At 34.4% G+C, this 53296-nt stretch overlaps 6 protein-coding genes across 6 annotated transcripts in view; 2 read left to right on the forward strand and 4 right to left on the reverse strand.

Annotated features, from left to right (window-relative positions):
- LOC126692597 (uncharacterized) overlaps nucleotides 1-670 on the reverse strand; it is a 2662-nt gene extending 1992 nt beyond the window's left edge. Inside the window, exon 1 of the mRNA XM_050388262.1 lies at nucleotides 1-670. This exon is cut by the window's left edge and continues 25 nt beyond it. The gene's annotated coding sequence lies outside the window, so the exon portion shown is untranslated.
- A 13498-nt stretch (nucleotides 671-14168) lies between these two features.
- On the forward strand, nucleotides 14169-22101 carry LOC126692598 (uncharacterized). The gene is made up of 9 exons (XM_050388263.1): nucleotides 14169-14637; nucleotides 14898-15580; nucleotides 18472-18548; nucleotides 18656-18824; nucleotides 19493-19581; nucleotides 20045-20209; nucleotides 20367-20444; nucleotides 20760-20863; nucleotides 21683-22101. Exons 2-9 carry the CDS (start codon nucleotides 14929-14931, stop codon nucleotides 21786-21788), a joined length of 1440 nt encoding a protein of 479 aa, XP_050244220.1. The 5' UTR covers nucleotides 14169-14637; nucleotides 14898-14928; the 3' UTR covers nucleotides 21789-22101.
- Nucleotides 22102-23093: 992 nt separating this feature from the next.
- Nucleotides 23094-27604, reverse strand: LOC126692599 (uncharacterized). The gene is made up of 6 exons (XM_050388265.1): nucleotides 27099-27604; nucleotides 26252-26422; nucleotides 25902-26021; nucleotides 24873-25073; nucleotides 24212-24376; nucleotides 23094-23929 (listed from the first exon to the last, which is right to left on the reverse strand). The coding sequence occupies exons 1-6, from the start codon at nucleotides 27384-27386 to the stop codon at nucleotides 23510-23512; spliced, it is 1365 nt and encodes a 454-aa protein (XP_050244222.1). The 5' UTR covers nucleotides 27387-27604; the 3' UTR covers nucleotides 23094-23509.
- Nucleotides 27605-28300: 696 nt separating this feature from the next.
- On the reverse strand, nucleotides 28301-35450 carry LOC126692600 (uncharacterized). The gene is made up of 11 exons (XM_050388266.1): nucleotides 34993-35450; nucleotides 34593-34902; nucleotides 33719-33761; nucleotides 33553-33615; nucleotides 33367-33445; nucleotides 33137-33182; nucleotides 32940-33038; nucleotides 31958-32026; nucleotides 31531-31855; nucleotides 30530-30663; nucleotides 28301-30050 (listed from the first exon to the last, which is right to left on the reverse strand). Exons 1-11 carry the CDS (start codon nucleotides 34998-35000, stop codon nucleotides 29034-29036), a joined length of 2193 nt encoding a protein of 730 aa, XP_050244223.1. The 5' UTR covers nucleotides 35001-35450; the 3' UTR covers nucleotides 28301-29033.
- A 746-nt stretch (nucleotides 35451-36196) lies between these two features.
- On the forward strand, nucleotides 36197-39341 carry LOC126692601 (uncharacterized). Its single transcript, XM_050388267.1, has 2 exons — nucleotides 36197-36507; nucleotides 37477-39341. Exon 2 carries the CDS (start codon nucleotides 37483-37485, stop codon nucleotides 39202-39204), a length of 1722 nt encoding a protein of 573 aa, XP_050244224.1. The 5' UTR covers nucleotides 36197-36507; nucleotides 37477-37482; the 3' UTR covers nucleotides 39205-39341.
- A 1121-nt stretch (nucleotides 39342-40462) lies between these two features.
- On the reverse strand, nucleotides 40463-47039 carry LOC126692602 (protein PIN-LIKES 6). Its single transcript, XM_050388268.1, has 11 exons — nucleotides 46794-47039; nucleotides 46153-46473; nucleotides 45911-45990; nucleotides 45692-45816; nucleotides 44935-45056; nucleotides 44535-44741; nucleotides 43474-43548; nucleotides 43108-43208; nucleotides 42300-42352; nucleotides 42001-42189; nucleotides 40463-40755 (listed from the first exon to the last, which is right to left on the reverse strand). Exons 2-11 carry the CDS (start codon nucleotides 46357-46359, stop codon nucleotides 40634-40636), a joined length of 1281 nt encoding a protein of 426 aa, XP_050244225.1. The 5' UTR covers nucleotides 46360-46473; nucleotides 46794-47039; the 3' UTR covers nucleotides 40463-40633.
- Between the last annotated feature and the right edge of the window lie 6257 nt (nucleotides 47040-53296).

Raw genomic sequence — 53296 nt, forward strand, 5'->3', positions numbered from 1 at the left:
TGGGGTTTCAACGGAAAACCCTAAATCTTCGCCAAGGTGTCAGGGACCGACCCAACAACAATGTCCAAACCAAAGTACCTCTTTTTTTTTTTTCCTCTCTCACTAAGCAAAACATGCAAAACCCAAATCCTCTTTCACATAAAAACCGCCAATGGTAACAATTTCTGAAGACCCCAAAATAAATTACCCACCAGAAAACGCGTAAATCAGCAGAATCTTCATTCACTTTTTGGGGCAAAAGATCACAGAAAACTAACACCAACCCATTTCAACAGAGTTCTCAAACAGCCTGCATTTTGACAAAATCTGAAAGACAACTCAGAGACAGACGTAGTTGGTGCTGATTATCAAAGAGTGGACAAGGGATCCAAAGCTTTTCCACAAAAAACACTGTTGGTGCTTGTCTTTACCTGCTATGCCCAAAAAAAACTCGTGATGTAATGGAAATGGGTGAGAGAGAAGTGAGTCAGTCTTGAAAACAGAGTCAAATAAAAGACCAGAAGAGAAATGGGTTTCCAACTTTCAACTAAGGAAGTTAGAAAGACAGAAATTTTGGTGAGAAAATTAAGAATCTGATAGAGGAAAAAGATAAGCCTCTGGGGTATGCAGGTGGCCAGGCCAGCAGAGATGGACCGGTGTGGAAGTGAATATAAAAAAATAATGACACACTCACACATAAAGGAAAGTAAAGAAACACAGATTAGCAAATTTTCTACTAATTTATTAAATTCGCTTACAAGCTCTTTTTTTTTTTTTTTTTTTTTTTTTTTTGTTTTTTTGACATCTAGCTACCACTGTAGCACAACAAAACAATGTCTTTGGACCGTGCCAATAAACCTTTTTCGTTTACTCTTCATTCGCTCAATTATTAATTCATTCATACCTATAGAAAAAAAAAAAAAAAAAAAATTCCTATAGTGGTAATAAAACAAGTATTTTTAACAGTCTTATTAATTTGCCAAAAATTTTTTTTTTTTTTTTGGAGTATTAGATTCTTATAACTAAGTTGACAGTTAAACACCTTTTCAAAAATAAAATAAAATAAAAAGATGACAGTTTAATATCTTTTGATAATTTTAAAGGAGTCAATTAAGATTCAAATCTCTTTACTTTTATTAAAACTATCGAATAATTTAACCCAAAAAAGAAAAAAGAAAATTACTTTTGAGATTTAAGTACTCCTTTTGAAATAGATTTGCTATTTTCTTTGCTTTTCGTCAAAAGGGATAGGGTTACATGACAACTCATTTTACATTATAGGTATGTTATGTAAGCAATACTTATCTTATGCATATGTAGGGTATATGTAGATTTTATAGTTGTGTAAAATAAAAAATTACCTTCTAAGATAGTTTTATTAGATTACTTTCTATGACTCTATGTATGTGGGATCCATATATGTTGTAAGATAGCAGTATCATGGTACATTGTAATGAGATACCACATTATGTGGAACCTATATGTTGTGAAAGGTAAAATGCATATGTATGAGGTTTGAGATATATTTTTGTTATATAAGGGTATCTAAAGTTACCTAGTTTTTTTTTTTTTTTTTTTTTTAGAAATAAACACACACGCATATGGGAGAGGGAAAGAGGTTCTAATACGAAGGAAGTTACCTAGTTAAATTCAAATACATGATTGTATTAATTTATTTAGAGGATAACTAAACTATTGTTTTATTGTACTAAATTTAATTTTCCTTTTGAAAATATAACAATGTTTGTGCTATACATCAATGTGTTTTAATTTAATTGGAAAATGCAAGGCACAACATATAAGAAAGTAAGAAATTATACCTAAATTTTATTCTTTATGTAAATAAAAAATGTTAAAATTATTACTACAAAATGTTTACAAACTGATGTGGTAATAAATGAGATTGATATCACTTTAACAACATTATAAATAACGGTTGAATTACCTCTTTGTGATTAGGAATGCATAAATTTGTAACTTGTAAGGTCAATAATCCATATACAGTAACATTATAACATGATATTCATGGCGTCATCATATGGTAACATTGTAATGTGAACGTGGGTTCAAAAATCTTTGCCATGACAAAATTCAATTAATATATTTTACTTAATGGCAAAGGCAAACAATAATCAATTCAATCATCATATACATTGAAATTTGCAGCTTTTAACATTCCGTGCCTGTGTTTTTATATGCACCGACGTCTTCCACTACCGTGCGTTGAGCTAAAATAAGCAACTATTTGTGTAGTAGAGAGAAGAGTAGTCTTTGTTTTGTTTCCACTTGCCAGTATGAACTGTGAGCCAACAGTTTTATTACTCTATCCACCAACAAGATATTGTTCTGTGCAACTGGTCCACAAAATACTGCCATTTCCCATTTCCCATTTCATTTTCTCTTTCTTTTTTCTCATCTGAAACACACAACTCACAAGTCACAAGTCACAACACATGTTGCCAAGCATCAGATTTATGTACACTTATTTTCAATTATAGGAACAAACTACAAAGTCTAATATTTTCAATTTTTTATTTTATTTTTAAGAAGTATTGGATTTTTGTAGAACTTTTTGGAAAAAGAAAAAATTTTAGAAAAATTTTAGTAGAACTTTTTGGAAAAAGAAAAAGAAAAAAGAAGGTAAGAGCAACTAAATTGTACATTTTATGATTTGATAACTTGTTATAATTTTGTAAGTAATGAAAAAAGGAAAAAGAAACAATAAGAAATTCAATTTTAGGACCTGCGTGTGTAATCTATATAACATAGAAATTTATTCTCAATTGACATCTAATTAAGGAGCATCAAGGTCAGAAATAGAGGTAGAATATTATTAGGTGGTGTTACAATTTCTGTTATACTCCTTTTGTTGTTAAATAAGTTTGTTGAAAAAGAAAAAAAAATGTACAAGTCCTATTAGATATTATCCTCAGTTCACCTCAAAATGATACCAAATTTCAATATGATTGATGTCATACAAGTTTACTATATAAAACATAAAAAATTATGTGTTAAAAATTTTTAAAATATAAATAATTAATTCAACCATTTATCAACATCTGAAGCTCCATGTCCACACAATAAGAAGGATTCTCATTCTCTGGAAACTAAACCTATTTTAGAGGGAAGGAATTGTGTTTTTTATAAGAGAGTTTACAGTAATGATCCCTATAACTATTGTGAATCATTCTCAAAGATCTATTGGGCCTTACTTTTGAGACTAGCCCAAAAAGCTAAAGTCGATGACTTTTTGTAAAAATACCAAAGCCCATGAATTTGTACCAATAATAAAGGTGAGAGAGAGAGAGAGAGACAACAATGTTAAACCAATGAACCGCTAGCATTATACTTTGAGAGCAAAAGTGGCAAACACACCCAATTTTCTGACTCATTCAAGGGCTTTGGATATGAACACAAAGAATTTTTATGGTTTTGGATTTTAATAAACGATGCCAGCTCATAGGATTCTGACTCATTCATGTAATAATATGATATAGGTGATAGGTCCACAGTTGCTAAGGTACGCCGTATGCACGTGCCTGTGCATTTGTGGAGTCATTGACATTTTTTGGCCCTGCCGTCTCTGTGCCCAAACGGCTATTGTGGAAAACTTTTTCCTTGAAAAATCTCTGCCTGCACTGCCATTTCCCAAAGCAAAAGTATAGATCATACAAGGTCCCTGGCATGGTGTGAAAACTGAAAACTGAAATGTGAATGAGTGGTAATGGAATCGTGGGATGTAAAGTTGTTATGCGCCGTGATGGAATAGACAATGACGATTCGGACCCCCTTATTGTATCAAACTATCAATTTTCAATTAATTTATTTGCTAGTGTACACGGTTTTCTCTATGGACGTTCACACCTTGAGGTGACAATTGGTGAGTGATAAACATGAATCCACCATGTTTAGCCCCCAAAAAAAAAAAAACAAAAAAAACATGAATCCACCATGCTACTAAATTTGTTACATAAGCCTTTTTTAATTTGTTATTTGGCTCTACAATTTGTTTCATAAATCAATAAAAGCAGACATAGAAAATGGGTTCGGACTAATCAGGTTTGGGTTAAAAACAAATCATCTTAAATGGGTTGAGTCAATCTGTATTTTTTCACATGCAAAAAGAAACAAATAAAGAAATGAACAAAAAAAATACAATTAATCTTGGGTCATGGCCTCACGTGTCAATCCGTTTTTACTACGAATAAAAAATTTCAAATTCAAGTTGAGTATTTTCCTTTGAGTTTAGGTCACTTTATTGGATAAGGGTCCAGGTCTAATTTTGCCATGTCTAAATATAAGTGTTATTAGTAATAAAGTAAGATAACAACAATGTTGACAAGTCATATCAACAATTGTGAAAAATGTTATCTCTCTAGCACTAAAATCATTTCCTCAAGCCCACATTAAAAATGTAAAGGACCACTTGTTAATGGTTCATACTTTCTATACCAACCAGGAATTGGTAAGCTCGTAATGCCTTAGTGGCTTGCTAATTGTGTGTGTATGTTGTGAAAGGCCATTTTGTTTTTTGCTGTCTTCTTGGGCCCATGTCTCCATAGTGCAATTAGATCAGTTGCTTCCAGCTTAATTCCACAAGTACCTAATCTTTCCTCCTATCTAATTTATTTTTTCATGGTTATACACGTTCTATAAGATGCTCAATGGGTTTGTAAGGGCATTAAACTCGGTCTTATTGAATTCAAGTTGTTGACATTGATAGAAGACTAATAATGGATTATAAATAGTATGTTTAGCTGGCTAAAATCTCCATTAATCTATTATTCGTTTGCTCATATAGTCATATGGTAAAGTTTTTATCTACTCCAAAAGAGAGGAAACAATTAAAAAGGAAACAAAAAAAAGTGCAAAACAATCTGATGGGGTAGCTGTCCTTCACACGATATTTAACGGGTCTACAACTACAAAAGTGGGAAAGGCCAAACTAAAAACGAAAAACTCTAAAAGGATGCATGGTTGTCAATATCCTTTATCTATAGGGTAAATTACAATTTACACCCTTAAAGTTTGGGGTAATTAGATTTTACACCCTGAAGTTTTAGAATTTAGATTTTACCCCTTGAAGTTTGGGGTGTTTGGATTTTACACCCTAACGTTTCAAAACTTGGATTTTATTCCCTAAAATTTAAGTTGTATGGATTTTACACTTCCAAATTCTAAAATTTTAGGATGTAAAATCTAAACACCCCAAAATTAGGGAGTAAAATCCAAAAACTTTTAAAATATAGAGGGTAAAATCCAAATTCTAAAACATTAGGATGTAAAATCCAAACATCACCAAACTTCAAGGGGTAAAATCCAAATTTTGAAATTTTAGGGTGTAAAATCCACTCACCCCCAAACTTTAGGGGTGTAATTTGCAGTTTACCTTTATCTATACTACTATTTAAGAAGTTTTTCTTATTTGGACTAGACATTTTTTTGGTTCCAAAATCCCCCTATGTTCAAGTAGGAACAAAACTGAAGGATAACCTGGTAAAAATACATTTTTAACTTCCACATACAATATTGCCTACAAAATATGAACACTTTTCTGTCGGTTTTTTCAAAATTCAATCTAAACTACAAATTTATAAATTTTGTTGGTTTTTTTTTTTAAAACAAATTTTGTAGTAGAACCATAACTCCTAAATTGAAGTTGTCATTCACCGGTTTTTTAATAATATCATTTGTGGTTATTGGGTTTAACTAATTATTTTATAGGGTTTTTTTTTTTTTTTTTTAAATTTATGATTGGAAAATATAGTAATATCAAATTATAATGAATGTAATATATTAACTTTTACCTAAAAAATAGAAGAGCTTTTGACAAGCTAATGGGATTAAAATGGTGTAGTATACATGAACGTGACTCGTGTATGGTCTCATCTATAATTTTGGGTTGTCCACTAACTAATATTGGCTACATGGTAAAGTAATATATCATTTGGTTATGATATCAACCTCAGATCCATCTCTCATTATTGTAGGGAGTGAATATATATGATAAATAAGGATATTTAGACCTCTTCGAATATTTGACTAACCTCTTTAAGTATTTGACTATGATTAATAAGGATATTTAGAGACTTTTTTGATAATTGACTATTCTCTTGAGCGTGTGCAGTCCCCCCATCCCACACACACTGGGCTATTATAGGGAGGAATCCTATAAAGGTAGCTCCAAGATACTGGCAAAAGACTGAAAAATAAATTTTCTTATAATTTGATTCTTATTTTTTTTATGAAACACACACACACACAATATATATATTGTAGGGAGTAAAAGACCGGGAAGCCCATGTCAATATCTGCATTGGGCCAAAGGCCCAGTCCAAGGAAGAACCCCTCCTCGGCCATGGGAAGAATCCCTCCTCGGCCAAATATGGCCGAGGATAAAGGGAACGGCTTATCACTGAGAGAGGCACTCTAGGTCACTCCATGGAGCAGGAAAAGTACTAAAACAGAAAAAGACAACAGGGAAAATAGAAATGACTAAGGGAAAGGCTGCGATTATTGCATTCAGTACCTTGTACCTGACATAGCCATGCTTTTCTGTCTTTACAACCACTTCGCTGCCATTATTACATTCAGGGTCTTGTACTTGACATAGCCATACTTTTTTGCCTTTACAACCATTCCCAACAACTTGGGGGAAAGGCTAATGGGACAAGTATCAACACTAGGAACCCAATTCAGGAGGAAGAAAACTACTATAAAAGAGGGTGAAGGGAAGCAGAAAAGGGGGGGCTGAGACCCCTGTCACTGAAGAGGCTCCAAAAAAAGCTTCTCGGGCCGTGCTGAGGACCAACCCTCTATGATAAACCCAGTTCATCCTGGTTTCACCGTGATAAAAACCATGTTAGCCGTTGCCCATGCACTAAAGTCTAGCTTTTCGTCCTACTCTCTACAAATTTATTGTACCGAGCTCACTGGTCCAAGATCCCATACATCTTGGGCTTAAGCTGCAAAACTTGACCCTACATATATATATATATATATATGTTTTTGTAAAATATGGTTTTTGATCATGAGTGGAGAATTACGAATTACCAAGTGTAAAAATCAATGAAGAAATCAAGAACGACACATTTATATGGTGCATGTAGTGGCATTGAATGCATAATCTTGTAGTTGTTTTAGCAATTAGTCCTCTTAATTTCAATGCTAAATAATTTATGCTGTGTTTGAAAGTTTAGAGGGAGATGAGACTTGAGAGTAGAGGGGAATAAAGGGGAGGAGAGTAGAAGGGAATGGTTATCATCCACCTTGTTTGGATGTTTTTAAAAATAAGTAAGGAAGAGGGGAATAATTAGCATTTTCATAGTTTGTAATTTTGTTAATATGGTAAGCATAAATTTAGTAATTCATTTGGTTAAGTATTTCTATACTCTACTCTCCCTCCAAACCTCTCCAATTTGGAAAATTAAAAATGAGGGGTTAGAAGTAGTTAGAATCCTTCCAAATTCCTCCCCTTCCTCTCTTAAAAAACATTCAAATAAGATAATTTAACTTACTCTCCCTCCCTCTACTCTACTCCCCCTCCATCCAAACAAGATATAAGGGCCTAGTTAACTTTCTCCTCCCAATTGATTAACGTCTTTTTTTGTTGCTTGTGGTTTTTAAGATTTGAACTGTAGCTTTGGAATAATTTCATTAGTTTCTTTTATAGGTAAAAATTAGTGGTATAGGGTGAAATTGGATTTAAAACGGTCTTAAAAAGATGTACATAAATCAAATAAACTAAAATAAGTTATACCAAACAATTTCAACTTCTTTGATTATATTAAAAAATGGAACCATGAAATGTCAAGATTTGGATTATATACACAGTTTTGAGAATGAATGCTAGTTTCAATTTATTTTCTAACTTTTGAAAATATAATTTTTTAAAATATGGTACCTAACAATGTTTTTAAAAAGCTCTAATTTGAAGAAAAAAAATTTGTCGTTTTTTAAATATGGTACCTAACAACATTTAAAGAAATTTTTTTTGATAGGAACATTTAAAGAATTGTATCTACATTTTGTGAAGCAGTTTTATAAACAACTTTTATAGAATTAAATAGATTGTGGTTTAGTATCAAATTTTAATTACTTTAGTACGATATTAATGTATAGCTCATTTGGTACAATGGATTGATTGAATTGTTGTTAATGCATACGTGCTACAGTATTAAAAGAGCACCGATGAGGCGATGACATAGTATTAATTATTAAATATTGCTGGTAGACTTGTTGTATTAATATATCATGTGCCTGGTTAATAATAAATGTTTTTTTAATGAATTTTAAGAATGAAAATGTAAATTTTTGATCCTTGAGATTTCCTAATTCTTAACTTTTTTATTTTTCTTTCCTCCTTATAGGTTATAACAAGCGCAAGGAGGGAGACTTCATCCAAATTCTCCATATTGAAACAAATAGATAATATCAATAAACAATAAGATTTATTTAACTTAAAAAAAAAATTTGAGAATCAAGAGTTATTATAAGATGACACAATATATATATATATATATATATATGTAAGGATACAATTATTCAACGACCCAAGAATGACATTGAGCTCGTATGTAAAAGGCCCGAACAATACAATTCATAGAGAGTGGGCTAGAAAGGCTGGACTTTGGTCGTTGGACGGCGGTTTGGTCGTGATTTTCATGGAAGCTCATACGAAGGTAGGCTTAGCCAGAATAGCTAGGCGTCACATCGGTGTAGCTTGGAGAATCACATTCTTCCCATTCTTCTTTTTGTGGGATCCCCCCCCCCCCCTGGCTCTCTTCCCCTTTTATACCAGTGTTTTCTTCCCGTCTTTCATCTACGTGTCAGTTTTTCCTTTTTGGGGTAATGACTCGTCCTATCAATCCATACGTCAGAGTGGTTGGGGGTGATTGGGAAAAGTTAAATAGCATGGTCCGGAGTATGGGCTTATCAGGTGCAGAGCTCCACATTACGGTGTTGGCAGCTTTCTCCCTTGTATTGCTCTTGTACTGAGTTTGTCCTTTTCTTCAGGCGTTTTGTGAGGTGTTGAGCGTGAGATCGTTCTCGGCCACATCCTTGGGCCTTTAAGGGGCTTTCATCATACGTCCTCGGCAGTAGGGCTCCTCGGCCTGGGCTTTGGGCCCTGAATACAAAGTGGGCTGGGACCTCAGATTTCGGACCCCACAATATATATTAATGATAATTCAATAATTGGAGAGAGGGAGTTTGAACCTTTAAAATATTTGTTAGAAATACTAGAATATACCAATTATACTATGAGACTCTTGACTTAAGTGCCTTAACAAGTTAACATGCATGTTTTCTTTGTTCAAGTGATAAAAAGAGAATTAATTAAGAGTTTACTTGAGTTGTATTAAAAACAAATAAAGTCTGACTTTGAACTCCAATTACGCACAAATTTGCGAGCTTGATGATGCTTGAAGTTCGAAATATAGAGCTGAGTCTTGGATCAAGTGACCTATATAGTAGATAATTGTATCATGTTACAAAGTCGCACTGTTCACTCGTTGGAATTTGAGCGGTTCTTAAAAACTTAAAAAAATAAAATAAAATAAAAACGATAGTTTGTATTATTAAATCAATTCATAATAAAATAAAATAATTTCCATAAAAAAAAAAAAAAAACGATAGTTTGTATTATTAAATCAATTCATATCTTTTCTCAAAAATAAAAAAATCAATTCATATCTTTTTGTACAGAAGCCTAAAGGAATGGAGGACATTTCTCCACCCAAATTCCTACACTCTTTCAATAGGGCTGCATTAGCCAAAACATGAGATGCAAGCTTACAACCAGAATTAATAACATTGAAATTTGAAAACAACATTTCTAAATCCAGAAGCAATCCATGTCACCAACCAACAACCTGAACCTAGTTGGATAGATTAAATGAATAAATTCACCATCTTTTAATAGTTTAAGTTTTTTGAGAAATCGGTAATTTAACATAGTATTTGTGGGGCCCGGCCCGCTTGCTCATGGGGAGTCCACAGGCCCAAGCTGAAGAAGGCCATGGCCCAAGCTCAAAATAAGAAGCACAAAATGGCCCGGAGATACAGCCGAGGACAGCTTAGTCCTCGGCAGACCCAAAGTCTCATTGATGAAAGTGGTATACGAGCAAACTTTAAGGATCATAAAATATCTCAGGGAAGTTGTCCTTAATACCCTTCACTGATAAGACTCTACACCTGACAGAACCTGATTCTTAGGCTTTATTAACCATCCCCAACAATTCCGGGATTAGACTGACGGGACAAATATCAGTCCTGGAAAAGTTGACCCTACACGTGGACGAGGGACAGCAAACGTAAGCTAGTATAAAAGAGAAGATAAACTAATCAGAAAGGGATCCCCCATCTCACTTCCTGGGAAAAACTCCAGGGATGAGAATGCCCGGACAATATATGTACACCACCACGAAAAACCCACCGCCGGGTAACCGGAGAAAAACATTAGTGCTCCTCGGACATGATCCGAGGAGTCCAATCCCTCAAGTTACAAAGCTGTGGGGCTTAGATATCCAGGCTGAAGCCTTTTCTTATCTGAGTTTCCCTAAAGTCCGGTCTGGACCAACGCCCTGTGACCAAACGCTAGCCTTTTAAGCCCACTCTCTACAAATCTTATTGTGAGGGATCCTTCACGTGCGAGCCCAACGTCATTGTTGGGCCGTTTGAGAATCGTGTCCCTACAGTATCAGTATAAGAAATCTTAAATTTAATTTTTTGTCACTACCTTGTCTCCAATTTAACAAAAATTTTCATGTGTTGGACCCTACTTAATTTGTACCATTTTTGTTTTGTTTTACTTATCATCACCATTTGCCATGTTTTTATTTAACTTTCCTTATAAAATAGTCAAAGTTTAAAATGAAAAAAAAAAAAAAAAAAAAAACACATGAAAAGTTATAATTAGTGGAACATAAAGTGGTACAAAGGATTTATATACCCTAAATAAATTTACAATTTCCTACTAGTTTAAGCTTTTAAAAGAATAAATAATTTAACACTATCGAACATGCATGGCTGAGACTGATTTAAAGCCGAAAACAGTGCAACATCCACAAGAAGTTTCTGCAAACCTAGATCAATGGCAAGTTGCAAAGTAAACAACACCATCAATTGATTCACATCACCATCAATTGACTACGATGTGCATAATCTGAGTTTGTTCCAAATATCAACATAATCTGTGGTGTATACTATTGCCTAGTGATCAAATCTAGCTCTATTGGTGTGGTATTCTTTTGATCCGATACTCGTTCATTGCGTGCACTCCAAATCATCCATGTCGTCATAAATAGCTACTGAATCTTCGATTACCCCAAATTACTTAGACAAGTTTTTAATTTGAGCTATCAGAGTAAGCTGCCAAATAGAGTGAGCAACATCGCATGCATGAATACAGGACATGAATAAACGTCAGTTGAAAGGGATATTATAAAAATGGCTAACTTGATAGTTTTCCGCACATAATAACTATTTCTTACCATAAAATATAATCTATGTTTTTTCTTTTGTCTGAAAACTTAAAAGAAGTGGACTGATGGACGGAATGTATAACATTTTCAAATTTTTGAAATAAAAATTTTAAAATTTTAAAGACAAAAATAATACTTGGGTTATATTTTAAGGACAAAAATAATCTTTTAGCCATAAATTTACTATTAAAATAACGGTGAAGAGTTTACAAAATACATGAAGTGCTAGTTCTTTTGACAACAAGCTTTGTGCCAAATGGATTTTAGTTAGAGGTTCACATCGCTATAGGATAATATTCTCTCTCTCTCTCAAAAAAAAAAAAAAAAAAAAAAAATCGCTAGGACAATTCGTGATTTGACAAACTCTTGCATTATATTTCATCATATTAGTATGATCGTGTCAGAAAATAATTCAATAATTGAGTCCTCCCACCCCCCAAAAACAATCTTGGGATTATAGCGTGCATACATAATTTTTATTTTTTATTTACTTATTCCATTTAAAAAAATACTTATGTAGAAGTACATTTGCACATAAAAAAAAAAAAAAAAAAATTTAAAAAAGGTGTACATAAATTGATGATGAAAAATGAAAATACCAATAATTTAAATTAAAACAAATAGACCATTAATCGTTTATGTGATGCATTTAATGTAGGATTTATTTCAGCATATTTTTTTTTCCCAACGGAAATTGAAAATACTTTTAGGAAAAACAATTATTTATTTATTTTTAGAATTTGATTGCGTTCATAATAATATCCTAGAAAACGTTTTTGGACATTTGACTTTTTTTTTTTTTTTTTTTTGGAGAAACTTTTTGGACATTTGACTTGGATGGAAAATAAACACAAAATCCACAATACCAATATTTAATATAGTATAATCTCAGAAAATCTAAGATAATGAACACCAATTCAAAGTACCAACATCTAATATTAACACAAAAATCCAACCAACACCACATTAATATACATTATTATATCAATATTGTGTTATAATAAAAACTACTAGAGTTGCAAATCTACACATTGGGGATTAATTTGCTCGAAATTGAAAAATATAATAAACAATAAGGACCATACTTAGACGGAGGATCTTTATTTGACATATGGAGTGATCTTAGAGGGTTGTGAGTTGGTCGTTGCTCTCGATTAGACTGTGGGTTTGTCATTAAAAAATGTGTTGTCTTAGGTGGGAGGGACAATGGCTTATTGGTATTAGAGAGAGAGAAAGAGATAGAGGTGAGTAGTGGAGTTGGTTAGGTTGGATGCATTTTGAGAAATTCTTTATTATTTTTGAGAGGATTGTTGTGATGGAATTGTTATGTCCGACAATGCTTTTTGTAAGGACCCAAATTAAAGCGCAAGATGTATGAGATTTTGGTCCAATGAATCCAATATAATAAATTTGTAGAGAGTGGGTCAAAGAACTAGACCTTAATGAGTTGAACAACGACTAGTACTGAATTGAATGACAATCAAACACAAAATAAGAGGTTCTGATATCAATGAACTTTCAATCTGAGGAGGTCACACTTGTATAAATTGATCACAATTGGATACAAAGACAATTTAGATTGCTACAGTGTTCTCTCTCTATTCTTCCGATCCTATTCTCAAGGAGGGTCTCTCATATTATATAGATCCTTTTGGATCATCTTGATCCTATACTTGTTGATCGTTTGAGCCCTTACTTGAGTATCAGTCCCATTAGACACTCTCTTTGGCTTTCTATGAGTTGTGATAGCCAAGACAGCACTGTTCTGAGGTCTTCTCCACATAAATGCGGTCAGAAAAGTAACTGTAGTGCATTTAATGCAGTGGTAACAGCTTTTCCCTAGATATTTTTGGGTTTCCTTTTTTTCCGTATGTTCATGAAGCACGTCCCTATCATTAGAGTTTTTTGGAAGGTTATTCTAATTGCTGGAATAGATATTTGAGTTATATTCATCATATCCGAGGATTAGTTCATTTTTGGACCACATTCCATTCGTTTCTTATTTATGAGACTTTAAATTGGAATCTCTAATGACTATTTGTTCATTCTCGGATCATTAAACGTTCTTGGGCTAAGCTCAAGGCTCAATATATGATCCTAGGCCCTTATCTCTACACTTATTATGCTGGTCAAATTGAAAGCAATTTTCTCTTTGATACTAATATTTTTAGCCAAACCAAACACCAAAAAAAGAAAAAAGAAAAAAGAAGCAAGAAAAAAGAAGGTTTTATATTGAATCAAACTTAGCCTGAAACCTTTTATTTTGGAGTTGGGATGGGTCATGGGCCCAGTTCAAACAAGTCTGAGTGGGCTTATGTGTGTGGAAAATTACATATTAGCCCATGAACACTACTTTGTAGTTGTGGAAAAAAAAAATTTTGGGGGACAATTATGGTAAAATTGCAAATTTTTTTTTTTTGGAAAATAAATAAAGAAAAGAGAGTGAGAGTTTGAATATTAATGGTTGATTGGTTCCGGATTTTATGTAATATTTGGTCTTATTATTTATTTATTTATTTATATATTTCCCAATTTATATACATTTTTTTCTCATCTCATGTGAGAGAAACCGTTTCCCTGATTAATGGCTTTATAGGAAAAAAACGCGGTGCAAATGTAAAAAATCTACGAATAGAATAAGAATACCATAATATACAAATAATACAATACAAAGAAGAGTCGTTCGGAAAGAGAGCTCCTTTCTTGTCCTTTAGCTCTCTTTCTCTTCTCGCGCTCTAAACCTTCTTATTGAGAGCGAGAGAAAAGAAAGAGAAAAAAAAAACAACATTTAATCATTTATTACATTTTTTCAACAATACACACTCTTATTACAAACACTATAGAGGAAAGTAAAGAAACAGAAGAAAAGGAAAAAGAAACCCCCAAAACCAAAACCAAAACCAAAACCAAAACCCAATACTCTCCATCCGTCAAACTCTCGAATCCACATTTCTTCGATCGACCAAAACCCTAATTCCATGCGGCCATCGGAGCCACCACTAATCTTCTGATCGATTGGATTTCACGGACTCTGTAATATAAAAGAGAATCGTTGTTTTTTGTGCTTAGTCAAAGCTCGAAGTCTTCTTTATTCGATGGTTTTATTGCAGTCAGGCTTGGCGTTCTCACAATGATTTGAAATTTCAAGGTCCTCAACGGAGTTTCGCTTTCCAAGGTATTGAAAAGAAAAAACCTTGACTTTTTCTTTTTTTTCAATCGGCTTTTATTTCAGCCATTTCTTGCTTTACACGGTTATGTTTTTATTGACTATAGGCTATTATAGCTAGCTCTATTGTACATATATAAATATTTGAATTACGATATATATAGATTATTGGATTGATTTTTGATAATTATAGGTTTGGTGTATGATAATTTTTATTTGTTATACATATATAAAAAAAAAAAGATTGTGATTTTGTGATGGATGATTAGGGTTAGGTTTAGGGCTAGGGGATTGACGCGAATGGAAGCGTCTGGAAGCAGTCCTGAGGGGTTTCGGACTAATTCTTCGGGTTCGGGGAGTGGTGGGATTGGGAATTCGAGAAGATACGGATTGTTCTCGGCTTCAAATATCATTCAGGCGCCACTCTCTGCGTTGTTGGAGTATTCGGGGATTCTTCGTACCAATGCTAGTAGGTCTAATCATCAGGAGACTGATTCTTTGATTCACGGAGGACGGCTATCTTCTTCGGGCTCTGGGTTTCACCTTGCTCAGCTCGATCAACCTGCCGCTGCTGCTACTGCCAATGACGGCGAGGTTTCTATTAGGATAATTGGTGCGGCGGAACAAGAACAGGATAGGGAACCTGCTGCTGGATTGGTAGTTGGGCACCAGCTTGGGAGTGAGGTAGCTGCTGCCGCTCGTACTGATGTTTCTCCACGAGCGACTGAGGCTCAGGGAGGGGATTCAAGGATTGAGCGTGGTGGTGTAGCGGAGGGAATTTCGCAATCTGCAAATGGGAATTCGGAGGGAGAAGCTGTGGATGGAGGTGGGGCAAATGGGAGGGATTCTTCTTACCAGAGATATGATATTCAGCAGGCTGCTAGGTGGATTGAGCAGGTCCTGCCCTTCTCTTTGCTCCTCTTGGTGGTATTCATTCGCCAGCATTTACAAGGTATTGTTTTTCTATATATGGTTTATGGTTTATGCTTTTAGTTCTTGTTCACTATTAAAAATCATTAGCTTGATCCTATGGGAATTTGTTATGAAATTTTACTGTTTCTTTATTCTACATGCCTGTGTTGGGAGAGTTATCAAACCCTTGTATGAACGGTATTTACACATTTGGAGCATTTCTTGCAACTCTGTTTTGGTGATGTTTGTGGTGGGGAACACACCTTCTTTAGTGGAGAGGGGTAGGTGATAGTGAATTTTTGTGGCAAGTTTTGTTGGATGATACATTCATCTGATTTCTTTAAGTAGTTGTTGATGATAATTAGTTGGCTTGAAGGAAGTTCCTGTAGGGTTAATGCTGATTATTCCAGGAATAGTGCTTAGGAGGCTGTTGCTGTTGCTGTTGCTTATTACCTAGTGACTCTTTCTGCCTCATCGATAAATTTTCTTGATGCATTTTAAAAGCCTTGTATTGATATTCTATTTTCCCCCTTTTCTAGGAGTCGAAAGACTATATTATCTTGTGGACATTTTCTATAATTTGATAACTGGTTTTATATAGAGTTCTGAGTCTTTCTTTTTTGTTGGTGCTATCTTTTGGTATTTCAATTTTCAAACTTCAGAGTAGTTAATTGGATTGATAAGAGAATTTGTTTTACCTGGTTCTTTCTTTTCCCTTACACCTTTCTCTCTCTCTCTCTCTCTCCCCCTTCTCCCCCCCCCCCCCCCCCCCCCAACACACACAAACATTCATATTACATATGGCTCAAGTGTTACTGCTTCCAATCAACTTCTCTAAGCATATGATTCCTCTAGTTTTTCCCCCCTTGTCTTCAACTAATGGGGATGGGGCAGGGCCGGCCCAACAAAATTTGGGGCCTAAGGCAAAAATTTTATATGGGGCCTTTTTATATGTAAACATTAATTAAATAAAATTATATAATACTAATTAAATTAAGACTAATTTGATGTAAATACAGAAATTGATGAACAATACTAGCTAAACTAAGGTTAATTTCATATAGAAGATTGAATATTGTAGTTGAATCAAAAGGAACTTACTTTAACTTGGATATATGACTATGCATAGTTAAGTACAGTTGTAATCTAAATTTTAATTTTATATATTCTTTTTAAGAGAAAGAGATAGATAGATATTATTTGGTGTGTGGCTTAATAGGAGATTAGTCATCATTGATGATTTATCACATTTGCATCTTTTTATTTGAAACATCTTAGGGTTTCAATTGGGTTAAATTTTTATTGGTCTCCTATTTTAAAAGCCTTGTTAGAAATGAAAAAGAAAAATACTAAAAATACTACAAAATATTCACAATAAATGTGATTATGAGTGTAATTGATGAATTTCAACAACTTAATTTATTTGTGTTTGAATTACTTTTTTTTGTGATTGGTGATATGTCAGTTAAATCTATAGTAAAATTTGTGGTATCCTTAGCATCACTCTTAAAAAAAATACCAATTATTTAAAAAATGTTATATTTTTATAAAATTTTGGGCCTTTTACTAAGGGGAATGGGGCTTTTTTTAGTAGGGAAATTTTTTATTTGTTGTGGGGCCTTAGGCCTAGGCCTAAGTTGCCTAGGCCTTGAGTCGGCACTGGGGTGGGGGGATTTGATCCCAGTTCCTTCCCATAGAGAGAACCAGACAAGGCCATTGAGACACTAGCTCTAGGCATATGATTCCCTTAGGGCTCATTTGATACAGTGTAATGATGATTACTTGGAAATTTACGAGAGTACAAGAAGCTATAATGGAATAACTATTCCTATGCAGTTGTTTGGTGCTGACAGAGGAATAGAGCCCATAATTTGTATTTCACAGTCGGATATAGCATGATTTGATGATATAATCGTCATATTCCAATCCAATGTCCTAAAATACCCATATATATATATATTTCATTTTTATGCTCTCCATGGGTCTCGCTTAATATATTATGTATAAATTAAAAACTTATAAAAAACCCATAACTGTATAATTAATATCATTGTCCTCATTTCAGAATTTTTTATCTCCATAAATGTTTTAAGAAAAAAGAAGAAAAAATTGATCACATCTCCCATAAGTGTTAAATTCTAATAAATGACACATTCACCTGCTAGATCATGAATAAAATAGTGATATATAAAACTATATATTTTTTTTTAAATAAAAAAAAATGCATGTTTTATAAAAAGGTTAATACATATTTGAAATTTAAATTTATACGTCAGAAAAAAGAAGAGTTTGTAATTTCATAATTTGTTTGTTTTTCTGTTGAGTTTCATACCATAATATAAATTGTTTAGGCTTATACTTTTCAATGAATAAAAAATAAATAATTACAATCATAATTATAGATTTTACATTTTATTAAAAAAAGGCTAGTACGAACTTAAGGAATAGCTATTCCTCATTTCAAAGAATAGCTGTTCTTTATTTATTCCTTGTAATGAAAATACAACTAAACAATTGAATGATGATTATAAAGGAATAGCTATTCCATTCCTAGATCTATTCCTACGTACCAAACGTGCCCTTAGTTTTCTTGTTGATTGATTCCTATCCCTTTTTAGCCAGTTGGCTTTGGTCCTCTATATGCTAAGTAGATGGTTTCCCTTTTTACCTTGTTCGTTACTTGTAGGCGCTCCTCTTCTGCACATTGCTTTTCCTGACCTTTCAGGCTGTTATATGTCTAATAATCATAGAAGAATTGAGGAATCATTAGCCTTTGTTTCTTTACGCATCAAATATTTTCCCCTGGACTTAAATTTTCTTTATTGAATATATACACCTTAGGTTTTCTGATTATGGTTATTTCCCCACTACATTTTTGTGGCCACTTTTCCTTCACGTTAGTGACATTGGCCTTTCTGCTACTACGTACAGGTTTCTTTGTTACTATTTGGATTGCTGCTGTCATGTTCAAGTCAAATGATATTCTGCGGAAACAGACAGCTCTTAAGGTGCAGCAATTTGTAGATCTGTATTTTTAATTTTTTTTGGCAGGATTTTCTTTTTTGGGATGAAAAAGTTCCCTTTATTAAGCATGGTAAATTGCTGGTGGCTGCAGGGAGAGAGGAAAATGTCCATTCTGATTGGCATTACTCTTGCATTCACAATTCATGTGGTTGGCGTATACTGGTGGTATCAGAATGATGATCTTTTGTATCCGTTGGTGATGCTTCCTCCAAAAGCTATACCACCTTTCTGGCATGCTATTTTCATTATTATGGTGAATGGTATGTTTTTCTTTGGCTATTTGTTTATGAATTAATGAAATTAATATTGTAGCTGGGAAATAAGTTGTAGTGAAACTAGTGCTACTGTCTATGTCATCTCATCCAACATGTTTTTTGTGGATCCTTCATTGGATATTAGTCAGAAATTGCTAAGAACATGGCAGTAGTATAAAAGTTGTTAAATTTCTTCTTATTTTTACAATTATTTAAGCATGTCAAATTACCACTATTGAGTTATTTTCTGAACTCACCAAATTCTTTGTGATGCCACATATCTCAGGAAGTGCATGTTTGTATATATAGGCAGAACTCTCTCTCTCTCTAAAGTAGGGTACCATTCTATAGAAGAGTCCTTTGGACTTGCCTCTAGCCAATAAAACCTATGGGCAACTGACCTATCCTCTCTTTCTCTTTTAAATCTTTATAGTTAATATTTTGCAGTTATGGCAAGGAGCCATTTTGTTATAAGCACCGGTTTAGATCTCAGTCTCTTCCTCATGGGACAGATATACTACTTAAGCACTTAATATTATTGTGCACAAATGCTCGTTATGAATTCTCATTTTACGAAAATTTTGTGTGGTTATTTATTTATTTTTTGAAATGTAATATGTATGCTAGTTTGTTCTGGGGCATTGCAATAGTTTCTTAGTTTGCTTTCCTTTCAGATACATTGGTTCGGCAGGCAGCAATGATATGCAAGTGTTTTCTGTTGATGTATTACAAGAACAGCAGAGGCCGAAATTATCGTAGGCAGGTGAGTTGATATAAATTTTAGCATTTAGAATATTAATTGTTTTTCCTAGTTATAAAAATAAAAATAAAAAAGGTAAAAAAATTGCTGTGTAGTCCTTGAAAAGAATGATAGAAACAAGAGGAGACTGCCGAAATTGTGGGTTCTAGTATGCTCAATCGGTAGAGTCTCACATTGTCAAAGAAGGGACCTTGGCTTGGATACTGGCTACTTCAAAAAGAAGCCAATTGGCGTTTTTGCAAGTGTTAGGTTCAAGATCCACTGAGTGCGTGTGTAACATTACCCCATCAAAAAAACAAAAAGAGGACACTGCTGAAAGTGTCTTTTTTTTCCCCTTGTCCCCTTTTATATTTTTTCTGTCCTCATTCTTTTCATGGACTAAACGGTGCATTAGATTAAGATGATTCACATATGTATGCCTTTTATTTACCATTAATTTCTGATTATGAAAGTTCAAATTTTCCAGGGTCAAATGCTTACTTTGGTTGAGTATTTGCTGCTGCTGTACCGTGCCTTACTGCCAACCCCAGTTTGGTATCGTTTCTTCTTGAACAAAGAATATGGAAGCCTCTTTTCATCCTTAATGACAGGGTTGTATCTAACTTTCAAGCTCACATCCGTTGTTGAGAAGGTATTATAATTTTCAATATACATTTTGTATATTCCTTGTCTGTTCCAATGTTTCTCTCGGCAGAAAGGATTGACTTTCTGGCAAGAGTTCTAATTTCCACATGGCTGTTATCTTCTACTCCAACCCTTTTCTTCACCTTCTTTGTAATCATGGTCAGGTGCAATCCTTCTTTTCGGCATTGAAGGCGTTATCACGTAAAGAGGTGCATTATGGGGCTTATGCAACATCAGAACAGGTAATGTGGACTTTCTTTGTCCAACACACAAACCCACAGACACATGCCTTGGTTTGGCATGGGGTCCTTGCACATTTGTGCCACCACTTGAGCACTCATTTTTTTCTTAAGTTAATTTTCTTGTCTTAAAGATAATTAGAGAATTATATGCCTTAGAAAAGGCTTAGTTATGCTACCACGCTTTAATTTCAATACACTTCCATGGTGAGTGCCCTGTTTAATCTATAAGATTTTGAAGTTTTTATAGAGTTGCAGTTTGTGGTTGTGAAACTTTACTGCTCATCTGGGATTTTAAGTTGTAGGCATCTGATGCAGGTTAGCGCAGCAGGCGACATGTGTGCTATTTGCCAGGAGAAAATGCATGCCCCTATCCTACTTCGTTGTAAACACATATTTTGTGAAGACTGTGTATCAGAGTGGTTAGTTTGTTTCTGCCATTTATGTTCTCTACACTGTTAATCTGTTTTTGCCAATTAATTTTTCAATACCCTTGTGGCCTAGCATTCATCATTCTTTTGTCACATCTCAATAAGATTTTACGCTAGGTTGCCAATTGTAATCCTGACTTTAGTGTTACACGACTTGAAATGTATTGGTCTCAAGTTTAGAGCTGGTGTGTCTTAGCACATTCAATTTTCTGTGTTGTGCACGTTAGAGATTTAGAGTTAATAGTTTGTTTCTGCCATTTAGGTACTTTGCACTATCTGGGAATAGTGAAAGCTACGTTGTGTAGTGGAATCTTAACTTTGGTGTTACACAACTTGAAATGTTTGTGGGAGCCAGATGTACGGTCTAAACTTGTCTCAAATTTAGATTTGGTGTGCCTTAGCACTTTCAATTTGCCTGTGTTGTTCACGTTATGGTTAATAGTTGGCCAAACACCCATATGTATAGGGTCTTGCAAGCTATTTGTATTATTGTATACTTGTCTTTTCTGCTTGTAAGTTGAATGTGTTAACTGAAAGTTGAGGGGATTCGACCCTGAAACTAAAGCCCATAGAAGATAACCATTGGCATTTTTTCTTCTGAATTTGGGTTAACATTTATCATCCTCCCCCCCTCTCAAAAATAAAACTTGAGTCTGTTAGACTTAATTGTTAGAAGGTTTATGCTTGTGTCATAAAGTTCTTTTGTGGCTGTAAATGTTCTGTACTCTACCCTGGGGGGGTGCTCTGGTGATTTTTGTTTTGGTCCTTTGGAGTGCTGATGGTCCTTATTATTTATTTATTTTTTTCCAGGTTTGAGAGGGAGCGAACGTGCCCATTATGCAGGGCTTTGGTCAAACCTGCGGATCTTAGATCATTTGGCGATGGATCAACTAGTTTGTTTTTCCAGTTGTTCTAAAATCTTTTGCTGTAAAAGGGAGTTTTTCTGCTTTGAAGCCCTCAATCCTTATTCAAAGCAGCCTTCTCCTGATATTTTTATCTACACAGGAAATTTAACCATAATTTGCTTTGCCTTGTTCACGGGTAGCACTGGAAAGTTACTTGAAGTGCCTAGAATTGAATTGAATTGGCAATATGTTCATATTTGTATTGAGAAAGGTTAAAATGTATGTAATGGGCCCAAAGCTACAGAGGAATTCCTGTAAGGAGTAAGGACTTACCATACTGTTCATTTTCCGTAAATGGAAGTTCTTCAACCCCTCTTCCACTCTCGCTTTTCTCTGTAATTTCTCTCATTATATTATTAGTCTCCTCAAGGCATATAATGATATAATGTATTGTTTCCCACAATTGCACGATTTTTCAGTCGAAGCAGAAACTTTTTGAAGAGGAATTTTTAAAGCATTACTCACTCACTCAAACTCATGCTTGTGAATTGGTTAGATATGTGTGGAACGCAAACCACGGTTTTTTTTTGGTTGGTTAAAAAGCAAGTACAGTATATTAGTATAATGCTAGCAAAAGCCGTACTAGGCACAAATGGTTCCAAGTATACATCATCAATAAGATCAACATTAAGTGTGTGTGAGCTTGGTGAGAGAGTGTAATTAAAGTGTTTGTGTGTTTAGCAATTAGTTTATTTCTAAAAAAAAAAAGATCAGCATTATAAAACGGTTCAATAAAGCTACTGAGAGTACCACCTTAGATAACAAAATCTTGAATTGGCATCAGCACAACGGTTAAGGAAATGTCAACCACACTTTGCTTGGTATATAAGAGTGATTTGTTTTGTCTGTTATGGCTTTAATCACCATATATTTCGGATTTTAGGGTACGCAATCCCTCTGTGTCCCATACGGGCAAAGCAATAATCAGGTATAAAAGATTGTACTTTCAATTGTATTTTTTTTTTTAAACTACCGCACACCCTTGATATGATGGTCACTCCACAAGTATAAGTGCTTGCGGGGTGTGGGGGGCAAGGGTCAGGGTTTAAGTCTTCAGGAGGAAGTTTCATACACATATACACATAGATTAGGCTAAAGTAAAATTTCTATCTTGTATAAAAAAAAAATTGTATTTTTTTAAGATTTCTTCACTTTAAGTGTCCAATAAATCCATAGTTTTTTTCAAGAAAAGAAAGAAAAAAAATCCAGTGCTTTGTCGAAAATGCTTAAGCACCACATAACCAGTACAATTATATCTGTATAGACTCGTCACTTCTTGCAGTTCACAAGAAATGAAGCAAATATAGCTTATACAGTTTTGCAACAAAAAACATCCATCACACTTTGCAATAGCTCCAAAAAGCTGACAAACCTCAGAGCTACTATCCAATTCCTTCAGTAATTTGACAAAAGAAAGCAAGCGCTACAGATCATCCATGATTAATTCTGCTGCGCTTACTCTGAAAATGCTACCACACACACTATGTGCAATGGCAATCGTTGGCTTGGAGTACAAGAATCACATGGAAAATATTTGAACCTGTACTAAGTTACAGAAGACGAATTACAACAACTCACTCTTGATGAGAAAACTGCATACACCAATTAATCGGTGGAAAAATAACACAACCCACTTGCCCCTCTTCCTCCCACAGAAGAAAAAAAAAAAAGGAAGAAAAGTAATAAAAAATGAATGAATACTAAATCTTTGATGAAGAACAGGAAACTCTATTTAGGAAGAAGCTATAGAGGGTCTTTGTGTATCTTCTTTCTCATCAACTGAGGTACTCAAACTCTGCAGGACCTCACTTTCTAGAACATCCTTATTTTCTTGTGATGGCGCCATGGGCACAGGAAAGATTTCCTTTGTCACGGTAGGGCTTTCAGATGGGAGAATCTCAATCTCAGAAGGTGAGGGTGGGGATGTAGGAGAGGGTGGAGAAACAGAGAGCATTTTTGAGACTCCTGGGGTGGATATGGGGTAAACTTCTGTAACTTCTTCAATCCCTTCATCTAAATAAACAACATCCTGCATGGTGAGTTGGTGATATTCAACAACTTCCCTTAGGAAGCGGTTCTCACGTGCATATATTGTGTTCTCATTGGCCAAACGTGCCTTCTCAGCCAAAAGTGTCTCCAGTTGAAGGCGGATCTGAGATCATATGCACATAACAGACATTAATCCCAGCAAAAATAAGAAAAGAAAAGGGGTTAATCTTGAATAACATAATTCCCTCCAATCTCCAATAAACAGACAACATATGTGTATGTACAAGTACCCCACAGACTAAATGTATAAATAATGTAATAGCTTAAGGATATACAAGCATAGCTATGATCAACTTGAATTATAAACATCAGAGTAACAGATAAAGTCAATGCAGAAGTATTACATAGAGATTTGGCCAAATAATAAAAAAGAGAGTAAAAATACCAAGTCATCGTCTGCACGGTGGTCTCCCTTCTCACGATTCTCTCGAAGAAGTTTATTTTCATCTTCTAGTTGAGCACATCGTTCTTTTGCAAAAGCTAAATCTGCTTTAACTGTTTTCAGCTCCCGAAGAAGTAGTTTTGCTTTGGCAGCTGTTGCCATTGCAACCTGTGACACAAACGAAGGCCAATTATTCATTTCAATGCTACAAGTAGGTTCATAAAACTGAAAACTGCAAATACCTTAAACATGAAAAATTCAAAATGAATACTCAAAATGAGCTGCATGCCCCAAAATCTGCTTTTTGATGTTCTAATCCCGCATGCTAGTTTATAAAGCAAACGATAGTTTCAAAAACTGAAAGCTTACACTTAAATCAGTGAAGGTTATCTAATGTCAAGTAAATCACACAAGGATTTTACAAAAAACATCCGTGTTTCTTTCTTGGTGTTGGTTTTATCAGTGAAGGTTATCTAATGCCAGCATTGAGGACTTGGTACTGTTTGGATCACTGAATGATGCATATACCAAGGTATTCCTCCCCTGCTGAGTAACTTGACATGAATTTTTCACTTAGATAAGATAACTTGAATCTAATAATTAAAACATTCTCTACATTCACAACAAGAATCAGTCATGCAAAATTACAAGGTTGGCACCTTACGTCGCGAGATGCCTTGAGTTGAGTTTCATGGTTGGTTTGAAGCTGCTGTTGTGTTGGTTGAACTGGTGATTGCTGCCACGAATTATTTACATTAGAATCCTGATTTGGTGACTCATAATTGTTTCCTCTACGCTTATTTTGCAGTTTGCGAGTTTCTTGGATAATGTCTGCTGTCTTATTTTCCACGATTGTGCGACCTTCCTGGAAAAAAGAAAGGAAATTTTTAAGCAAGGTGATTCCATTCTATACTTGAAAGAAAGAATAAACAATGCAAGAAAAATATCTGAGGTTCCTTTTCACATTATAAGGTCAGTGCCTCTCTCTATCTCTCTCATTGTGTTTTTGCTTTCTTAATTTGGTATGGCAATTTTGTTAACCAAACAAAGAAGTACTAATAATAGCTGTCCATAGGAAAAAAATAATATATTTTTGTATCACAGCCTCACAGAGTCACATGTCATAAGGAAGAAACTAAAAGGGTGAACTGGGAATATATTTGATTCTATAAACTATTGGACAGCTTTTCGGAACTAAAATAAATAGGTGGTCATCAATCTCATGGGAGAAAAAGATAATCAAGCACAAGGATAAAATTCAATGGATTCACAACCAAGGATAATAATTTATTGAAAATAACTAATTCTTTTCCTTCAAATACAAAATAGACTTCTATTGCCAAGTACATAGCTGAAGTTACTTGACCATTCTCACCAATTTTCATTGCAAACAATAACTAACACAGTTGAGTTAGACAATAATCAAATGGAAGAGTAGGAAAAAAATCTAAGGTGATAGATGATAGTAAAGGCAACTGTCGGCAATTAATAAATAATAATCCTATCAGCCAAAAGATACAAGATTTAAAGCATGTAAAAACAAAATGTGTATTAGATTATCAAGTAGAACCAAACTAAAATAATAAGATTTAGAGACCTAAAGCTGACTTGACAAGGCAAGCCAACAACTAACATCTAAAATTCAAGAGGAAAAAAAAAATCCATTAACAAGAAATCATCTATCACAATTTACCTCAAAAGCCTTTTCAAAGGTGTCACCAATGTGATTAAGGGAAGATGTGATTACATTCAATCCCTTTCGTAATTTAGGACTTTCCATTTTTCTGAAGTTCTCAGACGATTGGTATGATTGCTGTAATTAATATTGCAAAGGGAAGTATTAGAAAAAAGCAAAAAAGAAAAAAAGAAAAACCAGAAAGTCGAATTCAGCTGGTAAACATGATATATGGACATTATGTATCTAGATGCTAGATTAGTACAAGCAATAGTTTCGAGCTTCAAAACCAAGGCATCACTAGGATCATTTTAAATTTGATATTCATGCTTGCCTGATTCAAAAGAAAGATGTTAACTTTGTATTACCTGGCCAGCTGCTGAGTTGTTGAAGGGCTGCGATCTCATTCTCTCAGGCATATCATATTGCTGGGACATGTTGTCATCATCAAGGATTGCTTTTGCTTTTCGAGCCAGAACACCCCAAAACCCGGATTTTGATTCACCTTTTGCTGAATCATCTCCGTAGGCAGCGAAGCTCTGCATTTTCAGGTATGATAACACATCCTCAAAAAATGCAAAACTACAACATTATAATATAAATAACAATATATTTTGAGCAAAATAAATATAAATAACACAAATTTGATGAGATGTTAGTACGATGATTATATGATTAAATTTATAATTACCTAATAAATTAAGCTTTTAGGACAATTGGTAATTTATCAAAAATTAGCACGTAGAGCTAGTAACAAAAACTTACAAACTCCATCAACCTTCCTATCCTAATTCATGGTAACACAGAAAGAAAAGGAAAAAACTGAAAAAAGTCTCTAACTTTCCCAAATTTAACACAAGAAATGTAATTTATCGCTTCTAATCTAGGATCCTCAGAAAGGTAAAACTGTCATCTGAATTTTGCAAATTTAACAAAGGAAAGATGTAAATCACGTAATCAATCGATCAAGTTACTAATCTAGGATTCTCGGAAAGCAAAGAATTCCATATTCATAACTCAGAAAACAGGGGCAGGTGTCCAACACAACAATCTAGGAAAAAGAATGCATAAAATACCTTCTCTTCTCCAAATAAGAGACTAGATCCAAAACAAAACACACACAAACAGATCTGTTAATAAAAACCCAGGACCCATTTGAAGAATAAGATTGAATTTTGAAAGCTAAAAGAGAACCAACAAAAAAAAAAAGGGGACCTTGGAAGGACGAGAGGCGAAAGCAGAGTCAGCGTAGGCAGAGGAAAGCGAAGATTCACGATGAAGAGCGGAGGCACGAATGGCTTGAGCAGCAAGAGAAGTGTATGATGTAGAATTTGGAAGTGTTCCTCCTCCTCCTCCTCCTGATGAAGATGAAGAAGAAGAAGATGAAGATCGTTTGAATTCATTATTATTATTATTATTATTATAATCAGGTGGCGGTGGGTGATGAATTTCTTCTGTGAAAGTTGATGTCTTCGTAATTCCTTGCCTTCTTCTGTACGCCATTTTTGTTTTGGTTAAGGTTGCCGTAACAACAACCAGAATCAGAACCAGAAGCACAACCACCACCACCACCACCGTGATGACAATAAAACCAACGAACGAGGAGGATCTTTTTCGATCCCACTCTCGTTTTTTGGCTTGCTGTTTTTTTTTGTGTGTGTTCCCTTTCCCACGTTCCTTGTTTTAACGAACTCTCTCCGTTTTTTAATCAAAGCACAAACCAAATATGAGAGAGAGAGAGAGAGAGAGAGAGAGAGAGAGGAAAAAAAAAAGCGCGCTCTAAAACATTAATCTAATGGCTAATACCTGTTTGCGAACTCAGAAGCCACTACTTTACCGTTGGATTCTCAATTCTGCCAGTTCATGCCTTTGGGCCCCACAAATTGCTTGTTCATCCTCATTTTCCTCATTTCATGCTACCATATATTATTATATTATTATTATTATTTATATATATTTTTATGATTTTCCATATGATTGGATTGGATTGGATTGCCCCTTTTTCCGTTGGGATATCTATAATTCAATTCATTCTTTGGTTACATAAAATATGAAAGAAACAACCATATAAGAAACCGTAATATCCTTATCTAAACTTGAAAATGTTGGAATATTTTACCCTTCTTTATTTTTTCTCATCCATGGGATTGAATAATCGAAATTATTGTGTTTTTTGGTGCAAGATAACAGTTTTTTTTTTTCTTTCTTGATACTAAAGAGAGAGTGTGACCCACTACACCTTTTTATTTGACAGTCAGATTAATTTTTTGATTTGAATGATAGCCCACAAATATTAGTTCTGGGCCCAGTGAAAATGCACTCTCAAAGCAAGATTTTTATATTAATTAATATAGGTCATTTTCTTACCAAAATAATTGGGAGTAATAGATACGAAACAATGTCTAAACTGCAAATAATGTAGCTCCATTTAGAAACAGTCCAATCAAATTACTAAACATAATATCAATCATTCTACCCCACCCAAGGAAACTTGTATGCGACTTCAATTAGGTTTATAAACAGAATGTCACACGTATTATCCTCATCGCTTTTACGTGGCTTCTTGCATATAAATATCGAGAAAAAATAACGAGTGAGGGAATAAAGTCAGATCATGAATATAAGTCAAATTCCCTGAAATGATTGCATAGACAAACAAAGGGAAGGGGGAGCTGTTGAAGTGGATCAAATTCTGTTGTTCAACACCTCCCAATTATGATGGCCCCCACCCCATCGCAACAACAACCATTAACCATTCACGCCTTCTATCTAGCCAAAGAATCAGTTGTAAACATAAGTAACTTCGGATATCACAATGCAACGTCACAGATTATTATAGTACCAACCTCCCTCTGGTTCTTTAGTTGACCAAGGTGTAAGCCTAGCTGCCTGGTCCAGTTATATCCCATTACATAAAATGGTATAAATGCTGAAAAATGTTTTCACTAGCTACTTCTTTTGGTTTCTTGACAAACATTGGAATTTGGAAATCCTTTTCTACGTTTAGTTGATTTACTTGGCAAGCTATATCTGGTTCAACACAAGCATAGCTAATCATAGAACAAGAAAATGATGAAAGAACACTACTTTGGAAATCAATATTCACTTTTATCGCTCTATGTTTCCATAAACTAGAGTCCTACATATTTCTTACAGCTGAAGAGCTAAATCAGTATGATGACTACCTATTGAAGATGGTTGTTGATTATCACTATGAGGCTCTACTTGACGAGTACAGGTTGAAGAAGTTTGGTAAGTCATTTTGGCTCTAGAGGTCCCCTCACTACATGCACTCATCTGGTCAAGACGTGTTTTCAAATATGGCAGATCAAAAATAAATTGGGAAGCCTGTGGCACGGGTTGGTCTGATTTCAAAATTTGACCTGACTTGGATGAGCTCCAAACTCCATCACCAGGGCCTTGTGCAGCTATGGCTTGGTCATGACCTGCCAGATATTCCAAACTTGAGTTGTGCATGGAGTCCTTAGTTTGACTAAAACTTGACAGTCCATTCCTGCCCAAGGTTCGTAGAGGCCATGAAGACAGAGAAGCGTAACTGTTTTTCGATAAAGATTCCAACTCAGTTGACTTAATAAACTCAGAAGCTGAATCCAATAATTGTGCTTGATGATCAAAATTGCCCTTGTTCATTTCCAATGTTGTTGACTTGTTGCCCGTGTTTGGAAATTCAGCACCCAAGCAATTCAAATCTCCAGTACCAGCTGTGGAGGAATATGAACCAAATGGAAAATCCCAACTCCGATCCTCATAAATTTTGTTCTTGCCAAGAACATTGAGAAATTTCTTCTCATCACTGGCATGAACTTCCCCAACGTTGGCCTCTTTTCCTTTGCCAGCATCCCCCAAATTCATTGTGTCACAGGAGTTTTTTAAGAGAGATGGTTTCCCATAGTGGTGGTCCAGGAAATTCTGAGATGTTGGGGTTTTGCTTATGGTATTAAGAGTACTAGGCCCCCATTGGGCAGGGTTAGATGCCATGTCAGCATGACATTTTTGAGCTGGGAACCAATAATTGGAAGTCTGGTAATTGGATGTATCAGCTGACAGTCCAAGCAACTTTCGCTCAGCAATCATTTTGGCTGTTGGTCCCAAACCTTCAACAAATAGCATCAAGCTTTCTCTATAACCAATCTCCTGCTGACTCACCTACAACATAATAAAAATTTGTCAGCCTTCATGGTTGATTTGTGAACCACACAAAAATGAAAACTTAGTTGTTTTTTTTAGGGGGGCAAACGCCTAGAAGCTGGATGCATTTTTTCATGTCAGAATGCACCTTCTGCCCTCTTTGTCTAGACTCTTAGATAGTTGGGCTAAAGTTCTTGGCAGAACCCTCTTGGCATAAATGCATGAATTATGTGTTGTCCCACCAAAAGGTTAAAAATATAAATAAAGGTATGAATAAAGAAAGGGGAATCATGTAAAGCTAGTAGATTTGGACATCACTGGTATTTGGTAAAGGTGGCAGCCACCACATAAAGTAGGTTTCGTTAATACATGCATAACACATATTATTGGGCAACATGGGCTATCTATATCATTGGTCTCACGTATTTTCTAGTGCACATGAGGGCATATTATCTGTATCAAATAAAATCAACAAGTTTGGATTTGCAAGAGCTTACATGCTCAAGTGGTTTCAAAGAACTATAAATTGTTGAAAAATTTGATTCATTCTCATTGAGGAAAGACATCCAAGGTCTATATGTACAACGGCGGTCTACTTCAAAAGAGCTAAATCTTCTACCATCTTTTGCACCTGTCAGAAAAGAAAAGGCTATTAGGTTTCGACTTCAACTTCATTCAAGTAGTGCATGGACGTACAAATAACTGTTGAAGCATACAGAAGAGAAAATAAAAGGAAATCATAGCCAGAACTAAATTTTTAAGAAGTATTCCATTAGATATTTTAAAAAGCTTAAACCAATACAGTAAGAATTATTTAGTGCAAACAAAAAAAAAGAAGTTGGATTCTATGAAAAACCAGAACTGATGACAAATGTTGAAAATTTTAGTTGCAAAGTTGGTAAACAGCTAGGTGAACCAGTGATTATTCTGGAAGAACCATCAAGAATATTTCCTGAATGTCACCATAATAACAAAATAATCTACCCATACAAATAAGACGGCATTCTTAATACAAAGTTCTATCTAGTATCACTTAAAATGGAAGGACAAAAGAGTTGCTGATTAGAGTAATTTTAGGATTGTATATAATGCAAAAGATGACCCTTCAATTGCTTCCTGAAGTTCAGGGGCATGCTGACTAAAGTGAGGATAGAGATGTCTCAAAAAAAGGGATGTGCAATCACACTGGAAAAATTTGACACATTTGTTTGGGCAACAGCCAGCTACCATGTATTAGTGAATTTAACAACTTATAAAATTCAGTGAGTTAGGATGATTTCCATATATTCCAGATAAGAAAATCCTATATTTGGTCTTCTTTTCCTATTACTTATGACTCAGATATATAAACAAAGTCGGGAGGATCTTGCATCTACACAGATCCCATATATTACTTTTCCCATATATTTAATATTCTCACAAGAAATAATCACTTGCATCTACACAGATGCATATGAAATTTTAAGATTAGAATGTAGGAACAGATTTGCTCTCTTACCAAAAAGAAGTGCAGGATCTATTGCATCAAAACGAGTAGCAATACCAGAGCACTGAGAATTTAGTTGGAAACTTCTCCCCAGATTTGATGAATTGCGAAATGATGGTATTGTATTTGAGGATATATCAATCGTCATGCTACTGGATTTTACATTTGTGGGAAGCATAGGAAGAGAGGTCTTAATTGAACCCCCAGCTTCACTTTGGGGCCTCCTACCACTTCTTCTTCGTCTTCTTTTTGTATCTGAGAACTCCAATTCAAAATTCTCAGGATCAGTTTTCAGAACATGGAAAATCTTTGTAGCTAGTTCATGTATTGCGCGAGCCTGTAAAAATGAAGGGCTGTTGTTCAGCAGATGAAGAGAATCTAGATTTTATCATTGAAAAACTACTGCTACAGTTTTTTTGCAGAGATTAAATGATTATACCTGTCTGAAATAAATGGTAGCTGAAGAATTAAAATGCATCGCATTTTTAGGTATTAAAAATACATCATTCTGCAGAGAAGTCCAAACAATAACCAGTTAGATAATCAGATTTTCGTGCTGTTCTAATAATGCAACAGATGCACATCTTTAACAGCCAAATAAATTGATTTCTTCACACTTAATAAACTTGATCTTTATATTTTATCCTTCATGTCCAGGATTAAGTCCTGGATCATTAGAAAGGAATCCAAAGAAAAATAGAGAAACAAAGAATATCAATATTGTGTAAACAAATAGTTTACACAACCTCCAAGATCATATATAACAACCGTTGTAAATTTGAGCCCAAATTATCACCATATGATCATATGTAACAACTATTGTAAATTTGAGCCAGATTAGAAAGAATTATCACCATGTGATCATATAAAATTGTAATAAATTTGTGCAGAAATCAAAAAAGTGGAGTTAGAAACAAGAAAGTTGCAGTTCAATGTTTTATGACACTGAATGTTAGAAATCCTAAGATTATCTGACCTATGACTTTTTAAATTGAAACAGATAAGTTGACCCTGAATGAAGAAACAGATTAGTCTGAGCATTCTATTAAAGAGGATATGTCATGCATACTATTAGTAACTGTTCCCCAGTTGTATATGTCGTGCATACTTGGGTGACTCTTTTTTACTGTTTGAATAAGATTTTATTACTTTTCAAAAAAAAAAATTAGTAACTTTTTTTGAAACAGAGTAATGTATTTATGTTCTAAGTTTTGTAGATATCTTTGGTACAACAAGAGAAGGGCACTCTAGCAAGATCTGACACATTACAGAATACACACTTTCAGGAATATGATATCAAATAGCTGAATTTTTAAGTTTACAAACCCACAATTAGAGATGTTACCAGTTGATGTATGGTGAAAAAAGAAGAATGCCTTCCTATTCAATTCAGAGATGTAATTTTGAAGAAGCAAGCAAACCTCAAATTGTTCAAGACTTCTATACATTCCCTCATGAAGTTTAGCCCTCATAGTGCCAAAATCCATAGGCTCTTCAATGATTTCATAGTAATCTTCAGCCTTATAAGAACACAAATCTCCATCAATATATTGAACAAGAAGGGGAAATAGCAGTGTCCGTGATATAAGATGAGAGGAACTGATAAGCAAATACATACCTCATTTGGGTCAACTGGTTCAGCAAATATTTCATGTGTGTCTCTCCTAAATGTAAAAAGAATGCATTTCAATATAAGCAATGAATCAGGAATTTATAATAGAATCATTCTCATTTACCATAATTTATGATACTTCCTTGCTATATTTAATCAATTCAAAGACCTTTTCTCACCACCTTTAAGAATGCTCTAAAATATGAACACAAAGAAAGTAATAAAACAATAAGCACCTTTGTAAGACATCAAGAACAAGCTCAAGAATACGTTTTTCTGGCATCCATGGTGCAGATGGCATGCAGGATGGTTTATCTGATGCAAGAAGTGTCTATGTTATATATGAAGTTTCCATTGTCACAAACACTGAATTAAGTTAATGGTTCTACAATTCGCAATATCCATAAAGAAAAGGAGCTAACTGGTGTAGGTAGCGTGATCTTCATGTCTTGGGCTATCTTCACTCCGTGCAACAACTGGTTGATCTGACATAGAAACAAATGAATCACATAATTATAACACCATTGTGATAGAAACCCAAAAGTGCATAATTTACAATTCTAACTCCGGTGGAGCAAAAGGACTCACCACTATCAGTATGATGATCTTTGTAAATGGGTTTTGTGCCACCCTGCATGTCAGTTCAAATGGGATGATGAGAATAAAACTTGCAGAACATGGTGGGGGATTAATATTATCTTACACAACCAACTTTGAAGACCAAAAACAAGCACAGCATCATGGGAACCATGAACAACTAGTTACTTGGAACACAATTTCATTTTGTTTAGTCAGTTCATTGCATTAGCGTTAATGCTTTGTGAGTGATTGAAAATTAAAGTAATGTCAGAAAATAAGGAGGTGCTGAAATTAAAGTGGGATGTGTCAGTGCCTTTGAAATTGTAACTGGGTGAAAACTAATGCTCATATTATGATACACAGAAGAATGGGCATCAATTCTTATTGCAAATTAAGTATTTTTTTTTATAAATTTTTGTAGAGACGATAGGATTTGAACCTATGATGTCCACTCCACTCCACTCCATGATGATAACATCGGGCCAAGAAACCAAATGATCTTGGTGTAGGGAGGATTTGAATCAGGTCTCTCATTCAATCACAAAAAACTTTATAGTTGAGCCAAGTATTAGTAAATTTATGTTAACAGAAGCCGTGAAAGAAGAGACAATTATGGCATTGTGCAGATCGAAGTCATTAGTAACGGTTAACAGAAACGGGTACCACGTTTCGTTTAGACCCTTGCTTGTACTTTCACTTTCTCCTAAAAAACAAAAGCGCACCACAACAACAAAGTTGACATTTTGTGAACAGGAAAAGATATAATAACAATAATAAATGATACCCACATGGAAATGCAACCAACATGAAAAATTTGTTACACCATTGTTATTAATAATAAAATAAAATGTAAATAATGGGGGGGACAATACAAAAATAGGACCTTTTGTTGTTGTTGTTGTAGTGGTCGGGGTGAAAGAGAAGTAGAAGTTGAAGCAACATCTTGAAGTGGTTTGAGTCTTCTCTTCTTTGTGGCCCTTGTCCTTGTCGCTGGTCCCTGAGTCTGAGTCTGAGTCTGAGCCTGAGCCTGAGCATCACTTCCACTAAGTTTTGAGCTTTTGGAGTGAGAGTGTGAGACCCCAAAATTAGGGTGAGTCTCATTCACATTCACATTCACATTCTGGGCCTTGGACGCTGATATCCGCGGGCTCCTCCTGTGGCCCTCCCTCCATATTGGCTTTCTTAATTTTTTCCTACATTTGTATATTTTACACAAATATTAGGAACCCATTTTCAGATTTTGAAGAACAAAATGAAGAATGGCTTCTGAGAAGTAAACTCACCTGGACATTGGTAGGGATTGCAGAGAAGGACGAGACAGCAGTGATCGTTTTAGCTATTCAGTTATATAGAAAATAGAGGAAATGAGGAATGTGATGTGAGAGAGAGAGAGAGAAAACATGATTCAGGTACAGCTAAGCAAATGGAAATGGAAATGGAAATGGATGTGGCTTGGTTTGGTTTCTGTTTAAGGAGATATGAAAAATCCCAGACTAGGAAATAACATTAAAAGTAAAACCTCAAAATAATAAAAAATAAAGTTTGGTTTTTTATTATTATTATTTTATTTGGCTTCCAATTATAACAATGTGAGAGTATAATGGAGGAAGGGGAGGTGTGGTTACTGGTTACTGGTTAGATTAGAAGGAGGAAGAGTTATGACTTAAGAGAGAGAGAGAGAGAGTAGCATCATTCATCACCTTTACTTGCCCCAGAAACCCACTGGGGTTCACATGAGAATTTCAGAATTAATATTGACTCACAATTACTTTTTTTTTTTTAAAGAAAAGAGTAACAATGGGCTTCTTATACTACTTCAGTGGTGTAGATTAGACTGAAGATGGGCTGGACTCATGAAGGCCCAAATGAATTCTGCATCAAACATTGTTAAGTTAAAAAGGATGGTCCATTTCAATCCGACAAATTAGTAATAATTAGAGTAACGGTGTAACAAACAACTTTTGTCAGTTTACCGATTCTTATGGACGACAACTCTTTTGTACCTATCTTTTTACCAAAATTTTGATTATCTACTTGCTTACTTTTTCATAAATTTCTTAGTAATTTTTGTAATACTATTCACTATGCCATATAAGGATTGTGACCAAAAAAAAAAAAAAATTGTAACACACAAATTGTGTCCACGTATTTTTTCCTGGCAAGACCTAACCTCAATTGGAACTTGGAAGGTAAAGTAAGCAGAGGAAGAAAGAAAGAAAAAAAAGTGAATTGCGTTGTCTTTGCTATGCAATGACTTTAAGTCCTGAAAGTCTCCATTAAATTCCAAACTAAAAAAAGTAGTAATCGTAGTAGTATATTAGGAGTATTTTTTGTAGGTACCAATTAGTAAAGTTTTTAATAGTTCAATACCCACCTACATCAAAAATCAATTAATGTGTTAGTTTGATAATTAAATAAGTAAGGAAACGCTACGCGTCCAAACTTTCTTTTAAAAAAAAAATTAGAAGTAATTTTGTTTTGTTTTGTAAAGTAGTGAGAATTGTGAAATTGAAGAGGTCCACTTTTTTGGTTTGAGCGAGGAATAGGAATAGCATCCAAAGACTTTTTAAAAAGTCTTTTCTTTGTTCAAATCAATCTGATGACCCTATTATGTCATTTGCTTGGTAATTTCATTCCTGGCTTTTTCTCTGTATTGAAGCTGAAGAGTGAAGACTGAAAGACCCATCTTCATCGATAAAGATTAAGACCCTTTTGGCGTCTAATTCAGAGGAGAACCCACCCAACCACCCACATGTGCTAATTTCTCTAAGATCTCATTCCTCTTTCTCGTTTTCCTGGTAATCATTTACTACCGCTTCATCCTTGGTTTTTTATGCAATTGTATATTCATCAATCATGATTTTGCATCTGGGTTTTTCTTAAATTTTCTTATCTCTTTCGAATTTTAACTTGTAGATTGATTTTATCTATTTTTTAAAAGCACATCCCCAATTGGCAACTTAAAAGTTTCACCTTTTCTCTTTGCGTGTTTAGTTGGTATCAAAATTATTGTGAATTTGGTCTCAATTAGTTTGGTTTTGCCGCAGACAAATTAGGAAGTAGCATAGAAACACAGCCAATTGGGTTTCATAATACTTCACAGCTTTAGGTGAATGAACTTGTAATTGTAAAAGACAGGTTGTCATAATGTGATTCTTTTCTTATACTACTTGGAAATGCCTTTGGTGGAGAGTCACTTGAGATTGCTTAGTCATGTTCATAGGAATGCGAGAGAAAAAGTGAGTTTAATTCAAGTTGAGGGAACCAAAAAAGGTAGGTGAAGATAGAATTAGTAAAATAGGATGTGTCAATTAAGGAAGTAACAAAGAGTATGACTTCGTATAGAATGGAGTGGTGGATAAGAATACAGTAGCCAACGCTAATTAGTCTGTTAAGGATTCGTAGCTGACCCACAATTTTTGGTACTAATGCTTGGTTGTTGTATGGGTTATAGAGTCCGCCATGAAAGGGTTAATGAAAGAGAGTGGAAGCATGGAATTGGGAAGTTCATTGTCTCTAGAGGGAAAGAGGAAGATGGTTAATGGAAAGGGTGGACAAAAATTTCCAATTTTTTTAAAATATTTATATGATAATGAAAACATTATGTTTGGGGAATTGCCCTTCTCGGTAATTTTTATTACTCATTTGTTTCCGCTCATAGTTATGCTTATGTTGCCTGTCATTGACACAGCGCTATTAGTCTTCATTGCACTTCGATTATTTGTCACCATTTTTTTAAAAAAAAAAACTTATGGTCTTTGGTCCAGTTTCAAATGGATGCAGACACACCAAGAATCCCAGAACAGTTGCCTCAGTCCAATGCCCATGGCCGCATTAATAGTGGTTTTGTTGACCATTCTGTCCAACCTGCAGCATGTGGTTTATGCCAAAGAATCCTTTCTCCTGAAAATGCGGCAAGTGGTGACCTCCAGACCATTGGTATATGTGGGGACTGTAAATTCTTAATTCTTGAAGATCATTGGACCCCTAGGCAAGACTCATATCAGCGTAGGGCATCTAGAGGAAGAAGAACCAGGTACAGCAGTTCTGAGTCTGTTGAATATCACTTCTCACAAGAACTTTCACATGTAATTAACCAGGCTAGCCAAAACCAATCAAGTGTCTCTGGGTATGAGGATCAACCTTCAGATGGTGATGCTTCGGTTAGGTTATTGCAGCACTCAAGTTCCCGCTCTACCCCAAGTGGATCTAGAATATGGCGGCGACTACTCTCTGATACTGAAAGTGATGGTTTTGATCATCCGGACTCCCTTTATGGGGAGAGTGAATCAAATGTCAGTTTTGGTCAGTACAGGGTTTTTCATGGTGAGAGTGATGCGATTTCTTTTAGTGCCTATGGAGGGGATTCTGATGCTTCTGTAGATGGACATAGTTTCCTGGACCGTGAAATGTCTGTTCAACCAGATGATGGCAGCGATTTTGAAAGTGATTCTGATATTGATCCTATGCATGCTGGCCTTGACCAATGGGACTCTGAAGAAGACGAAGACGAAGATGAAGAAGAAGAAGAAGAAGAAGAGGAAGAAGAAGAAGAAGAAGGAGAGGGAGAAGGAGAAGGAGAAGAAGAAGAAGGTGAGTGGGAAGAAGCTGATGCTGAAGATGATGCAGAAGCATTAACTGAATATGAATATCAAACTTTTTTCACTTCTGAGGCTCCGACTTGGAGAGGCAGGCAAGGTTCACAAACATTTATTCATACCATCTTTGCTAACTCAGAGGAAGAAGAGTTACCGCCTTATGTCAGGAATTCTGGGGATTATCTTGATGCAAGAGGCTTTGAAGAACTGCTTGTACATCTTGCTGAGACTGAAAGCTCTAGACGAGGAGCACCTCCTGCAGCCGTGTCTTTTGTAAATAGTCTGCCTCGTGTAGTCATTAATGAGGAGCATCAGAAGCATGAAGGCTTAGCATGTGCAATATGCAAGGAAGTTCTACCCATTGGCACCGAAGTAAATCAGCTTCCCTGCTTTCACCTCTATCACCCTTCATGTATCTTGCCGTGGTTGAGCACACGAAATTCATGTCCCCTTTGTCGGTATGAGCTTCCTACTGATGACAAAGATTATGAAGAGGGGAAGCAGAACAATAGTGGTGGAGTGGGAATCCATGAAATCCAGCAGGAAAATGTCAGTGACGACGATTCCTCTGTTGTCTTTGATGAAGCTGAATCAGATGAAGAGCGTGAACTTAATCAAGGCAGAACAGAGCAGAGAGAACTGCTACATGTGGATCCTGCTACTAATAGCTCTGGTCGGGAGGGTGGTAGGGGGAGATGGTTTTTTCTTGCTGCTGCTCCTATTGTCGGTCTCATGGGCATTGTGCTCGTGTTGTGGTTAGGCAATCCTCTGATTCAAAGAAGAGAGCCCACAAACCAATGCAGCTTTGTTGATCCTGGCCATCATCAAATTCACATTTCTACCTCCTCACCCACCCAAAGGGAGAATAGGAGTAGGAGATGGTGGTCATTTTTCTAGGAAGCTCTTTGCTACTGGTAAATATATCAATTGTTTTTGCATTATGCATTGCAGTTTGTGCTATTGACCTGAAGGACATATTCAGGCTGTTGTGCTTTAACTTTTCAATTAGTGGATGTACATCGTGGTTTGACAAATCTTTGGTGTTACTTTGGAGCCTGTTTGGCACCCTTTACCCCCGCATGCCTCCTTGTACAAAAAAGAGAGGTGAATTCCCTTAACTTTTAAATGGTGTACTGTGTGCACGGCACCTGGATATTTCTTCTACGATACCTAGTAGCCAACTATTGAGATGTGAAGTTGATTTGAGTCTCTAAAAGCATACAATGGTTGCCCAAACTTGCACGCTGTTTACACAGCCAACATTATTAGTGTATTATCTTCCTCAACTTCAGTCCCTGCTTGCTCCTATCAATTCATCAACTGCTTCTTGTAACTTGAACACTACAAGCTAGTTCCTTTAATAATGTTTGAATTATTATAAAATAATAATAATGTTTGAATTTGCTGACCATCTTTCATAGCATCTCTTTTCTCAACTTTGTGGTCTTTCACTAGTAGTCTTGGAAAAAGCAACTCTAACACTATTTGGATGGAGGAGAAAAGGGGAGTAGAGAGAAGAAGATGAGGAGGGTTTAATGACTTTGTTTAGATGTTCTTTCAAATGGGGTTTGAGGGGATTTGGAAGGATATATTCTCTCTCCAATCCAAACCCCGCATTTGTAACTCATCCAATTTATATCTATTTCTGCAATATTAGTAAAAAAGGGTCATAATTATCAATTATGTGCTCCTTCCCATCCCAGCTTTTCTTCCTATTTAATTTCTAAAACATTCAAAGAAAGAGGATTGGAAAATTTCATTCCCCTCAATTTTTAAAACATCCAAAAAAGGGCATCCAAAAAAGGGTAAGAGAGATATCCATTTCCCTCTCCTCTCCTCTCCTCTCCTCTCCTTTTCTCACTTACCCTCTATCTCTTATCTTTCCAAACTTCCAAACACACTCTAACTGGGTTTCATGGAGAGCCAATGATTTGTTGATGGTTGATGCTATATTTGTTGAGTGATAGTTTGTTAAACAAAGTGAGCACTCAGTCCTGTTATGTTATCCCATAAAAGTTCTGTTTCATCAGTCGCAGAAAACAAAATGCAACAAGGATGAGTTTATCGTAACACTCAAGTGACAACGGATTAAGTGGATCCAATATTTATGTTTAGCCTTTTTCTTTGTGTTAATTTATTTTGTGAACACGGAAAAGAAAAAGAATAGTAATTACTATCAAGAGGGGGCATAATCACGTCTTCCATTACAAGCAAAAGAACTTCCAAGTTTGCAACTAACTAATTTAGCTATTGACATTGATTATATGGATATAGATAGAAAAACCACAGTGGAATATTTGGCCTCGCGACACAGCTTGCTGCAGTTTTAGAATAGAATGTTGAGGTAGAGAACAATCCATCCAGACATTGATATGATAGCAAAAATATGAACCCAGAAGAGGACTGCAGCTGCTTCCCTACCACAACCTCTTAAATTGGCGACAGCACCTACAGACAAGGAATATGTTAATAAGAAAACCAGGTTTTCCTGTTCATATTGCTGCTCAAAGATTATATATTAAGACACCGAAATGCAATCTTTAATTAAAGCCTAATATTCTTAATTTTGGTTCCAATCCTTATTTTATTGATAGATAAAGTTTTCCTCCTAACAGATTGGGAGGAATCTTCTTCAACTCATTATGTGGCAATAGGGACGGAACCAGGATTTGAGCCTAGGGGGGGCCAAAGCATGAACAAAAAAAATTTTCATGTGACATGGTTTATTAAAAAAAAATCATGGTAGACAAAAAATTGCGCTTTGTTACCTAAATATTTAAGTCAAGAAGGATATAATATGAACCAAAAAAGTTAAAAAGTTACAACATGATATTCTAACCTTTTTCGAAGAAGAAGAGGATTTCGGATCTCCAGATTTTGAGTAATTGGAATTAATATGTTGATTTTATCATGTTGACCACTCACAAATATGATAATCCCATATTTTTGGATGCAACTGAAAATTACACTAATAAAGTTTTTCAAAACATTGTTTGAGAATTTTAAAAAATTGGGATATCAATATTAAGAGTTGGCAATGTTATGTCATCAATATTGGCTTCTAAAAGAATTTTGCATTATATCTTTTGAAAAAAATATAAATATTGTAATTCACTTTCTCATAGTTTATTAATCAATTAAAAAAGTCATAAAAATTGTTGTAACCCCGTAAGGGAACTTTTTTTTCTATGAGATTTTTTTGGTTATGAATTATTGAATTATGATATTGGTGATTTGGGGATTTTTTGTTCATCCTATATACTATTTAAATTTTTCAAAAAATTTTGGGGGGGGGGGGGGGACTGTGTGGCAATTCATAAAACTATTCGTGTTTATTAAAATTGTATGATTCATTAAATTATTTTAAAGTCACATGACTCGTTAAAAATGTCATGTGACTACAAGTATATTTGAATTAGTGGTTGGAATCATCGCGTAAAAGGTTGGAGAAATTTCCTTCAAATTAGTTTGGAGGTAAACTATATCCTTGATCAATTGTTTAGCAGTTTGGAGAAAAGAGAAATATCAATTGTGTTAATTTCCAGCATCCCAGAAATGGTTTGATTGTCAAACTAATTCTTGGTTGCTCAAAATGTCTCCAGAAGCGATAGGTGTCTATATTTTGCAAAATTTTTGTGCCTGTTCTCAAAAATTTGTTGAGGGATGTGTCTAGAGAAGAGAATTGGGCAATACCAGCAAGGACAGATGTCGGCATTGTGTGCTGAAGAAGTAGGACAAATCTGAACATCTTATCACCGGCTGGGAGGAAACCAAGCTTATCAGCCAACATGACAATGCCAAGTCCTGCAGGAGGCACCAAAACTAACCGCGCAAAAATAATAGCAGCAGTTGTCCGTAGACCAAGCTTTGAACTTCCAGGTCCTGCAAGTAACACATTACACAGCTTTACACAAGGTCCAACCTTGATAATAAGCAGAATGAAGCCACAGGAGTAGATTAGAGGAAACACGATCAGCATAAAGTCAACTCACCATCAACAAGGTTGCCTCCTAATGCCAACAGGATGCATGGAATCATGGCCTCCCTGACAATCACAAGTATTCTTAATAAAATAAAGACTAATAAGAGATTTAAAAACAACAGTTCACTAGTTCAGTCACAGCATATTCAATCTACAATAAATTCTAATAAAAAAAATTTGAAAGAGAGAAAATAAATGAATAGACAAACGACAAAAGCCTTCCAAATTTGACAAGATTTGAAATTTTGATTTATAAATTCCATGCTAGCTGGCATTAGATATTTCAACCATGTGATGTACAAATTTTTAGAGTATTCCATTCTAGCTTTAAAGCTTATGGATTTTAAATCAAAGGCAAGTGATTAATAATCACAAGGGTAGCAATTACACCAGAAATTCAAACCCAAAATAATATAAGTAACAAATTAATTCCAATTTGTAAATGAGATATTTAAAAGCTGAGATATACATAAATAAGCTTCATTTCCAAAGACTTCCTCTGAGATCATGTTTCAGACGCAGTGGAAGATGTTACAATGAATATACATTTCACACACATTCTACATTATCATCATTATTTAAGCTTTCTAGGAAATTTAATGTGCATTTAAAAAGCATATCTGACCCAAAGTAATCAACACCATGCCTCTTTGAGATCCTCAATTTTTTTTGGGAAAAGCATTAATAGTATCATTCAATAGAAATAACCTATAATTTTTAACACTATCAGGTCAGAACTCATAGTGCTTACAAGCTTCTCTAAACAAAAAATGAAGAACATATCAACTTACTAAAACAACTAGAAATAGTAAGCATACCCAAGAATAATGCAACTGTCAGTGAAGAAAAAAAAAGGAGCATCTGCTGTGAAGATCAGTTGCTTAAAAAATGGTACCGCACCAAGTAACATGGCTAGAATCTGCATCAAAATGTGAATACCATTTATTAGAGCAGGTATATATCCAATTAGCTTGATCTTGCATTCAAACACCTTAGTTTTCTTGTATCTTATAATGTGTAAAACATCAGAAATTTCTTCTTAGATTAAGTAGGGAAATCAAAAGCTATCAAATAGAAAGGACTCAATTAAGAATTTTTTGAATGCAACTGAAAAATGTAAGATTTCCATCAACCTACTGAAGAGGTAAAGTTAACCAGATAAAGTTCTATAAGTAGAAACTTACGGAAGCGATGATAGGTGGCTGAAGTATTTGCTTCAGCTTCAACTTCTCATACAGGAAAAAAAGTAAACCTTTAAACTGCATCAAATATGAAGATGTAAACTTTCAGTCCAACAAATAAAATATATTCAATTAGAAAAGAGGTAATTAGATTCCTGATTTTAGAAACTACCAAAAAATATCAGATTCTAAATTCTAATAGTTGGATGACCCATGTTATGTGACCCACAGCAGCAGTACAAAAAGGGGCGATGTATATAGTTACAAAATGTGATGTTCATGTTACCAACATCTTTTCACTATCCTAACTAGCAAAGAGACATAAATTTGTTTTCAACGAAGTTATATTGACATTGCACATAGTGCAGAGCTAGATGTCACTGAAGAGGATGATTGTGATCCGCCCATTCAGTCATCATTTAGTTTATAATAAAATATATACATACTCATTAATACACATAATAGGAGGATGACTCTTTCCTTTGGCCATTTTTTTAAGCTGTTACCTATATATGAAAAACAGATAAATTTTGAATATATATATATCATTGCTAGTCCTTAATTTTGGCCAAATGATTAAATTCATCATTTCATATCAACTTAAACTTTTGGGACAAGTGGTAGTTTATTATGGTATTAGTGCAGCTAGTCCTGAGTTCAAACTCTATATCCGCTTTGCCTCCCATTTAAAACTAAAATTCCATGTGTTAGGCCCCACTTGTTGAGGGGAGTCTAGGACTATATGTGAGGGAAGTGTTAGAATAGTGATTAAATGATTAAGATCACCTTTTCGTATCGACTATAGAGTTTTTAAGATAAGTGGTATTCTATCACCATGCCTATTATAATAAATCATCTACATACAGATGAAGTTCTATAATTTTACATCAGCAGAGAAATAAGATGATAATTTAATATTCCAAAGTCATTACTTTGTCACCAAAGACACATGAAAGGAGCAGCTTTAGATACTAAGGGAAACACTTTTCAAGAGCAATTATTGTTGCTGTGGCAACACACTTCCTAACACTTACAGTCGTCGATGAATATCTATTAGTTCTCACCTTTCCTTTCCCTGAAGCAGTTGGCTCATGCTCTTCCTTTGGATTGGCTGATGCTGCCTCCTCGTGTGTAAGCAATGGAAGTTGCTCAGCTGTGGCTTCCTTTGGAGGGTCCTTGATGGGAAGATTTCCATCCTCAATGTCAAAGGTACCTCCGGGAGGAGGCGCCAACATCTGAAACACATATGTGTATAAGATGATGGCGCCAACCTAACATACATTATATATATACACAATCTTTAGTGCGTGGTAATGATGAAACTTATAGAAAACTAAATATTGAGGGATAGATGAAAAAATGCTTATATATTTAAAAAAATGTGGCTTTCTAATCCACATATTTGAAGCTTGAATAACAATAATCAAAGCTTTAGTGATCAAGTAAGAACTGCTGGAAACCTACCCACTGGCCGAATGAAATATAGGCAGTCCCATCTGTGCTACATTTTTCTGAGTCACCAAAAGGATTAGATTTGTCTCTGCATAGAGCCGCAATCAATACAAGTGGTACGTTCCCAATATTGCCTGTATTCAATGTCAATACACAGAATTCAAGATAAAGCAATATGTACAAAGCAGAAAGCCAAAGTAGGCAGAGTCGTTTATATAGATATATCAGAGTACAATGTTGGAATCCATCAAGTGTAAGTGGAATATGTCATACAAAAATAATGATAATCTATTCAGGTTAGGTAATATATGTCCATCCAGATTCCAGAGTAAAGTTGAAAAATTCAATATCAATGCAAATTAACAATGAGTTTGTCATTTTATTTTTTTTTCTTTTTTGAGCAAATAAACAGGTCTGCCTATGTAGAGGCACATTTATAAAGCCGGTGGTTCCTCTTATCTCACTCTCTTACCTACTTTCCTAACTTACTCTATAATATCTTTCATTAAACATAATTTCAGAATATCTTTGTTCACAGACTTAAGTTCACACTAGAAAGGCTCATAGTCAATACAAATAAGTATCCACTAAGTCCAATAATCAGATATGATTCTTTAACTCATCATTTAAGACTCAATTACAACCCATCTATATCTGAGTAGAACTAAATTGGAATGTCAATCCCAAAAGCTTTAAATGAACTTCGAATAATAACAGCCTGCAGAAAATGTGATTCATGTATATGAATGTTCTAGATGCAGTGGCTCACCAATTCCAATTTGTATGATTGAAAACTTGAAAAAAGGGTATGGTGGACGGACAAGCGATGCAACAATGAAACCTATTAAGGATCCTGACATGCTACCCAGAATAACATTCATAGGAATAAACCACCTGCAAATGAATGAAATTGTAATTAAAAAGAAAGAAAAAAAAAAAAAATCATTGTGGTGCTTTGAAAACATAGATTGAAAAGTACAATTGTTACCATTCAAGCATTTTCTCAATGGTGATAGCTTGACCAAGTTGAGAGAATATCAAACATGGAAGTAAAAGTGAAAAGACCAGCTGCATTACACAAGTAGTGGGAACAATGAATTATGGTTTTCAAATTTGCTGATAGGTAAATCTAAGTTGCAGAGTAAGTTAATAATAAGTGAGTCTCAGCATGACATATTCAACAACAACAACAAGCATTAGTCTCGAAATTTTGGGGTTGATGAGTATTACCCCATTTAAAAGTTTCCTTCCACTAGCAGGCAAAATGTTGACATATTTGGAAGCCATAAGGAATCCCAAAAAGCACATTGTGAAGACCTTTGCTATCGGCAACACCGCGATTTTAATAGTCCCTAAAAGAGACTCTCCGGCCACTCCCACCCCGGCTTCTGCAGCCGCCTGATTCACCATCGCCACCGCCGATAAAAACCTCTCCATACCGTCTACCTAACAAAACACACACCCCTCCGTGGCACATTCACCGGAGACTAATTAACAACTACTCGCAGCTTCCCTCATAAAAATCTTCACCATTCAAAAACCCAAAAAAGCCTGTCATCAAATTCCAGAAACACTATACATCAGTAAACAATAAATTCAAAGAACCAAACAAGGAAAAAAAACCAAAAAAAAAAAAAAATTGAATGAATTCACTGTTATTTTTTCAAAGAAGAACAATAAAAGAGTATTGTAAAGGAATTTGGAGCTGGAAAGAAAATACAAAAATACAGTATAAAAAGAGGAAATACAGTTAGATCGGTGGCAATTCACGTGTATAATCTGAATCCAACGAGAATAGCATAGAATTTAAAATACGAAAAATATGAAAGGAAAAGGCATAGAAGATAGAAACAAAGGAAGAGAATGTTTACACGTATTGAAATCCCAAGTAGCTTCCAAACACTTTCTTCTTCAACTCGAATCAATCCACACAAATCTGTTAAGCTTCCCCTTCTTTTGTTTTTCGTTTTTCTTTCAAAGAAAGAAGCGACTTCTTAGTTGCCTCTAAAATCCGATAAATCAAAATCAGTTGCTTTGGTTTTTTTATTTTTTGTTATCACTTTGTCACCTTCCAATCAAAGTTTTTTTTTATTTGGTATTTGGTTTTTGGTTTTTATGAGAATGAGAACCGTGACCGTGACTCTAATATAGGTTGGGGATTTAGTTACCAGGGATACCCTTGCCGCTATGGGAGTAATTGTCGAATTTACCCTTTGGTTTAATACTTGTCTGGTATTCCGTACGAACGGAAATTTCCTCGGGTGTCGTATTCACACTTTTTTTCCCGGTTCTCAAAATCCCAAAATCCACCAACATATTTTGGTGCATTTACTGCCTCCCACGTGTCCTTTCCCTCTATTTATTTATTTTTTTACATATTTTTTTATAATAACAATGCACTAGTAGTAGTAGGAATCAAGAAAACTCGAAACCATGTTCGTAATCTTGTTGATTTTGAACTTTCTATAATTTAATTCAAACGATAATACTAAAAATAAGATGACCTCATTCTAGAAATCCTAATCAAAGGATTTTTTTTTTTTTTTTTGGAAAATAAATTATTTTGGAGTATTTGGTTGTGTTTTTAAAAATACTGCAAAAAATATTTTCGATTGTTTGTTTACATTCCTAAAAATGCTATGAAAAATATATTTTCTACTATTTTCTTACATTTTCTCATCTTCCAAACACATATATAATATAAAGAAGGAAAAATTTAGATTAAAAAAAATCATGATCAATGTGGTGGGCAGTGGTCGCCAGTGGTAATGGTTGCGGTCAGCCACTAGAGAGTAGAGACCAAAGACGTTCGTAGTGGGTGAGGGTGAAAGTTTGATTGATAAGTTTTGGGTAAAGTAGAGAATGAAAGAGTAAATTAATTTCAGTCATAAGTGTCGTTATTTTACAATTAATTGAAAAATAATTTTCGATTGACCAATATTTTCTATCATTTCAGATGCCCATAAATGCAAACAATATTTTTCAAATATTCATTTTTTTCGAACCAAACACGGCCTAAGTTCAAAGGCACTCACATATATATATATATATATATATATATTTATTTATTTATTGTGATTTAATAAAAGTAATATTAACAATGACTCAAAGATGTTTCAACTTCCAATTAAAACTTATCAGGTCTCTAATTAGAAAAAAAAAATTGCGTTCCTAACATATTTTTGTTAAATGTTATTTTTCCTTTATTTTATTATGGCTTTTTTCCTTTATTTATTTATTTTGCCCACGAATAAATTAAAAATGTTAAACGTTCAACTTCATTTTTTCTTTTATCAGAATGTCGACTTCCTTCTTATTCTTCTTCCCTTTTTTTTTTTTTTTAATTCAAAATGTTCAACTGATGGAATGAGAATATTACATCTGGACAAGTCATAAGATTAAAGATTCACCATGAAGAGTTCATTCCCAAACATAAATATTCGAGGTGTGATTATTTTAGTATTCAGAGAAGGTATCAATGGCCTTGACTGACACATATGCATGAAATTAATGTGAAATTACGAACCATTTAATTCAACTTTTGGATCTAACATTTATTAATTTTTCATTGCAAATCTTGGTTAACCCAGAGCATGCATCACTTCCCACCATTTATATGTGCTGGCAAGTGAGAATGTTAGATAGTATTTCACCTATAATTATATAATAATAATAAAATTAGAACCAAACCAACACTGGAAGCAGGACACATGATTAAAAAAATTGAAGCAATGCATAACAACCCAGCTGAACCTTTCGGTCTCAATTGACTGAGCCTTGAAAAGTGGTTTGACTGTAAGGTAGGGTGAGGTTTGAAAAGCGATTGTGTCAATCAGCTAACTAATTTCAAAAGCTAAAATTATTGGATGATATTTTTAATTTAATAATTTGTTCCTTTTTTCTTATTTTTCCCTCATTTTTCATACATTCTATTTCAGGATAGAGTAGCTCTTTTTTCCTAGCTAGCCTTAATGTCTACTGTTTCTATTTACATCATTAGAAATAATTAGAGTCGTCACGTTTTACAATATTACATCATTAGAAATTATTGCTTCACATATATAATGTCTTTTCAATTTGTAGCTAGAATTTCTATTTTTGACAAGATGATGACAATTAAGGTCCGTTTGGATTGAACTTATTTTGCTGAAACTGAAAACATTGTAGCAAAATAATTTTTAAATGTGTGAATAGTATCGTGAGACTCATTTTTAATGAAAAAGTTGCTAAAAAGTAAAGTTTGTAGAACTCGTGAACAGTGCATAAGTACACAGTTCACTGCTGAAAAGTCAAAACATACTGCTGGAAAAAAAGAAGAAAAAAAAAGGAAAGAAACGCAAACGTAGATCCGCAAATGCAGATCCAAATGGATACTTAGTATCCATGTGGAGTAGAAATAAACATCGATAATCGAACCTGTCTTAGAAAACAAAAGAAAATGAATGCTGATAATGGAACAAGTTGCAATTCAAAAAAAAAAAAAAAACCCTACTTTAATGAAGTAATATTGAAAAGGAAATTAAGCGGTAATAGTAAAACTCCCCCTTGCTGTTATTCCCATTTATTAAAAGAGTGGAAATTAAGAGAGATGCTAATTGCTATCGTACTTTGAAGATGGTAGGCTAGCTTTTTCTTTTTTGAGATAGATATATTATTAGGCTAGCTAATATTCCATTTTCCATATATATCATAAAATTTTTTAAAAAAAGACAACTTTTTTTTTTGAGGGGATTTAAAAAAATAGAAAAAGAAAAAAGAAAAGACTAGCTAATAAGAAAGCAGAGTTTACAGTTTGAAAGTTAGAGTAAATAATAAAGTAAAGGTTCTTGCTTTTGAAAGCACTCAAAATTAATATAAGTCACTTTTGATGGGGTATGGAACAGATTGTGACTTGTAGCCCTTGAAAGAAGGCTATTTTATTTTTCTTGCTTGGTAAGTAAGTATTGTATTGGCAGTTTTGACACATGATCGGTTTCTCATTTGAGACGTGTTCTGTTTGGCAACGCAGACACATAATAAAGGCCGACGCGTTATACTTACGCAACGCACACTGGAAAGAACTCTGGATGACTCTTCTTTTCTCTGTTGATCACATCTCTATCTCTATTGCACTTTGATTCGACCCAGCTCAGGTGGTCGTTTTAGTTTTAAAACTTTTAAGTGACATGTAAAGGCCACCTTTAGGAGTAACAAACTTAAATAGGAAGTAGTCAAACCAAAGTACTAAGTATACATAACATTAAAAGTCCAAATTCAAAATTTTTAACTTTATGGGACAAAACCAAAATGACTTCCGTATATAAATTTGTTACAAACTGTCTTATTTTTCTAACTAAAATGGATCAATTTGTATACTTTACTCAATTATATCCTTGTATTGTTTTTCACTTTTTCTAAATGATCATTAATAGTCCGTATCTATCTAAATGTTGTTATTTATTTATTTTTTTTTAAAACAAGATAGAAATTTTACTTTAGTTTAATGTAAGTGTATATATGTATGAAACTCTCTCTTAGAGACTTAAACCCCGGCTCTTTCCCTCACACCACAAAAACATTTATACTTGTGGAATGACCATTGCACCAAGAGTGTGCGGTGGTAAATGTCGTTGTTCTTAAATATGCTTAAACAAATCATACTCATTTACAATGATCTAGTTAAAGGAAAATGTTTAAACAAATTTGTCATGTGGTTATTTAACCACATACATGAACATAATTTCATTTTGAGCCACAAGGTGTTGTGTTCTTAAGCAATTTATAACAATAGTTTCGAGTGTAATGGACTTATAATTTAAATTTAAATGCTTTTGCAAATGAAAGATTAAAGTTTTAAAAATGTATAGGGATTAAATTTAAAATTACCTTTAAACTATGGAGTTTAAAATATATTTTACTTTATAATGGTTTTGTTTATTGACATGACACATGGTTTTAGAATTCCCCAGAAAATATAATTCGAATAAATCTATGGATACATTTTTTTTCAAACCCCTTTTCTTTTTCCAATTTTTTAAGGTGACAGGTTGTAATGGTGGGTGTTAAATTTTATAAGACGTTCACATAAGTCCACCACCATCAGTGTCACTTCTACTATTACCTACAGATTGTAATTTACCGCATAGTAAAATGTTGCAAAAAGGCGTAATTTCAATGACCAATAAGGACACATTTGTTAAGAGTCCGGCAAATGCTTCTGGCTAGTGCCTTTTTGATATTGCTTTGGAAGTCTAGCTTTAGCGGTAGAATTTGAGTACTAGAGAGCGTTTAGTTTTTACTTTTAAGCTCTAATGAAGTCCTTGTAAGACTGGGGAATGTAGACAGTTTAATTTTAATTTATTAGGTTAAACATTTGATTATGCGTTACTAAAAATGGTGACAAAAAATACAATATGATAATGACATATTTAACCCATCTATAATGCCAACAATGACAAAATGATTTTTGGCCCATTAAAGTTTCTCTGCGTGGCTTTAATTTAATTAATAACATTTGGTAAAAAAAGAAAAATAAGAGGTGAAACATTGGTATCGTGGGAAGTGTTTTTTTGTCTAAAGTACGGGTCATTGGTTTGAATTTAGGAATTAACCTTTTTAATATAGGAAATAAAACTATTTATCACTCACCTTTTTCAAGTTCTACATATATAAGGGTTTTATATGTACTATCATTTCTATCAATTCAACCGATAAAGTTTTAATGCCGATCCACCACTGTTGGGTGAATCCAACCCTTTTGTAAGACTTTGTTTTCTATGAATGGTATAAAAAAAGGATAAAATTTCTAATGGTTGGATAAGAGATTTGGAGTTTGATCTCTATTTACACCAAAAATCGATTAATGTCTTCGTCTAATGATAGAGCTATTATTGAAAGCGGACCTCATAAGTTGAAAGTTTCTCAAAAAAAGAAAAAAAAAGAAAAGAAAAATAAAGATCATGAAAGTAGATGGAAGGCCTGTTTAACAAACAGCAAGCTGTTGAAGTTTAATTTCAATCAATTATTATAAAGTATTATGCTCTAAAATAACAATTAACTAATGATAAGATCTTTCTTTAAAAAAAACTATTGAGAAGATGATGGAGAAAAGTTCTCTCAATAATTTAAAAATATGCTGCTTTTGTATTTTAAAATAAATTCATTCACGACAATATTGCTTACTGACATGGTAAAGGTGATGGAGAAAATGTAATTTTGAATAAAGTTTATAGTACTATGGTCTCTTTTATGAAGTAGTTTACACCTTTACTGTGTAATCATTCATGTGCTGAATTTTAAAAGGATCCTATAATCTAGTGCAATTTCGAATTTTCGATCATTGTCACCATTCCTGTCTAAATCTCACGACAAAAAAATTCCAACGGTAATGATATTATATAACCGTGTTGCTCTTCTTATTATAACCATTGATCATCGGTTATTTGACTATCAATTTGTTACAGTAACAGAGCAAAGTCTATGCTGAGTCTAAGATAAGCGATTGTGATCTTTTCTGCCATGATATGTACTACTAAGTGTGAGTTTCGATAGCATTGAATGCATGTTTTAGTGTGTTTGGCCTTTTTTTGAGTCCCACGACACTGTTTATGGGACCACCAAACTTATTATAACCATTGATCATTGGTGATTTGACTATCAATTTGTTACAGTAACAGAGCAAAGTCTATGCTGAGTCTAAGATGAGCAATTGTGATCTTTTCTGCCATGATATGTACTACTAAGTGTGAGCTTAGATAGCATTGAATGCATGTTTTAGCGCGTTTGGCCTTTTTTTGAGTCCCACGGCACTGTTTATGGGACCACCAAACTTAGCAAAATTCGTATATTCATGCATTTTTGGGTCCCATAGCACTATTTATACATTTAAAAATTATTTTGCTACAGTGTTTCAGTAATAAGTTTTCAGTTTTCAGCAGATAAACAGTATTCAAATAGACCCTAAAGTTTATATGTTTACCATTTTTCGAGTAGATTTTATACTTGAGGGATAGGATCGCATGTTGCAAATTGCACTTGGAGGGATAAGCCTGTAGAGGATCTCGATCTGTTTATGTCATTCTTGCTCTTTTTGGAAAGCATCTTATGTTGTAAGACAATTTAGACAAATTAATTCTACTGTTAACTATTTTGCTAGTTTATTAGGCGAATGTGTTTTGTCGTGATAGATGAACTCCTTTCATCCCCTCGATCGATCCCTCTTTGTGTGTTGAGAGTGAGTGATGGAAATGGACAGTGATCATCTTCTTTTATGAGATAAATTTTCTCTCATCCAAAAAAGAAAAAATACAGTCGGAAGCATATTGTTTAATAAACAACAAGCTGATGAAGTGAAATATGATTATAATAACTTAAGACATATTATGCTCTAAAAATA

The sequence above is a fragment of the Quercus robur genome, chromosome 7 (assembly GCF_932294415.1).
Source record: "Quercus robur chromosome 7, dhQueRobu3.1, whole genome shotgun sequence".
Lineage (NCBI taxonomy): Eukaryota > Viridiplantae > Streptophyta > Magnoliopsida > Fagales > Fagaceae > Quercus > Quercus robur.

Bases quoted from the DNA above. Each gene is read 5' to 3' on its own strand.
- LOC126692598 (XM_050388263.1), top strand. From the start codon at position 14,929: ATGGAAGCGTCTGGAAGCAGTCCTGAGGGGTTTCGGACTAATTCTTCG. The intron at 15,581-18,471 runs GTATTGTTTTTC...TACTACGTACAG, and splicing joins CATTCGCCAGCATTTACAAG to GTTTCTTTGTTACTATTTGG. The intron at 19,582-20,044 runs GTGAGTTGATAT...CAAATTTTCCAG, and splicing joins GCCGAAATTATCGTAGGCAG to GGTCAAATGCTTACTTTGGT.
- LOC126692599 (XM_050388265.1), bottom strand. From the start codon at position 27,386: ATGGCGTACAGAAGAAGGCAAGGAATTACGAAGACATCAACTTTCACA. The intron at 26,423-27,098 runs GTCCCCTTTTTT...CTGAAAATGCAG, and splicing joins TCGCCTCTCGTCCTTCCAAG to AGCTTCGCTGCCTACGGAGA. The intron at 25,074-25,901 runs GTAAATTGTGAT...TCTTTTTTCCAG, and splicing joins CCTTTGAAAAGGCTTTTGAG to GAAGGTCGCACAATCGTGGA.
- LOC126692600 (XM_050388266.1), bottom strand. The intron at 33,762-34,592 runs GTCCTATTTTTG...ACTGACATGCAG, and splicing joins TACAACAACAACAACAAAAG to GGTGGCACAAAACCCATTTA. The intron at 30,051-30,529 runs GTAAGCTCTTGC...ATTATGTTGTAG, and splicing joins CTTTGAAACCACTTGAGCAT to GTGAGTCAGCAGGAGATTGG.
- LOC126692601 (XM_050388267.1), top strand. From the start codon at position 37,483: ATGGATGCAGACACACCAAGAATCCCAGAACAGTTGCCTCAGTCCAAT.
- LOC126692602 (XM_050388268.1), bottom strand. From the start codon at position 46,359: ATGGAGAGGTTTTTATCGGCGGTGGCGATGGTGAATCAGGCGGCTGCA. The intron at 45,991-46,152 runs GTAATACTCATC...TGTGTAATGCAG, and splicing joins GAAGGAAACTTTTAAATGGG to CTGGTCTTTTCACTTTTACT. The intron at 43,549-44,534 runs GTGAGAACTAAT...TATTTGATGCAG, and splicing joins CTGCTTCAGGGAAAGGAAAG to TTTAAAGGTTTACTTTTTTT.